Below are 67764 nucleotides of genomic sequence, written 5' to 3'. Positions count from 1 at the left end.
TGGGGCCTAACAGACAGCGCAGCGTGCGAGTGCGGGGAGCCTGAGCAGACTTTCAACCACATCATCAGCGCCTGTCCCCTGCATAGACCACCTTCAGAGGAGGGCCTCTTCCGAGTGGGACCTGAGACGAGGGCATGGCTACACGACACAACGCTGGACATATGACGATACACGAAAGATAATTAATTAATTAATTAATTCACCATTCATTGGGACATTTCAAACCCTAATCGAAAAACAGGACACGTTTGTCGATCTGTAACCTCGGTACCCACCCATGCTTTTATTTTCCTTTGCATCGATTCAAAAAATGAAAGCCTGAAGGAATGAGACACATTTCCTGGTCTAGGAGTGACCTATTGTTCCCAAACCTTTTCATATTCCAGGGTCCCCCTCTCGGATGCCCAATTTATATTGTAAAAACAATGTTAATTTAACTCTGACAGTGTACACATGCACCAAATGTACCCTAACGAGTCCATTTGGTTCCATTTGTACACTCTTGAGTTACAGACCCATAAGGGTCCATAACTATCATTTAGCTGGGGTCCCCCTGGAACTCCCTCAAGGACCCCTGGGGGTCCCCGGACCCCACTTTGGGAACCACTGGCCTAAACCAGACAGAACTACAACACTAGCCCCGGCCTAAACTATATGCCTATACGGCAACTTCTAAATGTCGAATCCTAAACATATTATCCCATGATTCTGTAACCCATCTTTTCACCCAATGCCATTTGCCTAAATTGTAATCCTGGGCGCTACTCTCCCTCTGCCAACCTGGGGAGAACTGAGCTCAATCATGCTTCCTTCAATGCAGGGGGGGGGGGGGTTTCCCTGGTTGGACGTAGCACGTGAATGGAACACGTTATTCCAACCAGTTCCTTTCCCCTCCGTCAGGCACCCCAGTTGACCAGGGGGAGGCAGTGCAGAGACCAGGATTACTGCATGATTTTCTTTTGTGAAGGCACCCTGTACCTACCTACCTATACACGGGGAGGCACCATTCAAACTCCACACAGAAAGGCCCTTTCGCCTCGGGTTTGGGCACCGATATGGCGCGGAGGAGAGAACACGCCCCCAGCGCCCACAGCGTCCCCGGCGGGAATTGAACCCGGGACCTTCTGGCTGTGAGGCGACGGCACCACCGACTGGGAATCCTAATCCTGAACCACAACTTCCCCTAAATTGTATGTAAACCATTCATTATTGTAAGTTGGACGATAGGAAAGTAGCCATCACACGCCAATACTTGAGTGGCAATTTGGCCCTCACGAGTATAGCAATGCAAGTAGGCTACACACATGTGCACACACATGCATGCACGCACGCACGCACGCACACACACACACACACACACACACACACACACACACACACACACACACTATGGAAAACACGTTAAATATTTAATTGCAGGACCTTTCTGTTGGCCTGGAGCATTAATAATGCATGCCCGAAATCTACCTGCGTCTCGCTACGTCGATAGATAGCCACAGACCTTTAAACCTCTCTCTCTCTCTCTCTCTCTCTCTCTCTCTCCTGTGCATTTTTTTATCATTGAGATATATGGCTTCAATAAAAGCCCCGGTGCTCTCCGAGCGACCTGGGTGCAATCTGGCCTGTGAGCCAGATTGCAAAAAAACATACAAAAAACATGTATGTCCAAAAACCATGTCCCAAATGTTTTTAGCTCGTGAACCAAGAGAGAAATAATGTGATGTCTTCTTCAATAGCCAATCTACAAGCTCACCCCAAACAATAGCCAATCTACAAGCTCACAATGTGACGCGTCATGAGCTTGTAGATCGGCTATTTTCACTATTTCTTAACACAATCAGCACCGGGATTTCTTTCAAAATAGAAGCTCGGGGTGCCGCGAAGATATGTCCGCTTTTACTCTGTAAGCTCCCACCCCCCCCCCCCCCCCCCCCCTTCCTGTAACATGTAATTAAAATGTTCATCATGATTTACTACTTTTCGGGCAAGTAGACATGACCCTTGCGCAAGTAGAACATGACCTGTATTTGCCCAATGGGCAAGTGCCTCTGATAACTTAGTGTCAATGCCTGCAAATGTTCATGTAAATAGCACAGTCATTTCACTGCTACTCGGTTTTTTCCCTTTTTTTTCCTATTTTGCAAAACATTTTTGAGTAGTTAAAATGACCAGTGTACAAGCTCATAACGAGTCAATGTAGATTGGCTAGTTGAACTATTAAAAAAATGTTTTGCAAAATAGTAAAAGAAAAGGAAAAGAAGTTTAGGGTTTAGCGGTGACGAAAATGGAGCCCATAATGTGCTGTTTTCACCCCATGAAGGAATGGCGGATTCGGACGCGCCCCAATTAATGCCCGTGTGTGTGTGTCGCAAAAATGAATTACTTAAATTATAAAAAATAAAAAAAAGTTTCAACCTGGAGATCCGAGGTTTCTACATAGTGGTATTGCTGAGCATTCTGGTCTGTGAGTACTGTCTGTCTACTGAATCAATTATTGACCATGCTAGATAGAGTGTGCGTGCTGGAGCTGCCTGCTATTGACCCTCTGTTTGCCCGTGAAACTAACTTCATGATGCCACTGCGCTGATACTGTACTGAGTACATTTACTCTGGTTTATACTCAGCAGCAAGCCTGTCACAATTATCTCATAATCGTCTCATCTTCATGTTGATGAATAAAATATAAAATAGCAGGTCTGCTATTTTCACTACATCTTTTGTTTATTTACTTTTTACATACTTACATAGATACATACATACTATATTGTACATACGAGAGAGAGAGAGAGAGAGAGAGAGAGAGAGAGAGAGAGAGAGAGAGAGAGAGAGAGAGAGAGAGAGAGAGCAGCAGCAGCAGCAGCAGCTCAAAAGTCTAATATCTCCCCCGGTCCATAGGGATATCGCTTTGGTCTAGTGGTTAAGATATTGGCGGGGATACCTGAGTTTGAATCCCGGACAAACGCACGCGCACGCACGCACGCACGCACGCACGCACGCACGCACGCACACACACACACACACACACACACACACACACACACACACACACACAAGTTAGAACAAAGGGTAATAATCAATTTAATCTAAAAAGATTATGGCGCAGGCCCGACGGCAGGGGGAGTAGCAGCAGTGTTAAGGCAGCATTTATGGTTTCTGGGCAGGATAAAAATGTCTTTAGGTTGTTCAGAGGGAACGAACGCTCACCTTCACTTTTACTCCCACACTTTGAGGAGCTGCCTGCAGGTCTCACATTAATTTAAAAAGCCCAGCCAAGCAACTACATAGAGCGCTGGGGCAGAGCGCTCCGGCCCCGGAAACCCAAGATTGATGTCATTTCATCTGTAACCGTTTTAAATGAGCTACCTGCAGTGTTCCACACACAAGATGCTGATGTCTAGCCTGATTCATATAGGTCGTTGCGCAATGGCGGAAGGTTACATTTATTAAGTATTTCATTGAGCGGCGTGTCCCTATAATGTCCCTGTTTGGGGTATATGAACAGCTGCCTGCAATACCGTTTGGGGTGACCTATAATGTGGCACTGTTGAGAAGCCTGCAGGCCCATTCACACTGAGCACTATAACTATAGCAATATACAACTAGGGCTGACCCCAAAAAATGGATTAATCGACGTGCAATCGATATGCACGGGAATCGATCTTGAAATAAAATTTAAAAAAATAAAAGCGGACGCTTTTGGTCCGCGAGACGGCCCATTTGGTCCGCGAGCCATGCTCGCGCCTCGCAGAGCCTCCTCCGTCCTCACGTGTTAACAAGGAAGTCAAGCAGCTAAACTCATGCCGTCCACGCAGGAAAAATAAGTCAAAAGTAGACATGGTTGCATTTTAAAATATGCAAAGAAGTCCACGACCGCTGTGATGGAAAAATAACGTGCCACATTATGCAAAGTTTAGCACCTACTGTATATAGCGAAGAGGATTCTATCCATCCCTGATTCCCTGCCACTACAACCCCTTCGGAGCGCATCTTCTCCAAAGCGGGATTTATTGTCTCTTTTCTGCACTAATACAAGTACGGTAAACTAACTATAATATTGCACTCTCAGAGACAGAGACGGCTTTTTCTGGTTGTGCGAACGGTGCTGCTGCACATCGGCCTCGCGGAGTCGCGCCTGCGAGACGGCATTTTTGTATTCTTTGAAATGGAACGGCTTTACGTGTCTCTCTCTCTCTCTAAGCAATAGCAATTGTCTCCCTCTCTCTCAAAGCATTTCTCTCTCTCTCTCTCTCTCTCTCTCTCTCTCTCTCTCTCTCTCTCTCTCTCTCTCTCTCAAAGCAACTCTCTCTCTCTCTCTCTCTCTCTCTCTCTCTCAACTAATTACATATTTCCATTTTACACCAATATTATACTGCCATGTCTTAATAGTGTTGCTTTTTACGGTGGCACAGTTGGTAGTGCTGTCGCCTCACAGCTAGAAGGTCCTGGGTTCGATTCCCGCTAGGGATGCTGTGGGCACTGGCGGCGTGTTCCCTCCTCCGCGTCATCAGTGCCCATACCCGAGGCGGGGGTTGGCGAAAGGGCCTTTCTGTGTGGAGTTTGCATGTTCTCCCCGTGTCCCCTAGGGTAGGTACCCTCACAAAAACATGCAGTAATCCTGGTCTCTAAAACTACCTCCCCCTGGCCAGCCAGGGCGCCTGATGGAGGGGAAAGGAACTGGTCGGAATAACGTGTCCCTTCCACGCACTACGTCCGGCTGGGGAAATTCCCCTCTGTCAGGTGAAAAGAAGCAGCTTGGACTCCTCATGCATAGAAGGAGGCATGAGGTCAGTCCGCTGCCCCCCAGGTTGGCAGAGGAAGTGTAGTGCCCAGGATTACATTAGATAATTGGCACTGGGTGAAAAGAAAAACTGGGTTACAAAATTGTGGGATAAAAATTTAAGGGAAAAAAAAGAGGGTTGATCACAAAGTTAGTGAATGCGAAGCGATTAAGAACACCTGCCTGGGTGCTGTGCAAACAGTGAATAATTATATAGTTTCTTACCTCGTGGCTCGTGCTGGTTTGAAGAAAGACGCATTATAGGCATAATAATCCAATAATTATAATCCAAGGTTTGTTTGTCTGGAGAATGGAGATCCAACACTATGTCATATTATTAAAGTGAGTAAAGAGCTGGTCATTGTGCTGCAGAGTGAGAAGCTGCTCTGCTCTGCTAATTGATCTGACCTATATTTGCACAACTGACTGGAATGAGGTAGCCTAGTAATTGTACTTATTTGGCAGGAGAGGTAATGCCTGTGTCAGCCAGGCGCTGTTGAATTGCTGAGCCTGATTCGTTACTGTCGAATGTTTCACTTTTGTTTTAAAGCCGGCTGCTACTCGCCGACACACTTCCAGTGAGGAGCCCCCACCGGGAGGACATACTGTTGTATCTTATGCCGACTCGCCTTCCAGTGAGGAGCCCCCACCGGGAGGACATACTGTTGTATCTTATGCCGACTCGCCTTCCGGTGAGGAGCCCCCACCGGGAGGACATACTTATGCCGACTCGCCTTCCAGGGAGGAGCCCCCACCGGGAGGACATACTGTTGTATATTATGCTGACTCGCCTTCCAGTGAGGAGCCCCCACCGGGAGGACATACTTATGCCGACTCGCCTTCCAGTGAGGAGCCCCCACCGGGAGGACATACTGTTGTATCTTATGCCGACTCGCCTTCCAGTGAGGAGCCCCCACCGGGAGGACATACTTATGCCGACTCGCCTTCCAGTGAGGAGCCCCCACCGGGAGGACATACTGTTGTATATTATGCTGACTCGCCTTCCAGTGAGGAGCCCCCACCGGGAGGACATACTTATGCCGACTCGCCTTCCAGTGAGGAGCCCCCACCGGGAGGACATACTTATGCCGACTCGCCTTCCAGTGAGGAGCCCCCACCGGGAGGACATACTTATGCCGACTCGCCTTCCAGTGAGGAGCCCCCACCGGGAGGAAATACTGTTGTATCTTATGCCGACTCGCCTTCCAGTGAGGAACCCCCACCGGGAGGACATACTTATGCCGACTCGCCTTCCAGTGAGGAGCCCCCACCGGGAGGACATACTGTTGTATCTTATACCGACTCGCCTTCCGGTGAGGAGCCCCCACCGGGAGGACATACTGTTGTATCTTATACCGACTTGCCTTCCGGTGAGGAGCCCCCACCGGGAGGACATTCTGGTGAGGAGCCCCCACCGGGAGGACATACTGCTGTAGCATATACCGACTCGGCTTCCGGTGAGGATCCCCCACCGGGAGGACATACTGTTGTATCTTATACCGACTCGCCTTCCGGTGAGGAGCCCCCACTGGGAGGACATACTGTTGTATCTTATGCTGACTCGCCTTCCGGTGAGGAGCCCCCACCGGGAGGACATACTGTTGTATCTTATGCTGACTCGCCTTCCGGTGAGGAGCCCCCACTGGGAGGACATACTGCTGTATCATATGCCGACTCGCCTTCCGGTGAGGATCCCCCACCGGGAGGACATACTGTTGTATCTTATACCGACTCGCCTTCCGGTGAGGAGCCCCCACCGGGAGGACACATAGCCTTGGCCCTACTCCTCCCGCCCAACACTCCCCGACAGGTGTCACCCTCCCCGCCCGGCTGCCATTGCGTTTGCATAGGCGCATGACAAAGCCGCGGTGGATTCGAACCCAAAACATCCAAGTGGTCTATTGTGTATTTGGACAGAACTATACTTTTGGGTACAAATGAGGGTGGTGGGAGATTAGGTCGTGGACTTAGATTCAATATGATTAATATGAACCCTATAACGTGGCTTCGTGGGCTTGTAAATCGGCTTGAGAGATGCGTTGACCTATACACTTGCAGCCTAAGTCAAACTATAATTGGACTCAGAGCAAGCTGTGTCACTGCACAGTGCACACCTGTTGGGTATTGTGAGAAGCTTGTGGATCTGCTATTGATTTGGAAACCCCCGGTCCGCCCCGGTAACAAGATGTGCACATGCACTCACTACAGTGGCACTGGCACACAATAATAGGCCAACAGCACGCACACCAAAGTCCGCCCCAGCTCGATGAAGGATTGGTCATACCCAGCCAAAAATGAAAACTATAAGGTTTTTTGACCCCCAGGGGTTAACTGGGGACAGGGAGGAACTCATTATATGGTCAGCAGGGAGGATTATCACAACAAAAAAATAATAAGTGATATTTGAATTAAGTGAAATCACTGAATATACCTTTAACTCGTGTAACTTTTAGTTGTAATAACAGAATTGTTCTCTCCCATGTGACATGTTTCTTCAGTGGGTGTGCGGGATAGCAGGTACCACAGCATGCCATGCAGGGTATGTGATTCTGTGTAGCTCTGGGGAAATATAAAGTATTTTGACACAAACCTTTTAGGTGTCGTCTCCTGTACCAAGCCTCTGTTACACACTGTACACCGCTATTTTATTATATTTGGTGTAGAGCAAAATCATAAGGGGGGCCTAAAGTAGAGCCCTGCGGGACTCCGCTCAACATGGTCTTTCCTATGGAAAGGTATTATTACATTCTAATTTCTAAACTATTTAAAAGTTTTCACGAGGTCCTGTGGCTCTTGCTTCTCGTCCGTGCAGTGCTCCTTTGTTTGTTTGTGTGTGTGTGGTTGTGTGGGCGTGCGTGCGAGCGTGTGTGTGGGAATGAACTAAGGTCAGTTTTATTACAATCTGAGAACCAATTTGAAAGAAAGAAAGAAAGAAAGTTCATGGTTTGGCCCCTCCCCTTGCTAAGTCCACTTCCTCGTGGATTTGTGGGTGCGTCTGTATTTATTCCTACTAACAACAACAACATCATGTTTAAGGCGGTGGTGTTATTAGAATCTGTCTTGAGACATTGATTTAACTAAGAATAGAGGCTTTCATTGGTTAAAGCAACACTGTGGTAAAGTGCATGTGCAGGCATTCATTAGGCCTATAATTAACACCTGGGTCACTAGTGTTGCATTAGGAACTATAGATTAACACCTGGGTAGGGATGGGTATCGTTAGGATTTGTGTGAGTCCGGTACCGATTCCGGTTCTGCTTATCGATTCCGGTTCTTAACGGTTCCCTATTTCGGTTCCAAAATGGTACAAAATAACTTAAATAAGAGGTCAAATGTTTATTTAACAAAAAAGCTCAATGTCAATTTAAGACATAATGAATAGTGTAACATCCTCTTCTATAGTGATTATTTTAAATATAATATATCTATTCTGTATTTACCCATGGCAGTGTTGCAGGCTACGTCTCTTACTACTAACAATTAAAAGCATTTCTGATATTTGAGAGCAACACACACACACTCACGCATGCACGCACACACGCACGCACGCGCACACACACACACACACACACACACACACACACACACACACACACACACACACACACACACAAATTATCATCGCTAATGAGGGGGGGGGCAGCGCATCTCCGGCCAATAGGTGATAGTGCAAAACATAATACTCTCCCCATGCCTTTGGTCTGGTGGAGACAATAACAAACTCATCTGGGCAGAATAATTTTGGAACTAATCAGTGGTGGAAAAAAGTACTCAAATGTTTTACTTAAGTAAAAGTAGCAATACTGCAATGTAGAAATACTCTGTTACAAGTAAAAGTCCGGAATTCAAAATTTACTTGAGTAAAAGTACTAAAGTATTGGCATGGAAATGTAAAAAATTATAATAAACTAATAGTACTCGGTATGCAGAATGTCCCATTTCAAGTTTATAAATGTATACACATCTTTTTGAATGGCTGCAATGCACGTTGCAGTTGTTGAAGGTTGAAGTTGTTAATATGTTTTGTAATAATACTCAATCAACAAATAATTAATTGCATTTTTATAGCGCTTTTCCATGTGCTCAAAACGCTTTACAATGGTTCATTCATTCATACATTGAACTAAAGTTTTAATTTCAAATAATTGTAGTGAAAGTACAACATATGCCTCTGCGATTGGAGTAGAAGTAAAAGTATAGAAACATGGAAATACTCCAGTAAAGTAAAAACATTGTCAAAGACTAAATGTACTTTCCACCTCTGGAACTAATCATTAGCCGATAATGTGACACACACACACACACACACACACACACACACACACAAACACCGTACCTCCTGGAGAACTAATTACTACTAATTCATTACTGATTAAATCAACAGGGAACATAATTAACTCTTTGCAATAGTGTGTTCCCAGCAGGCGTTATGGTTGCTAAGGAGAAGAACACATGGAAAAAAGAAGAAAATAATAATGTGTAATTGCTTTTCGATCTCATAACTCCATATCGTGAATCGACCGCCACCGCCTCTCGTTACTTAGAATGAGAGCTTTGTTAGCTTTATTGATGCGGCCGTCTGTTTTTAGGTGTGTGTGTGTGTGTGCGCACGTGCGTGCACTTGCATGAATTCAGTGCGTGCCTCTGTGTGTGTGTGTGCGTGTATTTGAGTAATTTCACCTATCAATCACACCTAGGCGCCAGAGAACCGGAGCAAAGCAAGCACCTCTGACTAGAAGATTAAATGAATGTACTTCTGTGTGTGCTGGGGTCCACTGTCCACAAACCATAAGGGAGCAACACATACTAGAACATTCATAGTTAATTATTATTATTATTAGTGTGGTTGCCCAGACTATGGCCGAGCTTTTCATAACGTTAGGGAGGGGCCTATGTAAGCGACTGCGGCAAGAAATGCGACTTTTATAGTTATTATTATTTCTTACCTGCTGTTACTAATACTATCAGTGGTGGACAGAGTAAAAATGAATCACACTCGTGTGTGAAGTGAGGGGCGCTCTTATCATCATACATCATCACATTTCGGCCAATCATTTTGGCGTCCTCACAATTCTGTCCTCGCGCTCTAAGCACTCAGCCAATCAAATCATCGCAATGGGATACGTCTATGTAGAAGAGCCGCCATTGGGCTGGCCCCCGTAAAGTGAGATGTCGCACCGCTGGCTCTTTTTCTGATGAAGGAAACCAACTAAAGACATCTATCTTCTTGGGGGGATTCCGTCCGTCCACATAAGTACGGGCATCATCAACAGGAAGCCACACTGTTGATGAATGTGTTTGGCCGTAGACCCCTGTCTCAGAATATAGTTTGAACCACAGAAGCAAAGATTTGAGTTAAAAATACATGTAAAAAATCACTCCTGTGTGAAGTGAGGGCCGCACTCATATACGGTAAAGTCGTCGTTCGTCGAGGAAGGGTTTCGCTGTCTCTCAAATAGATGTAAGCACAAGTGATTAGACTTGCTGGGCATTTCTGCCTGACGCACCTCCGACGGTGCCATGGTGCTGGCTGCAGGGTCATCAGCCGGGAGCCACCCTTCACAGATGTTTCGCTCCTTTAATCCCGGAACATCTCTGGGTGGTGGAGCAGCGACAGGGACGTCTCCCTGCCGCCCCCTGCAGCCAGCGGAAGGATCCTTGTTCTCCCCACACTCTGTCCCAGTGTTATTGCTTTTGTGGTTGTGGAATGATCAGTCCCAAGGGACTATGCATGGCAGGGACGTCCATCTCCCTGAGTCAGGCGTGGGCTGACCGCATACCACAGCATCTCAAGGTGGTGGAATATAGCAGTAGGAAAGGTTCCCTACTGCCCCCTGTCTACGCTCCTTGTTTTCCCCACGATTTGTCATTTCTCCTGAGCCATAACCAGAAGCTTCCTTGTTCTGCCTCCTCTGACAGGACTTTGAGGGCATTCTTCAGCTTGGAGCCTTTGATCCCAAGGGTCTTTAGTAGCCGCTGGGTGGATGCTCCAGTGTAGCCTCTACACCCGACTTCCACTGGGTATGTGAAGGCTCTCCACCCTGCTTGTGAGCACTCACTTGCCAGCTCTGAATATTTGTCCCTTTTTCTCTCAAAGGCAGCCTCCATTCCCTCCTCCCAAGGAACTGTCAGCTCTACCATGATGACTGTCTTAGTAGAGGTGGACCACAACACGATGTCTGGTCGTAGAGCGGTTGTGGTGATCTCTTGCGGGAACTTCAACTGCCGGTCTAGGTCAGCCCTCATGTTCCACTCACTTCCAGCTGACAGGAGGGACTGTGGGCTCTTGATGATGCTCTGCGGCTTGCCTCCTTGCTGGACAAACTTGATCGACCGCTCTGCTGTTCGTGAACTGGCGCCATTTGCTTCTATTCTGCGTACTTCGAGGATTTCAGCTAGTTTCCGCAGAACGCGATCGTGACGCCATCCATATCGGCCCTGCGTCAAAGCCACCTTACAGCCAGAAAGGATGTGATGCAAGCTTGCGTTCTGGGTGTCACAGAGCTTGCAGGACACCTCTGTCCCGTACCACACATGCAGATTCCAGGGACTGGGAAGGGTGTCGTAAGTGGCCCTGATGAGGAAACTCAGCCTCGCTTGGGGCATTCTCCACATGTCTGCCCATGTAATGACCCTGTTGACTACGGCCTCCCAATTGGTCCATCTCCCTTGTTGCTGTTGGCCCACAGCCTTGATCACACTATATTGCTCAGACACTATGAGGTACAATTGTTCATTAATTGTCAATGGGAATTTAATGTTTGTGTAGGACACACGTTTGTGCACACACACGGAAAGCTGGATATAGGAGGGGCTAGTGACCCTCAAAATAAATCACACTTGTGTGTGCGAAGTGAGAGGCGCTCATATCGTCATACATCATCATATACTGTACATCACATTCCGTGCTCAGCCAATCAAATCATCACTAGTATGTGGTACACCCAAACACACAAAGCTGTGCATAGGAGGGGGTGGCACCGCTCAAAAACATGAAAAGCATTTGCACAAAATGTTCAGACGTGAAATAGCAGATCTTAGCAAGCTCACTTGACCTAAATGGACACTTAAGTCTGTAACTCTGACTCCAGATCAACCAAATGGACCCGTCAGGTCCCATTTGGTTCCATAGGTTTGATTTTGATTTCATTTTGATTAAGGATCCTCATTAGCTGGTGACATAGCAACCAGCTAGTCTTCCTGGGGTCCACATAAGAATAAACATTCCAGTACACATACAATTACAAATAAACATTTGTTAAAAAGTCAGTATTCTACTCACATTAGTTCGGATAAAATAAAAATAAAATTTGCTAAGAAGTGAGAGCAAAAAAAAAAAACACTTCACTGTATCAAATGGAATGTTAGATGCTTTTTAAACGTTCATTTACTGTAAACGCAACAGAGGTTTCGAGGCAGGTTATTTCAAACAATGATCTATAAATAAATTATCTCTTTAGAAAATTATATTTTGGGCGAGGTAACACAAGCTGCCCATTACTGGAACCTTGTGTCATGATCATTTTTACTACTCATGACTGTTTTGAACAACACAAGAGTATTAAAAGATAACCTATCCTCAACTGTAAGATTGAGAACCACTGGCTTAGATCTTGTTGGAGGCGGTATCTATTCTACTCTCAAAAGTATTTGAACTTGGCGATCTCGTACTCAACTGCCCCTAGGGGCAGTGCTGCACAATTAATAACAAAAAAGATTCAGACACCTATGCAATCTCATTTCTAAATCTGAGCAGGAATCGAGCAGCATTAGTTGGCTGTGCAATTCATTTTATTCCACATTTTGAATGTAGTACTGTCCAGCAACTACAGACTAAACACAATACCTATTTTCATGGAGGAAAAAAAAATGAATCGTGTGAGAATCGTGATCTGGGATTCTTGTGGAGGATAATCGAGATTCACATTTGAGCAAGCATCGTGCAGCACTAGCTAGAGTGGTCTCGGACCCCCTGTTGAAGACCCATGGCTTAGATCTTGTTGAAGGAGGCCAGGTTTTCACTCCCGTCCCATCCCACTCCCACAGAAAAAACACTGGGACAGTGTAAAAAGAAAATCACATCCCACTCCCACTACCATCCCGCTCTCGTTGTTGTTATGGGATTTCGTTTGTTTGATTTTGTTTTATTATTGAGTTAGTCATTAGGAAAGGCAATGTATTTTGTGTTCTCTTTAGATCACTGTGTTTCATGTGGTTTTAATTCAAAAGATGTGGCACGAGGAACCGGTCATCTGTGGCAATATAATGAGGCTAATCCAACGAGAACCACGGGAATCCTGAAAAAACGCCATCCCCGGCCTTCGATCTCTTGTTGAAGGAGGCGTTGTCTAGACGCTCCTCCTTAGATCTTGTTGAAGGAGATGTCTAGATGCTCCTGGTTAGATCTCGATGAAGGAGGCTTAGATCGCATTGAAGGATGCCACGTCTAGACGCTCCTCCTTAGATCTTGTTGAAGGAGGCTTAGATCTTGTTGAAGGAGGCGATGTCGACGCTCTGGACAAAGTCCTCGAACTTTGTGATCTCGTCCTCCAGCATGTCGGTGCCCACCTTGTCGTCCTCCACCACGCAGTTGATCTGCAGCTTCTTGATGCCGTAGCCCACCTCCACCAGCTTGGAGGCTCCCCACAGCAGCCCGTCGGCCTGCACCGAGCGCACGCGGCGCTCCACCTCCGCCATGTCCGTCTCGTCGTCCCACGGCTTCACGTCCAGCAGGATGGTGGACTTGGCGACGACCGCGGGCTTCTTGGCGACGAGCGGCTTCTTCTGCTCTGCCACGGTCGGGGCGGGTTCTTCGGCGCCGTCGTCCCCAAACAGGTCGATGTCGTCGTCGTCCTTTTCTGCGCATCGGAGGCCGTCCAACTGTTGGAGTTCCTCCTGTTGGACGTCCTCCTGTTGGAGGTCCTCCTCCCGGGCAGACTCGCCGCGTGCGCCTGCGAGCGTGTTCTCGACCTCCTCGACTCGGACGGTCAGTTTCCGCACGGCCTCGGCCAGCTCGGCGCCCAGGCTGTTCCCCTGGAGCACCTTGGCCTCCAGCGTCTGCAGCGCGGCACTCATCTCGGCGTTCTCCGTCTCCAGGCTCAGGACTCGGGCCTCCAGCTTCTGCATGGTGCCGCTCATCTCCTGGTGATCCGCCTCCAGGCTCTTCAGGAGCGAGATCATGTCCTGGTCTCCTCCTCCGACGATCTGTTGTGTCATCGTTGTTGTCGTCATGTTGGACTGACCGTCCTCTGATCCCTTCACGTCGGACGAGCTTGTCTCGTCTTTGTTGAAGCGGTAAAGCGTGCTCATGTTGTGTTGATTGCGATGGTTTGATTGCCTGTCGTGTACCACGCGCTTGATTGTGATTGGTCTGAACAGCCGGGTGACGGGGTGACACAGAACTTTTATAGGCTACCCGAAGACGTCATCGTGACATAGGCTGTCATTACCTTTATTTGGGCGGGTCCATTCACGACATGAAAAGGTTTGAGAAGCCGTCTTTAGCCACATTTGTTCCACTCACTCCCACTCAAAAGGCTGTGGCTTTTGCCAAGCCACAATTATACAATTTACAACAAAATATAAAAATCTCACTCGTGTGAAGTGAGGCACCCACTGTATCGGGTCCGCGTCAATATGCCGACGGTCCATTGGTCCGATCGACAACCTACCTCAAACCCTCACCCTAACCCTAACCTCCCCCGGGGCAGACACCTAAACCTATAACCACCCACCCTCTCCCGACCCCCAGCGCACCTCGGACCATCATAGGGTGCTTCCCACTGTATCTGCCACATGACGTCTAATGTCGTCAATGCTTGATTACCGCTGCTCTAAACAAACATTAAAAGCCCATATATATTTTTCACAATTCTTTTTTTTTTTACAACAAATCAAAAGGGATATGCAGTTCGGAACTTGGAGGTTGTTCAATTGTTCAGGATTAGAATTCCCTTTCCTCATCGTTCATACAGTACTTGAGTAACCAGATTCTTTCTAGAGTAACCTTAAACTTTGCCAGACTATTGTCCCACAGTGTTGACGGCATGCACTCGAGCCATAATGTCAGATCGACCGGCTTCATCAGGAATCGTGTGCTTGCTTTTTTAAGAGAAATGTTGTATAGTTTTTGCTAGCCTGTTTGTTCACAATGAAAATGTATGTTCTTTCGATTTAAAAGTGTACATGCCAGCAGAACAATGATCTCACACAATCTGCATTCACCGGCCGATGTGCTCACCACAAAAAAATCACGGGCACAACAATGTCCAGAGGCAAATGCAGTACGCCTGCAGTACATTTGACAAACCTTTGACATCCGAGTAACAGTTCAGTTGACTGAGGAAGGCGGAAGTGATGGCGCCAAGGTGTTTGGCTGCTCGTCTCCTGCTCTCGTTTTGGTTTGTGTTTCTGCTGTATCTAAGCCTTGGCACTGTTCAGATTAAGTCTCTGCTGGTGTATGATCGCCAATCCCTCCTGGATATCCGACAAAATGCCAGGATTATTGGTTCATTTTACCACAATGAACAAAAAACCGCGCCGCCGCTCCTAACAGGAATCCCGACTCATCTGCTCTCGGTCGCGCCCCCGCCGCCGAGGAGGAAACGGCTCTGCCGCCGTGGCAAACGGAGTGGCAAACTGGTGAAGCTGAAGGCCCGGGTATGCTTTTCGTCTTTGTCTCACGTGAAACCTGGATTATCGTCTCCCTCCGCCCTGCTGCAACGACTCCGGGACCCCAGCGCGACCTGCCGCGCTCCTGTTGCTAGCCTGGAGGTGCTATTCCAGCCCTGCCGCCCCTGCGCTCCTCGGCTCTTGAGACGTGGGGTGAATCCCTGCAACCTGCGGTCGCTGCCCCGCGATCCTAGCTCCTCCGGATCAAAGGCTCCAGCCCTTGTCAGGATTGGCCTGGTGAATGCCAGATCGCTGACAAATAAAACTTTTATCCTGAGGGATTTCTTCAGCTCCCGCGCCCTGGATCTCCTCTGTGTGACAGAGACGTGGATGGCGGCGGGTGAGTGCAGCGCCCTCGTTGAACTGTTGCCGGCCGGCTGTTCCTATTTCAACTCCCCGCGGCCCTCGGGCAGGCAGGGTGGGGGAACAGCGGTCATCTATAAGGATGATATTAAATGCAAGCAATGCTCTGCTTCTTTCTCCAGCTTTGAGGTGACTATGTTTGAGGTGGGTCGTATTGAGCCTGTTTTGTGCGCACTCATTTATCGACCCCCTAAATACAACAAGGATTTTGTGACTGATTTCTCCAATTTCCTGGCTGGAATATTGCCCAACTATGATCGAGTGTTGATTCTCGGAGATCTGAATGTACACGTATGTTGCCCCGATAAACCGATGGTGAAGGACTTCCTAACCCTCATTGAATCGTTTAACATGGTGCAGAATGTGTCGGGTCCTACTCATGAACGTGGGCATACGTTAGATCTCGTTATCTCATATGGGCTGCCTATCCGTAACCTAGAGATCTGTGATAGTACGTTCTCTGATCATTGCCCTGTTCTGTTTGATGTTGCTCTCTCTTGTACGGAGAATAGATCTAGGGCTCCTGCTAGACTCTGTCGGACTCTTAACCCCCGCACTGCTAGTCGCTTTTCAGCTGCCTTTGAACAGTTGTGTGCCCCGTCTGTCTCGGCTGTTCCCACAGAGGAACTGTGCTCTTGGTTTAACTCTTCGTGTGGGACCATAATGGACTCTGTGGCCCCAATGAAATCCAAGCTGCCCAGGGCAAAGCCCGAGCCCTGGTTTAATGACAGAACCCGTGCAGCTAGACAGGAGTGCCGAAAAGCAGAACGTAAATGGAAGAAGGATAAGTTGCAGGTTTCTTCTCAGATTTTAAAGGAATCCTGGCTCTTCTACCAGAACACTGTCAAAGAGGCAAAAAGAGATCACCTAGCGAATATTATTGAGTCTAACCGTCTTAATCCACGTGTACTTTATCAAACCATTGACTCTGTTCTTAATATCGCTCAGCCTGTCTGTTTTGAATCAGCTGACATATGTAATGACTTCCTGCACTTTTTCATTGACAAGGTGGTAAATACAAGGGCCCTCATCACTGCTCCTGCCTCTGACCCCTCTGTCTGTGTCCCATGTCCCGCCGTGCTCAGCTCGTTTGAACCTGTAACATTGTCCGTTTTGGAGGATGTAGTCAGCCACATAAAGGCCTCAGGTTCGCCGCACGACATTATCCCGGCTCGCCTCTTTAAAGAGGTTTTCCCCAGCGTAGCTCACACGGTCCTGAAAATCATAAATAGCAGTCTCTCTTCTGGTCTTGTTCCCACGTGTTTTAAACATGCTGTAGTGCAACCACTGCTTAAGAAGCCAGGCCTCGACCCCACTGTGTTGGCTCATTTCCGGCCCATATCTAAATTGCCTTTTATCTCTAAGATACTAGAAAAGGTTGTCTATGCCCAGCTACAGTCTTTCCTAGAGGAGCATAAGATCCCTGAGGTCTTCCAGTCTGGCTTTAAAACCCGGCATAGTACCGAGTCTGCACTAGTTAAGCTCCGTTCAGACCGAAGAAGCTGCTTTAAAAAGCAGAAGCAGAAATCTAAAAGACGCAGCTTTTTTTTGAGAAAGTGGGCGTGTACAAGGTACCTGTCACTCAAGCTGCCTGGACTGGCTGTCTGGCTTTGAGACGAGAGACGGGCAGTTTGAGCAGATGCGCATTTGAAAGTCTAAAACGTAAAATAGCGACTGTAGAGGAGAAATAATGATATATTTAGTTACATCATAACCTATGTATGGATGAATAAAGAATATAATCTTGGTAAACTTGTTTGTAAATAACCGAACGGACGGGATCTCAATCCTCCCCGTCTTCAGCGCTCATGTCTCCCCCCCCACTCCGCTCTCGTCTCCCCCAGGCCACGAGCGAAACCCTCCGGGCATTTTTTTAAATGGCGGCTCTGTATGTAATGTTAATGTTGATTTAGAAAGAGCATACCGTAGAAATACAATTGTATATATCCAGCACGTCGTAAAAGCAATTAAAACAGCTTATGTTTACGTGCGATTTCCGGACATTCAGTCCCAAGTCTCCCGTGGAAGGGAGCCCCCATCTCGGCGCTGTCTGTCTGTCACTGACCTCGGCTGGCTATATGTGGCAGTATAGAGTCAGACCGCTCCTCCACCACCCCCACGGCACGGACCCTCACCGTTTACACTACAGCATCATTACATTTAAAGTTTGCTTTTAATTAGCAGATGATGTGAAACATTGTGCCAACTAGTAGTAGGCTATGCATACTTTAATTACTTAATTAATAATCAATATCACGGTGATATTATCACCGGAACGGAGTCCAGTGCAACGGACCTGTGCACATGCATATCATACAACTGATATAAACTTTATATCAGTTGTATGATATGCATGTGCATAGAGAGATCAATAATTAATAGCCTTTATAATAAAGGCTATTAATTATTGATCTCTCTCGCGCACACACACACGCGGTGCATACGACGCGCTGGGGACTCTGGACTTTAGTTCTTTGTCTATAGACTATATATATATATATATGCTCATTTATAAACCGTGTGTGTGTTTAGTCCACGGTCAGAGACAGCTACGGGGTTCAGTTGTTCACCTCGGTGGGAACCGGGAGGGGGTAATTACTGCAGGGGCACTGAGAGAGAACTGGCTCGCAAGTGAGCCCCGTGTCGGCTCCTCCACGGTGCTCAATATCTCACACACACACACACACACACACACACACACACACGTGTTCTATCTATCTATAAATATAGGCTAGTATCTACTATCTTTCAACTTTTGGTATGAGGTTCATCGATAGGCCTACATGAACGCAATAGACCAATTGAAATGATTCCCTCAAATAAATCTTATATGCGATTGGTTTATCGATTCAGAACGCAGCAAACCAATCACAAAACATGGGCAACATATTGCATAAATAGAGGGGGTACATACAACTGATATAAAGGCTATTAATTATTTTTTAAAGGTATGATCAAGGCCCCACTACAGGAGTATGTGGTACAGCGCCACTGTACCACGGTGATAGTGCCTCGGGTGACCTGCGGCCAGACCCCGTCGTCGAGGAGAAACCTCGAGCGAAAGTGGACCGACTTCTGGACCCTGTGGCCCGGCCCGCGGAGGACCCCCTAAGTTGAGACTGGGTGTCGAGGAGCGTAAACCAGTGATCAACCCCCTGTGCTCAGGGCGAGGTCCCGCGACAAGGGCAATTAATTTTAGTGCGATGAAACGTCCCGCAAATCGTCTCCGAGCACACACGAGGACCGGCACAGAAACGCGCTGAGAGCGGGCTGCTCTGTCCTCCCCTCTTCTCGGGGAAGGTTTTGGGGAAAACTCCGACACAACTATTGTTTAGTTGTTTGTCTATCTATCTATATCTGCTATTTTATCAACCGTGTGTGTGTGCGTGCACTGTTTAGTCCACAAACAGTCCACAAGCGACGGATAGCGTTCTGGAGAGTTCAGTTCAGTAGTCCATCCATAGCTTCGATGAGAACCGGAGGGGGGGGTGAATGCACGATGACTTGTCCCCAGAAACGTGACACTCGCGACGGCACACGGAACACAACCTGTTTTCACCGCTTCGACAACTTGTTTCTCATATAAACTTTAATTTCTATCACAAAATATGCTATGGTCTTGCCAAATATCCATTCATATTTCATATACAGCCCATATTTAAAAAGTTTATTTTTTAATGCGGACAATTGGCTCGGACAGCTTTTCCAAGGCTTTTTGGTTTCGTAAAATGAGCTCAACTCCGCCTCCTCAAACCACGCTGTGCTCTGATTGGCTACACGCAGATTTTTAAAGCTCCAGCTTTTAAAAGCTGCTTTAAAGTTAAGGTTCGGTGAGAAAAAAAAAAAGCAAAAACAAAAAAAAGCTAATCTTCCAGCTTTTAAACGCAGAAGCTGTTCTGCATAGAGATAACATGGGACGAAGAAGCAGAAGCTAGCTTCTGCTTCTTCGGTCTGAATGGGGCTTTAGAGTATTTAACGACATCCTCATAGCTAATGATGCAGGCGACTATGTCATTCTGGTCCTGCTGGACCTGTCGGCTGCGTTCGACACAGTCGACCACAGCGTCCTGCTCTGGCGCTTGCAGCACCTAGTGGGTATCTGTGGAACGGCGCTGGAGTGGTTCAGGTCCTACCTGACGGGCAGAACCATGTCTGTCAGCGCTGCTGGCTCTGAATCGTCCCCAGCGCCGTTGTCGTATGGTGTTCCACAGGGCTCTATTTTAGCCGCAGTGCTCTTCTCCCTATATCTCCTGCCGCTAGGGTCCATCCTCAGAAAACATGGCATTTCGTTCCATTTCTATGCTGATGACAGTCAGATCTATGTTCCCCTAAAGAAGAAAGACGCTGACCCTAAAGCTCTTCTCTCTTGCCTGGATGACATTAAAGCCTGGATGGCCCTAAGCTTTCTAAGCTTCAATGAAAAGAAAACTGAGGTGGTAGTGTTTGCCCCAAATGGTTCTGGTAACCCCCCTCCTCTTGATCTAGGCCCCCTGGCTCAGTTTGTGAAGCCAACAGTCTCCAACCTAGGCTTTAAAATGGACAACGATTTTAAGCTAGATCGCCAAATTAGCTCAGTGGTGAAGTCTAGATTTTTTCATTTGCGACAACTGGCAAAAGTAAAACCCTTTTTAACCACTCAGCACCTTGAGACAGTAATCCATGCCTTTATTACATCTCGGCTGGATTACTGTAACGCCCTCTACCTTGGAGCCAGTCAGTCCTCCCTTGCTCGGCTCCAGTTAATTCAGAACGCGGCTGCCCGACTTCTTACTGGCACGCGTAAGAGAGAGCATATAACTCCCATCCTCGCCTCTCTCCACTGGCTGCCAGTGAACCTTAGAATTAAGTTCAAGGTTCTGCTTTTTACTTTTAAAGCTCTAAGTGGTCTCGCCCCTCCATACCTCTCCGAGCTCCTCCACCCCTACTCTCCTGCCCGCTCCCTCAGGTCAGCTGACCTGATGCTGCTAGAGGTCCCGAGGGCGAAGCGGAAGCTTAGAGGGGACAGAGCCTTTTCAATCGCTGCCCCCAAGCTCTGGAACGACCTTCCCCTGCAAATTAGGCAGGCCCCCTCTCTGGCCATTTTTAAAACCTCGCTTAAAACGCACTTTTATTCTTTGGCTTTTAACACAGCATGAGACCTCTGTTCCTGAACTAGCCTCCCCCACCCTCCTTCCCCTGTTTTGTGTTTTGTTTTGTGTGTTGTCTTTGTATTCTGTGTTTTTAGTCTATGCGTTTACTTACTGTTTTACCTATGTACTGTACAGCACTTTGTGGCAGCTATGGTTGTTTTAAATGTGCTTTATAAATAAAGTTGAGTTGAGTTGAGTTGAGTACATTAATGTGGTTGTAAGTTACACATTACACATTAGCCAATGTTCGAGGTGATTTGTCTCCAGGCTCTGGACCCCATGGATGCCATGGTGGCCAAGAAGAATTTAATCTTCTCAAGTGACTGATTGTAAAACAAAACACTTTCATCACTGGGTGCATTGTCAAGTCCAATCTGGTGCCCAGGCTAATCATTTGGCTCTCTTTCACAGACCTTCATTGCACATGCTGATGGCTGCAGGAGCAAACGTGACAAGGTCCTCCTTCTTCTAGGACCACTGATATAGTGTACAGAATATACCAAACCAGACCAGACCAAGATCATATATCACTCCCGTCTTTGCCTCCCTCCACTGGCTTCCCGTTAAATTTAGAATCGATTTCAAGATTCTATTATTTGTATTATTATGTTTTTAAAACCTAAACGGTTTGCCCCCCCTGTATCTATGGACCCTTACACCCCATCCAGGGCCCTGAGGTCAGCTGACCAGCGGCTCCTGACTGTGCCCAATTCTAATTACAGGTCCAGAGGTGACCGTGCCTTTTCAGTGGCCGGCCCCAAACTCTGGAACCGTCTGCCCCTTCATATCAAGTCTGCTCACTCCTTAGAGTTCTTTAAGTCTTTACTTAAAACCCATCTATTCTCCCTGGCTTTCAATGTTTGACCTGTTTGGCTTTTAATTAACCTGTTTGTGTTGATTTTGTTTTGCTATGCTACTTGTGTTGATTGTATGTTTGCCTCATGATCGTGTACAGCACTTTGGTTGACCTTCTGGTCTTTGTAAATGTGCTCTAGAAATAAAGTTTGATTTGATTTGATTTGAAGACGGCTGACAAAGAGGACTGAGCTCTTTGACCCCAGTGAACTGCAGGCATTGCGGAGTGTTGCTGCCAAAAACTCCTCTTTGGCAGCCTTTTGGCTCCCCAAACTCTTGTCAGCTACACACACACACACACACACACACACACACACACACACACACACACACACACACACACACTCTATTGCTTCACCTGTGTGGAACAATTTACAATTTACAATTTAGGCATTTAGCAGACGCTCTTAATCCAGAGCGCAACTAATTATAATTAAGCCTATATAGGCAAGTTCATTGCTTGCTTCATTCAAGAAAATTATTCAAGAGAATAAGAAAATGGAAAAGAAACTATCTGGCCAGGGCATTGAGGGCAAGCAGCTGCTCTCTAGAGTCTCTACCCAGGAGAAGGAGCTGATATGAAAAGATATGAAAGCGGAGAAGTCGGACATGACGCGTCAGATGCAACAGCTGTACGCCACGCTGGAGAGCCAAAAAGAGCAGCAGCGAGGCTTCATACGCAACTACGAGCTGGCGCTGGTCAACTTCAAAATAATAATAAAACGGTCAAAATGACCTCTCAGACATGCTAGTGTTATTATATATATTTGCTCATGTCGCAGCTCATGTGTTCGATGGCACAATATAGACAGTATACAAGGCAAATGTCTAGAATTCGGTTCAATGCTATGATTGTGTACATTATGTATGCCCAATGAATGGATTCTGGGTGATGACTGACTTAAGTTTGTCCAGGATATTGTTCAGCTGGCAGTGAACATATCTGTTCAATATTATATTATTATAAACTCAATCCGCGCCAAGGACTAATCGTGGTTTTAATGATATCCAGAGGCGCCAACGATCCTAAGGAGGATAGATGGGGAAGGTACCGGGAGAAGACCAAACACAATGCCCTGACGCCAGAGACCGCTCTCCATGGCAGCAGAGGCACCGTGGCCGTGTGGGGGTGCAGCGCAGGCCACGCCTACCACTGGCCCCTGGGTTACCACGACAACGGCCCCGGAGGGTCGGCCGGTAACAGGCAAGGCCAACAGAGGTTTGGGGCAGGTCGTTCGTCCTCTAAGGTTACAGTAAGAGGGTCATGTGACCTGTCCTGCAGCGAACCAGCCTCAGAAGGAGAGGACTATAACAACAACGGCGGCGATTCGTCAGCCACCGACGAGGACGTCGATATGGAGACATTGAGATGTCTTGCGACACTGGAGATGGAGCTGCTGGGTGGAAGAAGCTGCAGCGCAGGGCCCACTGAGCAGGCCCCAGGGCAGAGCTCTGCCACAGAGATCACAGACCAGATAGCAGGTACCGGAGGCCAGTGTTGGAGCGTGGAGCGTAAGCCGAAGCGAAGCCGCAATGTGCAGATGATAGAAACCATCTCCAGTCTGAAACAGGACAAGGAGTTACTGCAGAACGAACTCACCAAGAAAGCAGAGCTGATCTGTGACCTACAGGATCAACTACGGCCAGTGAAGAACGTGGTGGGCGTGATCACTCGCTACATGGCGGCGCTGCAGGAGTTCCGCCGCAGCGTCTCCATGAAGGTGGCGTTCGACCGCGTGGGCGTGGACAGGAACACCATATCCCGCACGGCGGCCATCGCCGAGCTCAGCCTGTCGGCCCCCGAGGTGTTCCACGCCCTGGCGCCGTGGGACGAGAAGGAGGAGACGTTGGCGCACTACGCCCACCGCTGCCGGCAGGCCATGGACGACAACATCAAAGCCAAGATCAAGGCCATGAAGGCCTACTGGTAGCACCCCATACGGCCAGTCAGCTAGTTCACCAATTTGGCTCTCCTCGGCATCCAGATATAACACTCGCCACCATGTGGGGGGGGAAACAACAAGTCAACAAATGGACCAGCTCAAAGAAAACAGAAAACAGAAATGGCTCAAATAAACTTAAACTAAACCAAAACAAAACAAACTAAAACAAAACAGCAGTGGCTATATCTAGGGAAATGGAGACAAACACCCATTTAGTATAATATCACAAAACACAGCATCCAGTCAGAGCACCAAATTGTTAACTCAATGTCTGCCAAGGACTGAATTGACTGATTTTTCAGCAACTCCAGCAGCGGCAACGACGCCTTTATCGCCTTTTTCAGACGTGTATAACATTAGGCCAAAAAAAAAGAAAAAAAAAATGTATAGAGACTGGCGCTTAGGGACTTTTTGGCACTTCTTAATAGCGATGGATACGTGATGACGATTGACGCAGTGTGTGAGGCTGCTGCGACGGTGGCCCCAAAGGCTCAATTCCAGCCGGCTACACAATTTTATTTATAGAGCACGTTTAAAACAACAAAGTTGACCAAAGTGCTGTACAATTAGGCAAAGCAAAACATAATACAATATCAGCAACCCTATTTTCTAAACCTGCTGCCTCTACTCCAGGTATGTCACTGTGTAATGAAAACAATGTAAAGTTGTATTAAGCATTAAAACTGCCACAGTTATTTCACATAGCCAAAATATGAAATATGTAGAGCATTTGTTTTCTAGTTTATTTTGCTAGCTTTATTTATAATAATTTATTCATACAGTATCTTCTGCTCCTACCTTTGCTGCTGCCCTCCCTGCCACAGCCTGTGCACAGCCTAACTCCATAACATGTGCTACTTCATCTCAAGGTTATTATAATTGCACATTTGTTTTTATTGTGTAATGTAAACAATGTGAAGATGTGACAATTGCACATTTGTTTTTATTGTGTAATGTAAACAATGTAAAGATGTATTAACACTTTAAAGTTAAAACTGGGACAGTTACAAATTATAGATTATTTCTAGCTTTAATATTCATTCTTCTTCTATTATACAGTATCTTCTGCTCCTACAGTACCTGTGATGCTCCGCTCCCTGCCACAGCCTGTGCACAGCCTAACTCTCCATTGCCAATGATTAGCGGTGCTTCTAGTACTTCAGAGTCTGATGAGCCAACTGCTGCAGGTGAACCAACTGCTGCAGATGAACTACCATCTTCTGCACATCCACCCTCTAAAAAGAGGAAGCGTGTCTTTCTCAAGCAGTGGCTTGACATTCCCATGGCTGCGCTTTTCCGATGACAATTTCATGTACTGTGACATTTGTACAAAACACAAGAAAACCAGCTCATCTATGCACAAATCAAATCAATGCACCAACTTCTAGTGCTCCACCCTCACTCGCCATGCTACTACTAATGAACATCAGTCCTGTCTCAAACTGCCTCCTCTGCAAAGAGACTTAGAACAAACTCAAGTGAAGATGAACAGCCAGCAGGACATAGCAGCACGGGTACTGCTTAAAACCACTCACTGGATGGTCCAGGAGGCTTGTTGTTTATGTCCAGATCCTTGATCCTGGCTCATTTGAACCAAGCACTCATTTTGTTGCCAATAAAGAATGTAAGGATGCAACAGGTGTGGGCATTGCAAAGGCTATTGAGGAAGTGGACATCGCATTGCAAAGGCTATTGAGGAAGTGGACATCCCATTAACATCATGGGATCAGATGGAGCGGCCGTCATGACGGGAAGAAATAGAGGCTGCACAGGGATACTGCTTCGGACTAACCCACACATGGTTAATGTGCACTGTGCTGCGCATACCCTGGCCTTGTGCACATCTCAAGCAGCAGAGGCAATACCAGAACTCAAAGAGCATCAGCAGGTTCTGACTGATCTGTTCTATTACTTCCGGGGAAGTCCCAAAAGAGCAGCCAGAAGCCAAGAAATCCAGAAACTGCTGGAAGACCCTGTGTTGACCTACAAAGAGTTGCATTCCGTCTGATGGCTATCATACTACAATGCTCTGCAAAGTGTGCAAAGGACGATTGATATTTTGCTGTCCTATTTTACAGATGTGACCCAGGATGTCGGCAGAGACCCCAAGGCAAATGGCCTGAAGAAAAAACAGACAGTCACCTCCATCAGCATCACTGCTCTAATGATGGACGCCATGGCCCCTGTCACCATATTGTCCCAGTTCCTACAGACAGAGAATGTGGATGTTGCCTTGGTTAAGGTTAAACTAGACAAGGCAATCCAAGATCTCAAAGAGATCAAGGAGTTGAAAACCAGCATTATAAATGCACCATACTTTAGCTCACTGATTGCACCACAAAGTAATTCACTTATTTTGGTGCCATTATATTTACTGTTCTGCATACTTTGCACTGTTGTTCTGTTTGCATACTTTGAATTGTTGTTGCAAAAATCTTTGCAAATATTAGTATTAGTGGCTTAGAAGAAGGAGAATACCAGCACTCACAGAGTCCTTTAAGGCACTTTATTGTTGAAAATGTTGTAAACAAGGCATGTGGAGAGTGCATGTTTTGTGGATAGGGTTTAGAAGAAGGAGAACACCAGCACTCACAGAGTCCTTTGCGGCGCGTCGCAGAATGACATTTCTGGGAGCTCCTGTAAGAAATGAAAGCCACTTTCACCCCTGTATATGACTCATCACACAAATACTTCCTGTTGATTTTTTACTGTACTTTTGTGACAGCGTTGAAACATACGATACCATGAATTGGCAACTGCAGCCGACCGTGTCAAGGCCCTTGGCCCAGGGGTCAAATGGCAACGTTCCCCAGGACCTCCGTTATGACTTAATTCTTGGTCCTGGACCCCTGGCCATTGTTCTAGCTGGCCTGGCCCCAGCTCCAGTGGTCCGTGGCCTACCCCCAGCCTTTGTGGTGCCAAAATAAGTATTCGGATTTGGAATTGTTAACTTCTTTCATATATTTCTACATGAATATAACCACTCTTTCATATATTTCTACATGAATATAACCACATTATAACCATCAAAAATGAAATGAGAGTTTAATGCTGCAATTTGTAAGAAATTACAAAACGTGACTCTTAACGTCGCTGAAGCGGGACTCATCAAATGTCCCTGGGACTCATCTAAAAGACCATCCCTGCATCCCGGGACTCATTAGATTGATAACCTATTTACATCACTGGCCAGACATTCTTGGAAATATCAAACCAGAGGAAAGGAAACATAAAAACGGAAACAGAAAAGGAGTTCCCTTGTCTTTTCTCGAATGGACCGTTCTTTTGCGATTTTATTTGATTTAAATCACGCAAAAAGATGTCACATGCACACACGCAAAATGTTATGCTGCAGCCAGACAATTCTCGGTTTACCTAACTGAATTGCTTCGGTGAGAGAGGAGAAATAACTGGAGCAAAGAGGCTGTGTTTAACGTTACGTTGGCACCGGGGCGCTTAGTGGTGCCAGATTTTGCAACAGAAATATTGAAAAGAAGCCACTCAACAAATTAGCTCAGATTTTGCAACAGAAATATTGAAAAGAAGCCACTCAACAAATTAGCTCATTTAAATCTAATGTTCACCAACTGTTTGAAAATAGCAGAGCTAGAACCATAGCAGATTATTACAATAATAATAATAAACTAGAACTGCACTCTGCCGAGTGCATACTTGCTTGTTGCACACTAGTAGGCCATAAATGGTCTACTAGTGCGCAAGCAGAGCGCGCAAGTACTTTCGACCGCTGGAAACTATCACATCTCAGTATCTCTGTGAAGGAACGTTTGAAATGTATAATCATTACGTGTAACTATTTGCTACCTAACTACTTTTTTACAGAAAAATGAATCATTGATATGTGATGAAAAAGAAAAGGTATATAAACTGAATTAAAATATATTATACAGTATAATTATTTTATTACTTATTGTAAATTGTCAATTGTTTTAAATGTATTTCATTTTGTACTATAGTGATATTAATACTAAATCATGATCAGAGTAATATGTGTCTCTAACTTCAATTTCTGTAATAATACTTTCAAATTTGTTGAAATATAAATACTTCCGAAATCTGTAGTTGGATTTGTATCTCAGTGATGACGTAAGAGAAATGGTCAGCTGTGTAATCTGGTCCCACCAGATACCACATTACGTCATCGTTGAGAGCTGGGACCAGAGTACACGGTGTGTATATGTATGACTAGCTCTCAGTGATGACGTAAGAGATATGGTCATCTGTGTAGTCTGGTCCCAGCAGACCAGGCACAGATTTACAAATTACAAATCACTAATTTGCCTGGGGTCAAACGGTGTCACAAGTTTTCCTTTCTTCTGCTGATGTATAAGCACCACATCTCCTTCCCTCAGTGTGCGTTGTGATGCACCAATCTGGAGAGTGGCATCAAGAAAGCCAAGGAGGCTGTGTGTGGAGGACTGCTTATTTTATTTTAACCCACTTGTTATCAGGAAACAATAGGTTTTCTTTCCAGGACAGTGAATATGTCCTCTAAGGACTTGTGGACACACTGCAGGAACTCATGGACATTGCGATCTGGGTAGCTGGAGACATTGCAGCCAATCCAGTCATCATGGACACCATAACCCACACCGAAGCCGTCAGGGACCACCGGGGCAAAGCCTCCAAGGCTGACAGCTGGGCTTGTGAGGGTGCTAGTGGAGAGGATGTTGTGGTTGATGGCAGTGTAGGCAGGGTCTGTGTAGAGGCTGTGCAGAGGTTCGCCCTTGGAGTTGGCCAGGTATCGCATGGCAAACAGATGCCGGTCAAACCCCTGGCCCATTGCTGCTTCTTTGGTAAGTTGCCCATGATATTTAGAGCATTCACTGAGCATTGCCAGCAGCTTATCTGTGCTGTGTTGTCCTGGCTGGCAAACAAAGGCATGTGCACAGCGTTTTGTGTGTGTGGTGGCTGGCCGGATGGTTTCTGTCCGGCCGTGTTTGAATGCTGCAGTGCTGCATGACTCGTATGTAGCCACTGTCTGTCCGTACTGCCTCAGGAAGCCCATCTGAAAGGCCAGCTGGGATATAGAATCTGGACTCAGTTTCTTCTTCTTCAGCTGTTCCTTCCCACCCTTCTTAAACTCCATGGCATCGATGGTGAGCTTTGACACAGCCACATCGAAGTTCTCCTTGGCTTTCTCGATGCCACTCTCCAGCTCACCGCCCAGGTTAAACTGGAGTCTGCGCACGGCTGCGTCTGAGTCCACAGCAGCAGGGACGGAGCTAGGGTTTATCAGCGGCTTCTCTGTGGTGTCTTTGAATATCTCATTCTGAAGTCGGAGCACAGCCACCCCGTCACCCCAAGAATGTTCGAAATTGATAGCTGCCTGTCCGTCTTTGGCTAGAATAATGCTGAAGGACTTGTCGTACCAACGGTTGCAGCCGTCTCCGTGCAGCATGTTGTGGGAAATGTGAATATGGTCCCGCATGCTGTCGTCATCCAGACTGAGACAGAATAGGGCACTGTCGACAATCTGCAGCAGCTCTCCATTTCCAGCTGCCAGTAGCTTGTCCCTCAGCCCCGCCCACACATCCCTGTTCTCACTGGTCAGGACCCCAAGAGGAAAGGCAGCTGCAGGGGTTGGATCATCCAAAATGTACTTTAAGTGGGACTGGATCTCTGCAGGCGTTATCAAGTTCCCATCCTTGTCCACTACATCAAATGCATACATGTTGCCCTTCCTCATCACCGACAGGTGCTGTCCTTTCACGTCAGTGAAGAGCTCATCTCGGCCAAGCTTGGGAATGCGAGTGGAATTAAAGAGGCGGAAGTACTGAGACATGTCTAGCGGGTATGCATTCACCATGTAGGCTCCGTACCAGGACAGAGACGACGGCACCCAGCGGATGAGCTTCTTGAAGCCGTCGGTGTCGCTCTTAGCTGGGTTGAGGTGGAAAACCTCTGGCTCCAGCAGTCCGGCTCGTAGGGTCTTCATAAAGCGCACAGCAGAACACACGATATTGGTGCCTCGTACTAGCTGGTCATTGTACTCAGACTTTGGGTCAGGATTGAAGGACATGAAGGGGTTGAAGTTAAGTACAACAGATTCTCGTGCCGACAGGTACATGTCAAACCACGGGGCTGAAATATAGCTGGTATGCTTATTATTCTTGTCTTGAGCAACCAGCTCTTCATGCAGCCGTTTCCCTGCATGGCTCTGGAAATCATTGGCCAGTTTCTCTGTTTCTCTGAACTGGCCATCGTCCAGCTGTGGCCTCTGGGCAGCTAAATATCTCCTAATTGTGTCTTCCAGTTTAGGGACAGGTAGCCTTGGTAAACTCTTCTGATAGTGCATAGAAGGAACAATACTCTGGTGCAGGTACTCATTGTTGCTACTGTAATGTCTCTTATCGAAGACCAGTGCTGTAGTCCTCAGGGATTTTAAACTCCCATACATTCTCAGAGAAGAACCCACTTGACGTGGCAGCATGTTTGCTGGATAGCAAGGCAGCAACAGAACCAACGATGATTCCCACTAAAAACTGAGAGTGACAGAAATTGCGAGCTGGAGCAGATATAGACGATCGACAGAAAGACGTCACCTAACCTTGCGTCACCAGGCTACAATAAGAGACCCACAGAAAGATGAAAAAATATGAAAAATAGTTACATTGAGAAGGACAACAGGAAGTATTAGTGGCATTTGAAATCACGTGACCCACCCGGTGCATCTGAGGTGTTGGGTGACAGACATATGGGAGGGGATGGGGTAGGGAGGGCGAGGCTTCTCCTCCCCCAACCCCTCCCTAGCTTAAAAACGAGCAATTTTCTATTTCGCCTCAACTAGCAGCAGTGTTGCATGTCTAGAAGACCGACCGGGGGTGTCGCTCGGTCCGCGACATGTTCATGAATTGGCAAATGGTACTTTACTTGATATTAGAACGTTTGAGAACCACTGGCTTAGAGCATGCTCAGGCTTTGAGCCTCCAGTACTATCCAGGCCCCTATACTCTTTCTCCGCTTGAGCCTACAGACTTCCCAGGCCAAGCTTACAAGCTGAACCGTCATCCCGTTCCCCGGCTATAAAGCTCCGTTCAAACAACGACATCACTGGCCTTGGTGATGAAGTCATCGTCCAGCGCGTCATTGTTGTCAAAGTCAAAGTCGTCATCGCTATCTCTAACCCTAACCTAAACCTAACCGCAAGCACGGGAGCAAACCTAAACCTAACCGCAAGCACGGGAGCAGTGCATGTTCGGACTAATGGGACTTCGGATCTATGGGCAGTTTCCAGTTGTCCGGGCCTATATATAATCTACAAATCTCCATATATGTCCCTTAATTTGCCTGCATCCCTTTCAAGCCCATATATGGATTGCTGATGTCTATATTATGACATCTCCATATATGTCCCTTTACCTGCGTCCCTTTCATGCCCATATATGGATCCCTGTTGTCATCAATATTATGACATAGTGGCTTCTAAGTACTCCTACAATAAAACACGGCTAGTGTCATACATCATCTCATGAACTGCAATTATGTGATGGCCAGTCTATGATGCCAACATTAAGTACTCCTACAATAAAACACGGCTAGTGTCATAAATCATCTCATGAACTGCAATTATGTGATGGTTAGGCAATTTGCTCGTCTACATATGACGTTAATTTTCCCTTCATTGTCAATGCCATAACGTTTGTGTTGCCACATTGCCAATGGCATTTAACGTTTGTGTTGCCACAAATTTATGTCATTTTTGAGGCACATATGACCTAATTTCACATTTCATGGTCGATGGCAAATATGAGATGCGTGGGGACAAAAGCTGTATATAGTTGACGCTATAGCGCCCCTCCAAAAGTGAAGGCAGAAAAGTGAGGACGCAATTTGTGATTGGCTAGAATGAGATGATGATTGTTCGGTTCTTTTGGGCCATTGGTTAAAAACATCAGTAAATTCATGGGTATAAAAAGGTTATTTTATAATAATGGGAACTGTTGAGGTGTTTAAAAATGATTACTCCATAATTGTCCTATTTCATAACTCCATGTCACTAATTTCATGTTTACATCATGCTTAATGCATTTGTTGTATTATGTTTCTCTGGAAGTGCTTTTGCGCATGCGCAACTGCGCAGGTAACTTCATACATCTACAACCCGTTGTCAGGAGCACACTGAGTTACAGGTGTACATGTATACCAACGGGCAAAGTGTTCTGCCCATCTCTGTAGTTGGCCGTCCTTAGTTTTAATGCTGTTTCCATCTTTATCCCTATTTGCCTGACATCTTTCAATGCTCTTGTGCGGCTCTGACACTGCTGCTTTCTTCTCTTTCCTTGTTTGAATCCTGTGTTGCGTTTCTGTAGATATCCACTCCTTTTGTTGGAATTTCCTGTAGCCAACCACTTCTTGGCATGTGGATGTTAGTGTCTCTTTGATATGTTGCCATTGACTGTCAATGCTGATCTTTTCTTCGAGTATGTCCTGGAGAACTTCAAATTTGTTTGAGAGTTTCAGTCTGTACTCTTCTTGTTTTTCTGCGTCCCTCAATAGGCTCGTGTTGAATTTCTGTCGGTTTGTTGTCTCCGTCTTGTTCTTCTTTAGTTTCAGCTTCAGTCTAGCAGTTAACAAATGATGGTCTGATGCTACATCCGCTCCCCTATTAACTCTCATGTCCTGTAATGTTCTTCTGAACTTTTTGCTTATGCAGATGTGATCCATTTGGTTCTCTGTTGTGTGGTCTGGTGATACCCAAATAAGAGCACAGTTTACCTATATTGTGCTGGCATAAAGATTTAAAGGAGTATTCAGTGATTTGGAAAAAACCCCAGTCCACCCCGTAACAAGATGTGCACATGGACGCACTACAGTGGGGGGGACACGTGACAGGCCAACAGCACACACACCAAGGCCCAGCGGAGGTGCCCGAGGGACGGCGAAGTAGTAGGCGTCCTGCCAGAAGACCCCAAAGGAGCCAACGGTCGGGTTGAGCAGGGAAGTGACGGAGTCGGTCGGTGAGGGCGGACTGGAGGTTTTGGTAGGAGGGTTGGTAGGAAGGGTGACGAGGCCGGGAGAGAATCCGTGGTTCAGGCCTCCGAGGAGGAAGCAGGCAGTTACGGGGTCTGGGGTTTGGTGGGGTGTTGGGGGCAGGAGGGGCGGGCATGGGCGCCCCCGCAGTGGGTGCAGGCGTGGAGCATTTTGCAGACGGCAGCGGAGCACCCTGCTCCATTAAAGTTGTTATAGATCGCTTCGGAGCCGCAGTACAGGACTTGGCGGCCGCGTTTGTCGAAGGAGTGTTGGGAGCCTGGGTAGTGTTGGGGGGGGGCATTGCGGGGGTGGGGCGGAGATGACGAAGAGGGAGGGAGAGCTGGGTTTGGTGGTGGGTTTAGCGGCGGGGGTGCAGGGGGCGGCGTGGACACACTGGCTGGCGTCGGAGGTGCGGGGGGGCGGCGTGGACGCACTGGCTGGCGGGGTGGGTGGGGTTGCCGCATAGGTTGCAGGCGATGGCGAGCCTTCCTGCGAAAATATGGCAGTACAGGTCCAGGTTCCAGGTCCAGTTGGCCCCAGTTTCTCGTGCCGACAGGTACATGTCAAACCACGGGGCTGAAATATAGCTGATATGCTTATTATTCTTGTCTTGAGCAACCAGCTCTTCATGCAGCCGTTTCCCTGCATGGCTCTGGAAATCATTGGCCAGTTTCTCTGAACTGGTCTTCGTCCAACTGTGGCCTCTGGGCAGCTAAATATCTCCTAATTGTGTCTTCCAGTTTAGGGACAGGTAGCTTTGGTAAACTCTTCTGATAGTCCATAGAAGGAACAATACTCTGTTGCAGGTACTCATTGTTGCTACTGTAATGTTGCAGGTACTCATTGTTGCTACTGTAATGTCTCTTATCGAAGACCAGTGCTGTAGTCCTCAGGTATTTTAAACTCCCATACATTCTTGATGTGGCAGCATGTTTGCCGGATAGCAAGGCAGCAACAGAACCAATGATGATTCCCACTAATGTAAAAAAACTGAATTTTTGGATGCTGATGGATGCTGTGTGTAACTGCTCCTAAACCATCTTCATCTGGTGCAGAAATAAGACAACGTCCCAACTGATATCGAGAGAGATTTTTATTTATCCCAAGCGACAACGTGAAAAACTGCAAAGAAATCACATAACAATATTCTTTTAAATACAATGAAACATGAAATATGAATGTTCTTGTTGTCAATCATGATGTCCGTATTATATAAACAACACAATGAAATGTACACAAACAATTAAACGATACAATGGCAATATAACTTTTACAGACACAAACAAAACTAGACAACCTCGGAGAGGTCGCAATTTTAAAAAATTGCAGAGTGTGGTTGCCGCAGTGGCTTACATATATATACCCCTCCCACTGATATTGCCAGCCTGTTACAGTTTCAAGTCACACCTTAGATCGTGTGTAAGTAATTCGGAGGGGATTTAACCCCCGAAATTGTGGTTTTCCGACAAACGGTTACATTTATCGCGTTTGCGGCGCCCCCTATGGATGAAAATGGAATTGCTTTTGGAACTCGGTTGAACGAACCACCCCGGACATGTGATTCAAATTTGGGATGGATTGGACATTCCGTTTGTGATTTATGGCATTTTTCGTGATATAGGCCCCTCCTACTGACTTCGGAAGACGATTACGGCCGAACGATACGCACTACCGAAAATCTGCAAATCTGTTTTAATCGGATGGGTCCAGAGATCACGTGTACAGATTTTTGTGAGATTTGGACAAAATCTGTAGGAGGAAAAGCAAAAAGTGTGTTTTGGACAAAATTCAAAATGGCGGAAAATCCATCATGGCGGACATGGGCGTGTCCTATATGGGGAGATGCGTCATGACCCAAGGAATCCAGGGAAAAAATAATTTTGATTTTACGACATACGGTTCAAGAGTTATGAGCCAAAAGGTAAAGTGGGCTGTTATAGCGCCACCATGAGGCCGACCTAAAAATATATATTTTTAATTAATTTTAGTGATAATTAGGAAATATTCCTCCAAGTTTTGTAACTATAGTGCTTACAGTCTCAGAGGGAAAAATACTTGAATGTGATTATTTGCATTTTTCCATTGAAGTCAATGGGATAATTTAATTCACTAATAAATTCATATCAATTAAACTATACAACATTTCTCTTAGCAAAGTACACGCCATCGATTCCCGATTTTTCCGGTCAATTTGACATATGGCTCAAGTGTGTACAGTCAAAACTGAGGGAGGAGTAGTGCGTCAAAATAAAGACTAGTGGAATAAACTATGGAACTAGAAAGGTCGCAATTTTGAAAAATTGCAGAGTGTGGTTGCCGCGGCGGCTCACGTATATACCCCTCCCGCTGATATCGCCGGCCTGCTACGGTTTCGAGTCACGTCTCAGGTCGCGTGTAAGTAATTCTGAGGGGATTCGACCCCCGAAATTCATGTTTTCCCGACAGACGGTTACATTTATCGCGTTTGCGGCGCCCCCTGTGGATGAAAATGGAATTGCTTTCGGAACTCGGTCGAACGAACCACCCCGGACGTGCGATTCGAATTTCGGATGGATTGGACGTTCCGTGCGTGATTTATGGCGTTTTTCGTGATATAGGCCCCTCCTACTGACTTCGGACGACGGTTACGGCCGAACGACACGCACTATCGAAAGTCTGAAGTCGGTTTTTTAATCGTATGGGTCCAGAGGTCACGTGTGCCGATTTCTGTGACATTTGGACAAAATCTGTAGTGGGGAAAGCAAAAAGTGTGTTTTGGACAAAATTCAAAATGGCGGAAAATCCATCATGGCGGAAAAGGGCGTGGCCTATATGGGGAGATGCGTCATGACCCAAGGAATCCAGGGTAAAAATAATTTTGATTTTACGACCTACGGTTCAAGAGTTATGAGCCAAAAGGTAAAGTGGGATGTTATAGCGCCACCATGAGGCCGACCTAATTTTTTTTATTTTTAATTAATTTTAGTGATAATTAGGAAATATCCCTGAAAGTTTTGTAACTATAGTGCTTACAGTCTCAGAGGGAAAAATACTTGAATGTGTTTTTTTGCATTTCCCCATTCATGTCAATGGGAAATTTTAATTCACTAATAAATTCATATCAAATAAAATATACAACATTTCTCTTCGCACAGTACAAGCGCTCGATTCCCGATTTTTCCGGTCAATTTGACATATGGCTCAAGTGCGTACAGTCAAAACATCTTGTTGTTGTAGGGCGCCAAACTTTGTCTTACTCCAGGTGTGGAATAATGGAATAATAATAATAAAGTGTTACAATTACAAGAGTCTGGTTGCCCCTTTAGGGCAACCACACTAATAATAAAGTGTTACAATTACAAGAGTCTGGTTGCCTGTGGGCAACCACACTAACTAGAACTGCACTCTGCCGAGTGCATACTTGCTTGTTGCACACTAGTAGGCCATAAATGGCCTACTAGTGCGCAAGCAGAGCGCGCAAGTACTTTCGACCGCTGGAAAGTATCACATCTCAGTATCTCTGTGAAGGAACGTTTGAAATGTATAATCATTACGTGTAACTATTTGCTACCTAACTACTTTTTTACAGAAAAATGAATCATTGATATGTGATGAAAAAAAAAGGTATATAAACTGAATTAAAATATATTATACAGTATAATTATTTTATTACTTATTGTAAATTGTCAATTGTTTTAAATGTATTTCATTTTGTACTATAGTGATATTAATACTAAATCATGATCAGAGTAATATGTGTCTCTAACTTCAATTTCTGTAATAATACTTTCAAATTTGTTGAAATATAAATGATCTAAAATACTTCCGAAATCTGTAGTTGGATTTGTATTTAATTGTTTAAAGCCTAATCTTGACATGAAGGTCTTTATATTTATATCTTTTTCAGTATAATTGTATATAATAATGTATAATTGAAATCTCCTATTATCATAATTGTGGAAGTCGGAGATGATAGATACTTTACCATTTTCTTGAGAAATGTGTTTAATTCCGTAAGGTTTGTTTTAGGTGATCTGTACATAAGAATGATATATAGATCTTTATTTTTTTACATGTATACATACGTGTTCTACTTTTTCTAATATCTCGATTTCTTTTTGAATTATTTCAATGGCAATATCTTCTTTTATAGCAAACATAACTCCCCCACCTATATCAGATTCTCTGTCATTCCTGATTGTTTTGTAATTGGTGTTCATTGTTTTTAATTTAAAAGTAATGTTATTATTTTTATTTAAGTGTGTTTCAGTAAAAGCTATTAGATCCAACATTTCGAGTTGGGAATCTGAGTTTATATCTTGTAAATGTGTTAGATAACCTCTGATGTTCAACAATCCAATTTTTAATGAATGTTTTAATGGTAATTGAGTTATCTTCCGTATATTTGGATTTTCTAGAGGTGATTCTCGTAATCGTATCATTTCTCTTTCTACATTCTTATCTACTTTGATCTTTTTTAGGACTAAAATCAAGTATATATAGATCTCTTATCCTTTTCACTCGACTGAATGCTACATAGGCTTGTCCCGGGTTAAAACGTGAGCCCTTCATAGATACGACAATCTCTTGTATAATTAAACCTTGAACCTTATGAATAGTTAATCCCCAAGCTAATGTCAACGGGAATTGAAACCTAGTTGTTGATCCTGTTCTTCTGCCTCCATGGAAAATTATAGCTTCATGTCTGTATATTGGAACTGCTTCTGGGTAATTTTTATATTTACTATTAGACTTCGCATTAAGACCAACATCTTTGTCTTGGAATTTAACAAGTATTACTGTAACATAGGTGTCGTTTTTCTCAAAGTCAATATACTCAACAAGTCCTCTGATACCGTTGACTACCCATCAGATACCATTACATTAGTAGTCAACATCACTTGTGCACCAATTGCTATACTGAGTGTTGTTGGTAAACCTCCTGTTTGTGATAGTTTACTTTTTGTGCAATCCAGATCAAATAACCGTGTGTCTTTATCTTTTCTACTATCTTCTGCCTTTATATGAAAAATAGTAATAGTAAATAGTAAGTGATGACGTAAGAGATATATCTGTGTAGTCTGGTCCCAGCAGACCAGGCACAGATTTACAAATTACAAATCACATTACAACTACATACAGAGTATGTAGTTGTAATTTGATTAGCAGTATACTGTGGTTACTTGGTTCCAAAAAGTGAAGCCAAGTTTTTTTCAACCGTAGGTTTGTGCCTGGTTTGCTGGGACCAGTTACAACATTACGTCATCGTTGTGAACTGGGACCAGAGTACATGGTGTGTATATGACGTAATGTTGTAACTTGTAACTTGTAACTAGTCCCAGCAAACCAGGCACAGACTGTATGTAGGTGTTCTAGTTACAACATACAGAGTATGTAGTTGTAATTTGATTAGCAGTATACTGTGGTTACTTGGTTCCAAAAAGTGAAGACAAGTTTTCTTCAACGGTAAATCTGTGCCTGGTTTGCTGGGACTAGTTACAACATTACGTCATCCTTGAGAGAGTACATGGTGTGTATATGACGTAATGTTGTAACTTGTAACTTGTAACTTGTAACATTACGTCATATACACACCATGTACTCTCTCAAGGATGACGTAATGTTGTAACTAGTCCCAGCAAACCAGGCACAGATTTACCGTTGAAGAAAACTTGGCTTCACTTCGAAGAGACCAAGCGAAACGATTACTTGCGCGCTCTGCTTGCGCAAGTAACAACTGGGAACATACCGTAGGCGGACTGGAGGTTTTGGCAGGTGTGGGGTTGGTAGGAAGGGTGACGAGGCCGGGAGAGAATCCGTGGTTCAGGCCTCCGAGGAGGAAGCAGGCAGTTACGGGGTCTGGGGTTTGGTGGGGTGTTGGGGGCAGGAGGAGCGGGCATGGGCGCCCCCGCAGTGGGTGCAGGCGTGGAGCATTTTGCAGACGGCAGCGGAGCACCCTGCTCCATTAAAGTTGTTATAGATTGCTTCGGAGCCGCAGTACAGGACTTGGCGGCCGCGTTTGTCGAAGGAGTGTTGGGAGCCTGGGTAGTGTTGGGGGTGGGGCGGAGATGACGAGGAGGGAGGGAGAGCTGGGTTTGGTGGTGGGTTTAGCGGCGGGGGTGCAGGGGGCGGCGTGAACACACTGGCTGGCGTCGGAGGTGCGGGGGGCGGCGTGGACGCACTGGCTGGCGGGGTGGGTGGGGTTGCCACATAGGTTGCAGGCGATGGCGAGCCTTCCTGCGAAAATACGGCAGTACAGGTCCAGGTTCCAGGTCCAGTTGGCCCCAGTTTCTCGTGCCGACAGGTACATGTCAAACCACGGGGCTGAAATATAGCTGGTATGCTTAATATTCTTGTCTTGAGCAACCAGCTCTTCATGCAGCCGTTTCCCTGCATGGCTCTGGAAATCATTGGCCAGTTTCTCTGAACTGGTCTTCGTCCAACTGTGGCCTCTGGGCAGCTAAATATCTCCTAATTGTGTCTTCCAGTTTAGGGACAGGTAGCCTTGGTAAACTCTTCTGATAGTCCATAGAAGGAACAATACTCTGTTGCAGGTACTCATTGTTGCTACTGTAATGTTGCAGGTACTCATTGTTGCTACTGTAATGTCTCTTATCGAAGACCAGTGCTGTAGTCCTCGGGGATTTTAAACTCCCATACATTCTCAGAGAAGAACCCACTTGATGTGGCAGCATGTTTGCCGGATAGCAAGGCAGCAACAGAACCAATGATGATTCCCACTAATGTCAAAAAACTGAATTTTTGGATGCTGATAGATGCTGTGTGTAACTGCTCCTAAACCATCTTCATCTGGTGCAGAAATAAGACAACGTCCCAACTGATATCGAGAGAGATTTATATTTATCCCAAGCGACAACGTGAAAAACTGCAAAGAAATCACATAACAATATTCTTTTAAATACAATGAAACATGAAATATGAATGTTCTTGTTGTCAATCATGATGTCCGTATTATATAAACAACACAATGAAATGTACACAAACAATTAAACGATACAATGGCAATATAACTTTTACAGACACAAACAAAACAACTGGGAACATACCGTATGCGCCTTCTGCACAGACTTTTAGGAGTTCAGTGAAGTTCTTGTTTATATTATTTTCTTATAATATATATTATATTATAATATATATTATATTATTTCTTATTATATTATTATTTCTTTGTCATGTCAGACTCTGACATGAAAGAGCTCCTCTCTTCACCTCTGCTCTGTTTGTTCTGCTCAAACATGCCCAAGACCCAACAGGTGATTGAAATGAGGTGATTAGAGCAGGTGCGCCTAATTCAACCTGCCCATGAACCAGACATACTGTAGTACTGTGCTCTGTTTTTGTGGTCTATCACCATACATTTACCATATGTACCCAAATAAACACACATATAATGTTCACATATACATTTTCAGAAAGGTGAGCAATAAAATAGAATATCACAAAATACCCATTGCTGGGACAGCTACACTGTGAGAACTGGGAAACAGACAACGCCCTTCCGGTGACATGGACTGAAGGCAGTTTGCGTCGAGCTACAGCAATCCCTCGATTAAAATCTTTATTTTAAACCCAGACCAGAAAGCTATATTGGTTTCTCCATGTTTATCAGCTTCTTTACTTCTGAAATTAGTTTTGTTCAAAACGATCTAATCGTTCTTGTACAATACATGGCCGGCACGCGACGACAAACAAAGTTCACAATGGAGAACGCCAAGCTAGCTGCGCTCATGAGAACAATAGTATGTGAAGAAATAGCATCGGGACTGGAGTCTAGTCTATTAAGCCTATTAAGGATAATCTAAACAAGATTCAACAAAAAGTATCATCGTGCGTGGACAATATTGACTCTCGAGACGGCAGCCAACGAGACTGATGAAAGGCTGTTACAACTGGAGAAGGAGAACAAAAAGCTATCTGAGGAAGTTAATTCATTAAAACAGAAGACGGAATCACTCGAAAATTACAGCAGAAAATTGAACGTGAGAATATACGGACTCTCAGAAAATGTTGAAATGGGCATGGTTTGTAAATGGAATGCTACACTACATTATATTTATACTTAATTTAGTGTATTTGAAGAAGAGGAGAAAGACAGATAGACATTCTCCATTGGCGGTCCCCTAATTTTGTATTATTTTGTTCAAGCCAATTACATAGGGAGATCAACAGAGGGAGCTGTTTGACAAGCTAACATGTCACAACTCTGCAATAGGCAGAGAATGGGAGGTTGGAAGGTGGCTATGTGGACTATGAACACTAAGATGTTCTGCCCACGTGACCGTCTTCGGGTGGGGAGGGGTAGGGGGAGGGATATGGGTTGATGCCAGACTACAATTGGGGAAGGGCTCCACGATGTTTACGTATTAAACCATTTATTTTTGTGTTCTTAAATCTTTCTTTCGACAATTCAATATAAATGGAAACCCCTTGTTACTCTACCATGAATTAATTTAAGCCATATACAATACAATAACAATGTCAATGCTGATCTCATCTTCGAGTATGTCCTGGAGAACTTCAAATTTGTTTGAGATTTTCAGTCTGTAGCCTACTCTTCTTGTTTTTCTGCGTCCCGCAATAGGCTTGTGTTGAATTTCTGTCGGTTTGTTGTCTGTCTTGTTCTTCTTTAGTTCCAGCTTCAGTCTAGCAGTTAACAAATGATGGTCTGATGCTACTAACTCTCACGTCCTGTAATGTTCTTCTGAACTTTTTGCTTATGCAGATGTGATCTATTTGGTTATCTGTTGTGTGGTCTGGTGATACCCAAATAAGAGCACAGTTTACCTATAATGTGCTGTTTTAGTGTAAACCCATATTAATATTAATTTATCTGGCTGGCATAAAGATTTAAGTATGACATTTTGTATAAGTTAAAAATAATTTTAATTGAACGGTAATTCAAAATGTACTTTTATTTTGTAATGATTCACGCAAAAAAATACATATTTGTTACAAATGGCTTTCTTGTCTGTACTGGGTAAAGAGGAAACTGTCAGCATACAGTATGTTGACATACATGTAATGTAGTATACAGCAAGAGGTGAGTCAATGCATTTTACCATTCCTCTCCTATTTTGTACACACAAAGATGTTGTCAGACTGGCCGATGCAGATTCGAGTCAGGAGAGAAGGCTTCACCGTGCCGAGCCTCATGGACGACACCACTCCACCGTGGTCAAATTCAAGTGCTCAACTATATCGTGGATGAAGAGAGGTCTGGGGATGAGCTCATTGTCAGAGCTGGCAGTGCTGTCCTGTCCCGCCATGACCTTTGGACCTTGGGCTTGGCGAATCATGAGATGGAATCCACTGTGGGAAATGGATGCTTCATTCTCATCTCACAGATTGCCGAATCCAAGGGAAAGAGAATCTTCATCTCCGATATGTACAGTTCACCACTTTGGCTCACTGCATGTGATCCAATGACATGTTTACCTAGTGATACTTCGGAGAGAGAGATGTTGTTTCTGCCCATTTGGACACCTGGGCACTTCCAGTTGTGTGTCTTGAAGCCCACCCAGAGAGAGATTCTCTTTCTGGATCCGAAGTACGGTCAGAGAGCTGGATTTGATCCCAGATACCAGTGTATTTTGAGAGATCTTGCGAAGAAGATCGTTCCGGGGGAGTGGGTTGAGCAGACTGGCCATGACATAGAGGGTTTCCTGAAGCAACCAGTCGGACAGGACTGTGGCGTATTCATGCTGATGGCTACCTTGTACATTGCTTTAGATGCGCCATTTGATTACACTGTGAAAGACATGCCTGTCAAACGGAAGTGGTGGTGCCTGGCTCCTTGTGGAGACCTTTGAGCTTGACCGGCATGGAAAGGTTTTTGCTCACTGGACGGAGCAGTGCAGAGCTCGCCTGAGAGGTGACCAGGCTCCAGTTTTCAAGCTGGCAAGACGCCGGAAGCTGCCTGAAGTGACAAGAAAAAAACAATAAACAAGACTATTAGGGGAGAAAAAAAGAAAAAAAGAGAGATAGCTGTATTGTTGATGTGTGGCGGCCAGGGTGTTTAAAAAAAAAAAAAAGCTTTGTATAATGTGTCGATAGGCCACCATTGTATTGTGACCTTAGTGGGGGGGATGTGTAACCCTAAGGTATATACAGGGGGATTCTTCCTTTAACTGTGTTGGCGGGCTGAGTCTGGGACGAGGAGTATTATGGGATATCTTGTGTTTACTTTCTGTTCTGGTGTGCAGGGAAGCGGTCGCATTATTAAGAGGAAGAGAGAGTTTACTTTGTTGTTCACTATGGAGGTTGGATACATAATTAGAACCCTGGCTGATCACGTTTGTCCTTTTTGAATTATTATTTTGTTTATTAAATCACCAGTTCAATCAGACAAGTGGCAGGGTATGTGATGGCCGTGGGTGTGGGTGTGTCAGCCTAGGTTAACAACAGGTCAGTCTAAATAACAAAACGGAGTGAAGAAGTACGATAAAGAAGATGGATGTGATCAAAAAGAAACAGGTGAATACAGTGTGATTGATTCGAGTCAGGAGTCAGGTGTCACAGTCCGTGACATGTGTTGTGTTTTTGTTATGTTCCTTGTTCTTGGTTTTGGTTTTACTTTACACTTGTGTGCTTTTATTTTGCAGTCTGTTAGTGTTTCCTGTGTTGCTCATGTTTACTGTGTTGTCTCACCAGTACCTTGATTACCCTAGTGTTCCCACCTTGTCTTGTTAGTCCTTTTAGCCAGTGATAATTATCTGTTGAGTTCACCTGTGTCTTTATACTCCCCTGGTTTTGTCTTTTCCCTTGTCAGGTCATTGTTGTAAGTCGCCAGTGTTCAGTTCATAGTGTGAAGCTCTTAGTCTTGTTCCTATAGTAGTCTTTGTTACGAGTATTCTCCTAGTGTGTTTTCTTCGTGTTTGGTCCTGGACTTTTGTGAGTTTTGGTCATTAAACTCTCTTGCATTTGAGCTCCTTTGCCTCCGCCTATCTGTCTTGCACTTGGGTCCTACCTTCCTGCCTCGCACACGTGACATCAGGAGAGAAGGCTTCACCGTGCCGAGCCTCATGGACGACACCACTCCACCGTGGTCAAATTCAAGTGCTCAACTACATATTGGATGAAGAGAGGTCTGGGGATGAGCTCAATGTCAGAGCATGGCAGTGCTGTCCTGTCCCGCCATGACCTTTGGACCTCGGGCTTGGCGAATCATGAGATCTTTGCCAAATCCAAGGGAAAGAGAATCTTCATCTCCGATATGTACAGTTCACCACTTTGGCTCACTGTATGTGATCCAATGACATGCTTACCTAGTGATACTTTGGAGAGAGAGATGTTGTTTCTGCCCATTTGGACACCTGGGCACTTCCAGTTGTGTGTCTTGAAGCCGCACCCAGAGAGAGATTCTCTTTCTGGATTCGAAGTACGGTCAGAGAGCTGGATTTGATCCCAGATACCAGTGTATTTTGAGAGATCTTGCGAAGAAGATCGTTCCGGGGGAGTGGGTTGAGCAGACTGGCCATGACATAGAGGGTTTCCCGAAGCAACCAGTCGGACAGGACTGTGGCGTATTCACGCTGATGGCTACCTTGTACATTGCTTTAGATGCGCCATTTGATTACACTGTGAAAGACATGCCTGTCAAACGGAAGTGGTGGTGCCTGGCTCCTTGTGGAGACCTTTGAGCTTGACCGGCATGGAAAGGTTTTTGCTCACTGGACGGAGCAGTGCAGAGTTCTCCTGAGAGGTGACCAGGCTCCAGTTTTCAAGCTGGCAAGACGCCGGAAGCTGCCTGAAGTGACAAGAAAAAAACAATAAACAAGACTATTAGGGGAGAAAAAAAGAAAAAAAGAGAGATAGCTGCATTGTTGATGTGTGGCGGCCAGGGTGTTAAGAGGAAGAGGGATTTTACTTTGTTGTTCACTACGGAGGTTGGATACATAATTAGAACCCTGGCTGATCACGTTTGTCCTTTTTGAATTATTATTTTGTTTATTAAATCACCAGTTCTGCAACACGGACTCCTTTTCCTTGACAGCATTGCAAGAAAGCATAAGGATTATTCCGGAGAGTAGAGACATATGGTGGTTGGAAACAGACAAAGTATGACGAAGCAGAGACTCAAGCACAAGGATTCATATTTGACACAACAACAATAAACTTCAACTTCACACTTCAAACTGGACCGGATGAATATACCGACTGCTGCTCATTTAACATACCTCACCATCCCATCATATACCAAATGGAACAGGACAACACCCCAGCCAAACTCAGTCAAATAAAAAAGACCAACACCTGTAAGTTGAATTGCCTACATTCACTCATTTAACATTTGCTATTTTAAATGCCTATATACTTACAGTAAAATAACTAACAAATATTACCATAATAAATACAATGTGTGCATTTTGTCTTACAGTCACAAATCAAGACAGCATCCTTCTCTTCACCAACAGCAATATCATTTCCACATCAGTCCCCCTCTTCCCAAGAAAGTCCCCATCACAAACAATAACCCTGAAAGAAGTGTCACGTTTTTCAAACCAGCAAAAAGTAAGTAGGCCTACTGAGTTAATTTTTTATTCTAACTACCGCAATATAGAATACATTCACATAATGAAATGTAATTCTGAAGGTGGATTCTAACAATAGTTTTTATAGAGTAGGCCTATAAAGTGTTGTTTTTTTTCTGTTTGTTTGAAAAATAAGCACCGCAATTAAGCTAAGATGACTTAATAGCCAATAGGCATAGCTTAACTTGCCAAGACTGCAGTGCAAATGACAATGAATATGCCTATTCACTTTTTCTTATGGCTTCTTAGGCCTCATTCAAACACCAATCAAACAAATATTTGGTTGTTATTTTTAGGACACCACAATGCTTTTCCAATGGGACACATAGTTTGACCAAACATTTGTGTTTGATTGCTGGTCTGATCGTCTGTACCTTTGTTAAATTGACGTAGAATGATCAACATTTGCCCTACTCTATGCTGAATTGAAGTGGACTCTGTCCAATACTTTTTTTTTTTCCTCCCTGGAAATGTTTGGGTTTCCAAGGCTATACAACACTGACCATCATCTATCAAAGGTATAACTAAATAATATACTAACGTCTTTTCTTTTCTCATCAGATTGGACAGATCACCTTCACTGTAATAAAAATTCACCCCTGCACACCCGGACTCACACGCACCAACGGACCCATGGACCTACAACTCATCGACATCGCAGACACCACAAACAAATCACAACTCGCACTCTGGGACACACAAATAGACACATTGCACATAGACACATCCTAGACAGTCACCAATGTCACTCACCGCACATTCCCCACTTCATCACTAACCACCACCAAATCTTCCATAATCACACCCCTTCACACACCACTAGTCATTCCCCCCTCAATTCACGCACTTAAAATAGACACCCCATCATCGAGCACTGTCACTGGAGAAATTGTAGGAGCACTAATCACCGATAATATTGCATGCGCACTTTGCAATCACACCCATAACTCATTTGACCACAATAAAACCACAAACACCTGCACTAACTGTCACATGACCCAAAGAACACACAGATTTAAAACACACAATTCCGGATTTGGAAGACGTATTAGGTGCATGAGAGGTTTCACAAAACAGAAACTTTCATTGGCTCATAAAAACTTAATTTTTTCACTTAAAAGAAATCTGTTACGATTATTTGTTCGTATAAGTCCAACGTTCAAGTGTAGACGTTTTTGTGCATTTTGATCAAAGATTCTGGGAGAAGATACATTTTAAATGGTTTTCATATATTTCAAAATGGTGGGTAATCTAAAGGTCAGAGGTCAAAAGTCAGAATATGGAAGTTGTTCGGCACGAGGAGACAAATATGTATATCAAAGTGTCATTGCCAACGGTCAAACGGTTCATGAGATATATGCACATTCAAAGTTTGCATTTTCAACTTAATTTTCAATTTTCAGTGCTATAGCGCCACCATTTGGCCAATGGTCATGGGCTTCACATAGTCACCGTTTGGCATGGCCCTCTACCAGATTACCGAGTTTCGTAAAAACCGACTGCACGGTTCAGTCAGAACAGCTATTTTTGGCGGAAGGAGAAGAAAAATAAACAAATACAAGAAGTGACCAAAGTCACTGCGTGTCTTCTTGGTCCCTTAATAAAAATATACTTGCAGCCAGTGAGGCTTGTTTTTTTGGGAATAATATTTTATTTGTTTCTATATTGCACTTATTTTAATTTTGACTTTGTCTAATTTTATCATGTTCGGAATAAAGTTTTTCATTCATTCATATATTCATCGAACCAGCCATTTTTTGACTTTTGGTCTCAATAAAATTAAACCACCTCTGCGACCGGAGAGCCACACCCCACCTCTCACTGGGGAGCATGTGTAAAATCTTTGCTCTTATTTTAATGATGTTTGGGTGACAAGACACACTTTCCTGGGGGTTTTCTGTGGGTAATATGTGTTTTTTGATATTTTAGTATTTCAAAGTGTCCATGAACTCCATGATGTCATGGACACTGGGCTCACTTATTTCCTGGACTACATGTCTCAGTAAGACAGCCCTCCCCCTATCCACAAGGAGGAGCAGTGGACCAAAGCATTAGGCCTATGGGAATTGTAGTGAGTTCAACTAGTACTAGTGGTTCTCAAATGGACCAAATGGACCACCATACCTCAGAGTGTACAAATACTAGTCCATTTTTATACTCGGGGCTATCTCTTTGTGTTTCTGGTCATATTATTGTCTGCTGAAAAATGTCCACCACAAGCCAACATGGCGATGACCCCTGATTCAGACAACTAAGAACCAGACACACTAACTAAACTCCAAACTCCAGCAAAACACTGAGAGAGACTCTAGACAACCTGCAGCCACAACTAAACTCCAGCAATATCTGAACACACTGAGAGAGCCTGCTTTTATAGTCTCTGGAGTTCGTCACCAAACCAGGCTCAGCTGTTCATCACATGTGAGGACACTCACACCAATCAGGCTAATCAAGGCCAGGGGCGTAAAGGAACTAAATACATTTCCTCAAGTGCTGTACTTAGGCCCAGGCCACACTACTCTGGATCTTTTGCAAAACTGATATTTTCGTACACATTGTACGAAACACATTGAACACAGGATAAAATCACTGCAGTAGCAAGTTTCTCATCTCACAGATTGCCGAATCCAAGGGAAAGAGAATATTCATCTCCGATCTGTACAGTTCACCTCTTTGGCTCACTGTATGTGATCCAATGACATGCTTATACCTAGTGATACTTCGGAGAGAGAGATGTTGTTTCTGCCCATTTGGACACCTGGGCACTTCCAGTTGTGTGTCTTGAAGCCCACCCAGAGAGAGATTCTCTTTCTGGATCCGAAGTACGATCAGAGAGCTGGATTTGATCCCAGATACCAGTGTATTTTGAGAGATCTTGCGAAGAAGATCGTTCCCGGGGGAGTGGGTTGAGCAGACTGGCCATGACATAGAGGGTTTCCTGAAGCAACCAGTCGGACAGGACTGTAGCGTATTCATGCTGATGGCTACCTTGTACATTGCTTTAGATGCGCCATTTGATTACACTGTGAAAGACATGCCTGTCATATACGGAAGTGGTGGTGCCTGGCTCCTTGTGGAGACCTTTGAGCTTGACCGGCATGGAAAGGTTTTTGCTCACTGGACGGAGCAGTGCAGAGCTCTCCTGAGAGGTGACCAGGCTCCAGTTTTCAAGCTGGCAAGACGCCGGAAGCTGACGGATTAAGCTCCCCTCTGGACCACACTGCCAGGAGTACATGAACCGAAAGGTCTTCCCTTCCATACAGGTATCACCTTATGTCTTATCAAGTAGGCCTACATGTGTAAATAAATATGTAGATTATTTTCTTCCCCTTTGCACTGTTCTTATTCTCCCATTTCTTTATGGAAATGTCATAAACGATGGGGCCTCAAAAATGTATTCACCCACTGATGAATTAGTTTCACCTGTAAACCTGTGATGTGACACTAAAGTTGCTTCTGATTCTGCAGCTGCAAGGTTTATGTGACGCGAAGGCCAGGTTCCCAAACACCTTTGTGGGGTATCCTGGCCGTGTAAATGATGCCAGAATCCTGAGGAACAGGTATGAGAATTGTATCATTCCATCTGGCAGGATCATGGTCCAAATACCTTTACTTATCATTCTCGTGTGTGTGTTTGATATGCCATGGCATTTCCTCCTTGCTGCACAATAAATAACATTATTTTCTCTTAACAGCGCGATGTACAGGGAGTCTCTGTACCCTCCTCCAGGGTACTTTATTGTGGGCGATGGTGGCTACCCATGTATCAGTGCTCCCATCAGATTAGTGGCACCGTACCGGGATCCAGTCCAACCCACTAAGATCCGACCGACCACCACCATTCCAAGGCTCGCTCCATCATTGAGCGGGCCTTTGGCAGGCTGAAGATGAGATGGAGGTCCCTGCTCTTCAAGGCCCTGGAGGTCCACAACACATTCGTACCAGCTGTGGTCACTGCATGTTGTGTACTACACAACATTGCCATGACAGAAGGGGACATAATGGAGCCTAACAATGAGGAGGAGGATGGACCTCCAGCCGGTCCAGAGAGGGGGGAACAGTGTGGGGAAGGTCTGCGGGACAGAATGGCAGCCCAACTGTCGGCTCCAGACCCAGAGCACATACCTGATCATATGGACGACCATGATTATTTGTGACGACCATGACGACCATGATTAACACAGCTGCTCAAAGAAATAAAGGGAAACAGGAAACACCATACTGTAAGTGACTGATACAGTAGTATTAAATGTCTTCACATTGTTTTACTTTGAGCAGACATTATTAGTATGTCAATATGTATGCAGATGACACAATTCTGTATTCCTGTGCCTCCTCACTTGATGTGGCAGTGTCAAACTTGGCCTCTGACTTTGTCTCCTTGCAGCATGAACTGCTAAACAGCAAACTGCTACTAAACGGCCACAAAACCAAGGCCATGCTATTTTCTCCAAATAGCCTAGTCAATGTCACCTCAAATATCACCACTCTGGATGGAGTATCCATCGAATGGGTTGAGTTGTATAAATATATTGGGATTGGACAAAGTTAAACTTCAAACACCACTTGGCAAAAAAGCTTAAGTTCACGCTGAGTTTCTTCTACAGAATGAAGTCCTGCTTTTCTAATGCTTCTCGCAAAAATCTGGTTCCAGCTGGCCTCTTCATGTCGCAGCTTGATTATGGAGATACTGTCTACCGCTTTGCTAGTTCCTCAACTCTGAGCAAACTTGACCCCCTGTTTCATGCTGCATTGAGGTTTATAACCAATTCCCCCTATAGGACTCGTCACTGTACTCTGAACTCCAGGGCTCCGGTCCCCCGGCTGCCAGGCAAGCCCGCCCGTCGAGACCCCACTGGACGAGGCAGAGGCAGAGGCAGAGGTGGAAGAGATGGCCGAGATATGCCCGGGGACCTCTTCGCGGACCCCCCGCGGACCCCCGGCCCCAGTCTTTCATTCCTTCCTCCCTCTAACATTAGGGACGAAATGGTGCAGACTGAAGACACTGCATTCAGCCAGGTTTGTTGCATATAGCGATTAGAGTAACCACTAACTGTGTGTGTGTGTGTGTGTGTGTGTGTGTGTGTGTCGGACAGAAACCTTGTATCTATCTCCATTTTTCAGCTTTTTGCTTTTTTGTAAATAATGCCCCACTTTATGCTACTGTACAGGTCAACTGCCACACGAACGCACGGCTGCTGGAGCTAGACAACACCATGTCTCAATATTACATATTGGTTAAATAAATATGCTGTTTCCCTTCAATGCACACATAACATTACAAAACATTTTATATATATATATAAAGAACACAATATACAAATGCTTAAAATCCTATAAATACAATACTAATATCCAGATGTCTTTTAAAAACACATGATTTTACCTAATTTAAATATGTCCCTGTGACCGACTAGTCACTACCCAGGGCAAGGAAGGACACAACACAGTGCAGCTTTCTTTAATACTCTGATTTATTCCTCTCAGTTCATGGAATAATTCACATTAATATTACTTTACACAGAAGAGCAGATAGCTCTCCATGGACAACAGGTGCACAGCCACACCTAGCCCCGCAAGCAGAACCCGAATGTAGTAAAGTTTCTGACACTTTTATGACTTTACTGCATTGGGTCCTGCTTCACGCTGGGCTGTCGCCAGTTACGCACAAACAAATACAATGTAAACACGCCATGAGACGGACTTCTGCGCGCTTTTACCATGTTTATTCATGTATTGACTTACGAATGTGCGAACTATAAGTACCTTACATACCATACCGACACATCTGTGTCGCGGAAGCCGTTAAGTATTTTTAATCCATGATTGATTAAAAATGTCGCTAAGCTCTTTCTCTTCCTGCCTTGTTTATTGACATCCAATGGTACCGCCTCCAGCTGTGCGGTTGGCTAGCTATGTGTCCCTACGTTACTGCCTGTGATTGGCGGAGGTCTTCTTGTTGTGGGGGATGTTCGTTACATTCACGTATAATTATAGTCCAATATTTGGAGACCAGCTGTTTCCAAAAAGAAAAGTGATCCAGATACAGCAATTGCATTATTTATTAGTATCACTTTAAAGTGTACAGTTTGTCAATACATCAAAGATGCGATAATAATCCATTTCTTATCTACTTATGTTTTCTGCCTTTTTCTCACCATTCTCTGTACCTCAGGGAAAAGAGTGTGAAGATCTTAGTAAGGTCTGCGACGAACTCATCACATGGTGCGTTTAATGTTTTATGTTCTGCTGTTATTGCTGTTTGGAATGGGTATCCACGTTGAAGATGTCCGGATTGTTTTGCACTGGGGCCCCCCGAAGAACATCCTGAACTATTGGCAGGTAATATGAGCTGGAATTACACCTATTTGGCAGATTCAAAACATATTGAATCCTATAATGGCATAATTAATTTAAAACTGAACTGGAAAGTTATTGAATCATGCATGCAAATAGAACATACAGTATAGTAAAAATCACAAAGCTTTCCAATTATATTGTGAACCAATTCTAGATTCCTAGTCATTCTCAATTAAAGTATGGGGAAAATGTACAGATTTATTAATGCTGAACTTGAAGACTCAATCTATTTCTCAAGTCGGAGACACTGAATTAAAATTTGGAAACAAACATGCACATAATTTGGTCTGATCGTTTTTTCTCTACATGATATAGGAGGTGGGACGGTGTTCCCGTGATGGCGCTCCAGGGAGAGCCATCATGTATGTGTACAGTAATGTGTATATGGCAAAACATCTGGACAAATCCATGATCGACCTCGTGAAAGATACACTGGAAGGGAAAGCTTGTCTTAGAATGCAGGCACTGAAACACATCCTCTTGCCCCAGATGCATGCAGAAAGTTCATTAAAAGCTGCATGTGGAGGCATTTCTTGTTGCTGTGTGTGTGATGCTGCAGCTATTGCGCCATAATAATTTCAGTATTTTTTCTTATACCATATTAAGAACCGTGAACCCAAGTTTACAAGTAGTCCGAGTCAGTTGTTGTTCACCAAAGTATGTGTGTTGGGATTTGTTACAATGAAATGTCTTGCGTGTATATGAAATATGCTAATAATTAATAATGTCTGTGTTGAAGCATGCTGCTTAATTGCTATACACTTGGGGTATCGGTTATTTCAATTATGTAATGTCTATTTAAATGACAAGCCTAAAGAGGTGCCACTTTTGTGTAATGAAAATAATTAACTGTGTGTGAGATGACTGGACTGGATACAGCAGAATAGGTGTCCAGGCATTTCACACAGACAAAGATAATGTCACTAAACTGGTTTATTTAGCAGCCAACTAATGGAGCATTCATTCACTATTGACAATTTCAAGCCAGACTATACTAACTAATACACAAAAGTGAAGTGTTTGGTACACAGACACACTGCACCAAAAGTTAAAGTCAGATCTGGCACCACCCTGTGGCACAAACCGGCATTGCACACGCACACACACACACACACACACACACACACACACACACACACACACACACACACACACACACACACACACACACACACACAATTCAATTCAATTCAAAGGGCTTTATTGGCATGAGAAAACATACGTTTACATCGCCAAAGCAGAAAGAACAATACAACAATACAGCAATACAATCAAAACAAAAATGATGTACATTTGAAGGTCAGAATCTTCAATAGATCAAATTCTATGTACCAAGGTCACTCAATGCAGGTATAGTGCAGGAATATACACAATATATCCATATACAATAATATCCATATACACAACCATATATGGTTGCAAAGGCACAAATAAATCATTAAACCGATAAATCATCACACACACACACACACAGCCATATAATGGCTTTATCCATAAAAAATCGATTATTATGGCATCCTTGTTGTATTTACAAACTCTACACGTAGTGATACTACTACTACTACTAATAAATAATGCAATTGGTGTATGTGGAATCACTTTGAAAGGTCCTTTTTGAACACAACAGACACAGCAAGATGGAAAACGAACATCCCCACAGCAAAAACATAGCTCCGCCAATCAGGGGCAGTAACGTAGGGACACATAGCTAGCCAACAGCACAGCTGGAGGCGGTACAATAGCAAGGCAGGAAGAGAAGAAGCAAAGCGCATTTTTAATCAAACATGGATTAAAAATACTTAACGGCTTCCGCGACACAGGAGATTTTATCAGAGGTATGTAAGGTACTTATAGTTCGCACATCCGTAAACAAACACAATAAAAAGCGTAATACCGCGCCGATCGACTAAACGATGAGTTTGTGTATATCCGCGTCCCAACAATCGCATTGAAAAATCTTAGCGTGACCAGGAACCCTACGTAAAGCGCCCATCAAATTTCATAAAAGCTTTATGTAGGGTTCCGAGAGGGGCTAAGCCACACCCACCTCTGAGCCCAATTCTAGTTTGACTCAGGCCAGATGTGACTGCTTAAATCAGTCATCCTCCATCTAACAGTTCTACTATAAATAACACACCAACTAAGCAACCAACACAGCAAGGACAATGGCGACTGCAGCGAAACAGACAAAGTATGACGAAGCAGAGACTCAAGCACAAGGATTCATATTTGACACAACAGCAATAAAAATCACCCGGAAGAACAGCAAATACTTCAACTTCACACTTCAAACTGGACCGGATCAATACACTGACTGCTGTTCTTTCCACATATCTCACCATCCAATCATATCACAAATGGACCAGGACAAAACCCCAACAAAAATAACTCAAATTAAAAATTCTATCAACACCTGTAAGTTGAATTGCCTACATTCACTCATTTAACATTTGCTATTTTAAATGCCTATATACTTACAGTAAAATAACTAACAAATATTACTATAATAAATACAATGTGTGCATTTTGTCTTACAGTCACAAATAAAGTCAACATACTACTCTTCAGCAACAGCAATATAATTTCCACATCAGTCCCCCTCTTCCCAAGAAAGTCCCCATCAGAGAATTTTTCGAGCAAGGAGACATGACCACATTGCAAGACATGCAGCTTGTTGAAGACCTGATCAATTCGGCAAGGGGGATCATCTCGTATGCTGAACCTGACAATACATACTTAAATAAACCGCAAGTATTCGCACACTTGGCGGAGGCGACGTACGAACTCAACTATGCCATGGCAGAAATGGTATATGCCACCCGACTTCAACTGACAAACAGATATATATTGTGGCACCACATCGACGATGAAGTTGAAAGTGCGGAAAGAGAGCTTCTCTGTATGTTGGGGAGGGGTGCTTTGGTGCTTTACCCCCTTTTTGCAAGAATAAGGGCGAACTGTCAGGCCAACATGAGATTCTGTGCTGCCCTGTTCTGACCCGCACAGGATGACCAGCTGCACCTTACATGATGCCTATGTTAACGAATGGATATTGCTCATGTCTTTATGTATGTTAATTGTCTTGTTCTTTGTGTTTGTTTATGTGTTTCTGACAATAAAGTACTATATCATATGAAAAAAAAAAAAGAAAGTCCCCATCACTCCAAACAATAACCCTCAAAGAAGTATCAAGTCTTTCAAACCAGCAAAAAGTAAGTAGGCCTACTGAGTTTATTTTTTATTCTAACTACCACAATATAGAAAACATTCACATAATGAAATGTAATTCTGAAGGTGGATTCTAACAATAGTTTTTATAGAGTAGGCCTATAAAGTGTTGTTTTTTTTCTGTTTGTTTGAAAAATAAGCACCGCAATTAAGCTAAGATGACTTAATAGCCAATAGGCATAGCTTAACTTGGCCAAGACTGCAGTGCAAATGACAATGAATATGCCTATTCACTTTTTCTTATGGCTTCTTAGGCCTCGTTCAAACACCAATCAAACAAATATTTGGTTGTTATTTTTAGGACACCACAATGCTTTTCCAATGGGACACATAGTTTGACCAAACATTTGTGTTTGATTGCTGGTCTGATCGTCTGTACCTTTGTTAAATTGACGTAGAATGATCAACATTTGCCCTACTCTATGCTGAATTGAAGTGGACTCAATTTTTTTCCCCTCCCTGGAAATGTTTGGGTTTCCAAGGCTATACAACACTGACCATCATCTATCAAAAGTATAACTAAATAATATACTAACGTCTTTTCTTTTCTCATCAGATTGGACAGATCACTTTCACCGTTATAAAAATTCACCCCTGCACAACCGGATTCACACGCGGCAGCGGACCCATGGAACTACAATTTATCGACATAGCAGACACCACACACAAAGCACAACTCGCACTCTGGGACACACAAATAGACACATCCTACACCGTCACCAATGTCAATCACCGCACATTCCCCGCTTCATCACTAACCACCACCAAATCCTCCACAATCACACCCCTTCACACACCACTAGTCATCCCCCCCTCAATTCATGCACTTAAAATAGACACCCCATCATCGAGCACTGTCACGGGAGAAATTGTAGGAGCACTAATCACCGATAATATTGCATGCGCACTTTGCAATCACACCCATAACTCATTTGACCACAATAAAACCACAAACACCTGCACTAACTGTCACATGACCCAAAGAACACACAGATTTAAAACACACAATTCCGGATTTGGAAGACGTATTAGGTGCATGAGAGGTTTCACAAAACAGAAACTTTCATTGGCTCATAAAAACTTAATTTTTTCACTTCACAAGAAATCTGTTACGATTATTTGTTCGTATAAGTCCAAAGTTCAAGTGTAGACGTTTTTGTGCATTTTGATCAAAGATTCTGGGAGAAGATACATTTTAAATGGTTTTCATATATTTCAAAATGGTGGGGAATCTAAAGGTCAGAGGTCAAAAGTCAGAATATGGAAGTTGTTCGGCATGAGGAGACAAATATGTGTATCAAAGTGTCATTGCCAACGGTCAAACGGTTCATGAGATATGCACATTCAAAGTTTGCATTTTCAACTTAATTTTCCATTTTCAGTGCTATAGCGCCACCATTTGGCCAATGGTCATGGGCTTCACATAATCACCGTTTGGCATGGCCCTCTACCAGATTACCGATTAAAGCGACTGCACGGTTCAGTCAGAACAGCTATTTTTGGCGGAAGGAGAAGGAGAAGAAAAATAAACACAAATACAAGAAGTGACCAAAGTCACTGCGTGTCTTCTTGGTCCCTTAATACAAATATACTTGCAGCCAGTGAGGCTTGTTTTTTTGGGAATAATATTTTATTTGTTTCTATATTGCACTTATTTTAATTTTGACTTTGTCTAATTTTATCATGTTCGGAATAAAGTTTTTCATTCATTCATTCATTCATATATTCATCGAACCAGCCATTTTTTGACTTTTGGTCTCAATAAAATTAAACCACCTATGCGACCGGAGAGCCCCACCCCACCTCTCACTGGGGAGCATGTGTAAAATCTTTGCTCTTATTTTAATGATGTTTGGGTGACAAGACACACTTTCCTGGGGGTTTTCTGTGGGTAATATGTGTTTGATATTTTAGTATTTCAAAGTGTCCATGAACTCCATGATGTCATGGACACTGGGCTCACTTATTTCCTGGACTACATGTTGTCTCAGTAAGACAGCCCTCCGCCTAACCACAAGGAGGAGCAGTGGACCAAAGCATTAGGCTTATGGGAATTGTAGTGAGTTCAACTAGTACTAGTGGTTCTCAAATGGACCAGGACCACCATACCTCACATTGTACAAATACTAGTCCATTTTTATACTCAGGGCTATCTCTTTGTGTTTCTGGTCATATTATTGTCTGCTCGTTTTATTTAAAAAAAAGACATGAAAAATGTCCACCACAAGCCAACATGGCGATGACCGCTGATTCAGACAACTAAGAACCAGACACACTAACTAAACTCCAAACTCCAGCAAAACACTGAGAGAGACAGTCTACTCTAGACAACCTGCAGCCACAACTAAACTCCAGCAAGATCTGAACACACTGAGAGAGCCTGCTTTTATAGTCTCTGGAGTTCGTCACCAAACCAGGCTCAGCTGCTCATCACATGTGATGACACTCACACCAATCAGGCTAATCAAGGCCAGGGGCGTAAAGGAACTAAATGCATTTCCTCAAGTGCTGTACAGCTAGCCACACTACTCTGGATCTTTTGCAAAATGGATATTTTCGTACACATTGTACGAAACACATTGAACACAGGATAAAATCACTGCAGTAGCAAGTTTCAATTGTAGGCTATATATTTACACTTATGAGGTGCCAATGATATTTTTTTAATGAAAAGTACCGCATTTTAAAAGCCACCTAAATTGTGACTGGAAGTGGCACATGTTTCTATCATTGTCTGTCAGCATGTCACACTATGATGTCTATTAAGCAGGTCAAATCATATTACTAAACCCATGTGGTAATACAGAATTTGGCCTTGCTCTGCACCCTTTCGTATTATGCAAGCCGTGTTGAACGCACACACATAATGGCATACCACATTCCTGAATATTTTAGCATTGGGGGAGTGTCCATATGTAAATTTTATTCGCTTTTCGCATTCTGCTATTAAGCCCCCTGACCTAAAAACACTGTGCATAACGATTCCACCTGGTTCGGAGTACTTCTGACCACCTCTTAAATGCAAAGAGCAATGTTTGATTTTACACGAGCGCGCAGTTGGTACACAAATGCACGTGCATGGGGAGTTTGGGAACACATGAACACACACGCTATTCCACGTCCTGACATCAGTCAATCATGGTCACAGTTTAAATACCACCACTCTCACATGTCCAGCCTGAGAGAGAACAATATTAAGCAATATTACACGAGAGGGTGTGATTATGTGATTAATAACGTGATTATTGCCACGACAGGGATGCGGTCAGGAACGAGACGAGTCGAGTTCCGCAAGCATCACTGATGAACCCCGTGGGTTCCGGGGGGGTCGCCGACCCTGAAGTCTTTGGGGAGGGGGTCGTGTGGCGGTCAGCCCGCGGTACACGTGGAGGCGTGATCGTGTGGCCACTAGGCCAGGGAGTTGTGGGCTTGTTTGATGTCGAGGAGGGAGGAGCGGATGCAGGTTAGTTAGTTAGTTAGTTTATTTATCTCAGTCATTTACAGTACAGTGCATTTCAGAATGAGGGTTTCAGAATTACAGTTTGACTGAAAAGGTTTGGGCTAAAGCCGAAGCTTATTATGCCCACCTTTTTAATGATTCAAATAATAGAAGAAAGGGAAAAAAAGGAACAGAAAAAAACTAAAACAGGAACAATAGCAATGGGAAAAACTGATTCTCTGTAGTGTTGTGCTTCTTGTATACCAATGATGAACAGAAAATTCATATTTAGCTTATATGCCTTATACTAGTTACGTTACGCCCACATAGATTTCGCTTTTTTAAAGCATACTTTTATATTTGAAGTGGTTGCTTATAGTGTATATTTTTATTCTTGTTTACTTTTACTGCATATGTGTTTGTATATTTATGTTTGAAGTGGTTACTTCAAATAATTTATTTTATTTATATATTATTTTTATTTATATAATTTTGTAATAACTACTGCCTATGCATATTGTATATATTAAAGTGATTTTATATATTTGTCAATTATCATAGCTTTATATGATCTTTTAAATGTTCTTATGGAGTTGCTCTCTTTTAGTTCTGTATTGAGTTCGTTCCACAGATTCACCCCAATGGCAGACCAGACATCTCTCTTTTGTGTTAGTCCTTGAGATTTTGATTTTTTTGAATATTCCATTTCCTCTGAGTTCGTATCTACTCTCCCTGGGTTTGAACCTGCATGCAGGTCGGAAGTAGCCTATTGTAGATCTTATACATTATTGTAGCTGTGTTGAGGTTGACTAGGTCTTCAAGTTTCAGTTTGTTGTTATTTATAAATAGTGTATTTGTTGGTGCACAATATTCAGCCAGATTAATTATTCTTATTGCTTTCTTTTGTAGGAGAAAATGGATATATTATTTTTTTGTATGTGTTTCCCCAGATTTCAGAACAGTAGGTTAAATAAGGCAGTATTAAGGAGTTATAAAGTGTCTGGACTAGTGATGTTTTATTAATAATGAATTTCATTTTATATAGAATTGCAATGGTTTTTGATATTTTGGTTTTTAAGTTGTCTATATGGTATTTCCAGGTGAGTTTGTTGTCAATAATAATTCCTAGAAATTTGCTTGTTCAATTTCCTTGTTGTTTATAGTTAATTTGACTGGTGTATGTATTTGTTTATTACCAAAGACGATGCATTTTGTTTTGCTGATGTTTAGGGACAATTTATTGATGTCAAACCATATTTTTAGGATTTTTAGGTCATCCTCTACTACCTGCATGAGGTGTGCAAGGTCTGGCCCGGAGCAATACAGACTGGTGTCATCAGCAAAAAGTACACAGCTGCAGGGCCTCACAAATGTAATTTATGTATAGGATAAATAGCTTTGGGCCAAGGACGGAGCCTTGGGGAACTCCAAAGGTTACTGGGAGGGTGTTAGAGTCTACTACATGTACAAATTGCTTTCTTCCCACAAGGTAGCTTTGGAGCCAGGTTAGGGCGATTCCTCTGATTCCATATCTATATATTCTTTTAAGCAGTATCTCATGGTTGATTGTATCAAAGGCTTCCTTTAGGTCTATGAAGACACCCACCGTGTATTTCTTGCTGTCTATTGCTTCTGAGATGTTTTCAACTAGCTCCGTTATTACCATTGAGGTGGATCGGTTAGCCCTGAAACCGTACTGATGCTCATTTAACAGGTGATGTTTATCTATGAAATTGTCAAGCCTTTCCACAAAAACCTTTTCTATTATTTTGGAAAATTGGGATAGCAGAGAGATCGGTCGGTAGTTGGTAAGTTGGTGTTTGTCGCCACTTTTAAAGATAGGACTTACTTTTGCGGTTTTCATTTTGTCTGGAAAAATGCCCGTTTGAAATGATAGGTTACAGATGTGCGTAAATGGTGTTGCTATTATCTCCATTATATATTTTACTATTAGCATGTCAATATTGGTATTATCTGTAGACTTTTTGGTTTTAAAATTATGCACAATTTTTAATATTTCTTGCTCGTTTACACTGCCAATGAAGATGGAGTGGGGGTTCATCTGAATCAGTCTGTCATCCAGACCGTCCTGATGTCTCTGCTCCTCAATTTCGCCTGCAAGATTTGGTCCAACATTTACAAAGAACTTATTGAATTAATTTGCTATTTCCGTCTCATTTTCCATTATTTTGTTGTCTTTTTTGAAGAGGTTTGGGTGTTTGGCTTTGTCATTTAAAATTAGGCTATTCAATATTTTCCACGTTCCTTGTATATTATTTTTATGTTGATCCAGTAGTTTATGGTAATAATCTTTTTGACTAGTTACTTGCGCAAGCAGAGCGCGCAAGTAATAATTTCGCCCGGTCTCTTCAACGTGATAGCCGTCAACCACTTTTCTGTGTAAGCAAATCTGTGCCTGGTTTGCTGGGACCAGATTACACAGATGACCATTTCTCTTACGTCATCATTGAGAGCTAGTCATACATATACACACCATGTACTCTGGTCCCAGCTCTCAACGATGACGTAAGAAAAATGGTCATCTGTGTAATCTGGTCCCAGCAAACCAGGCACAGATTTGCATACACAAAAAAATGGTTGACGGCTGTCACTTTTTGGCACCAAGTAACCACAGTATACTGCTAATCAAATTACAACTACATACTCTATATAGTATATGTACACGTATGTATACCAGAGTACGTGGTGTGTATATGTATGACTAGCTCTCAATTACGTCATCATTGAGAGCTAGTCATACATATACACACCATGTACTCTGGTCCCAGCTCTCAATGATGACGTAAGAAAAATGGTCATCTGTGTAATCTGGTCCCAGCAAACCAGGCACAGATTTGCATAGACAAAAAAATGGTTGACGGCTGTCACTTTTTGGCACCAACTAACCACAGTATACTGCTAATCAAATTACAACTACATACTCTATATAGTATATGTATATGTACACGTATGTATACCAGAGTACGTGGTGTGTATATGTATGACTAGCTCTCAATGATGATGTAAGAAAAATGGTCATCTGTGTAATCTGGTCCCAGCAAACCAGGCACAGATTTGCTGATTTTGTGCATTATTATTACCCAAAAAAATGGTTGACGGCTGTCACTTTTTGGCACAAAGTAACCACAGTATACTGCTAATCAAATTGCTGGGACCAGATTACTATTATTATAAAAATTACCCAGAAGCACTTCCAATATACAGACATGAAGCTATAATTTTCCATGGAGGCAGAAGAACAGGATCAACAAATAGGTTTCAATTCCCGTTGACATTAGCTTGGACAATTAGATTTTCGTATCTATGAAGGGCTCACGTTTTAACCCGGGACAAGCCTATGTAGCATTCAGTAGAGTGAAAAGGATAAGAGATCTATATATACTTGACTTTAAAGTTTAATCCTAAAAAGATCAAAGTGGATAAGAATGTAGAGAGAGAAATGATACGATTACGACAATCACCTCTAGAAAATCCAAATATACGGAAGATAACTCAATTACCATTAAAACATTAATTAAAAATTGTATTGTTGAACATCAGAGGTTAACTAACACATTTACAAGATATAAACTCAGATTCCCAACTCGAAATGTTGGATCTAATAGCTTTTACTGAAACACACTTAAAGTAAAATAATAACATTACTTTTAAATTAAAAACAATGAACACCAATTACAATACAATCAGGAATGACAGAGAATATGATATAGGTGGGGGGGTTATGTTTGCTATAAAAGAAGATATTGCCATTGAAATAATTCAAAATAAAATCGGGATATTAGAAAAAGTAGAACACGTATGTATACATGTAAAATATAAAGATCTATATATCATTCTTATGTACAGATCACCTAAAACAGACCTTTCGATATTAAACACATTTCTCAAAAACATGGTAAAGTATCTATCATCTCCGACTTCTGCAATTATGATAATAGGAGATTTCAATGAAGACCATTATACTGAAAAAGATAGAACTATAAAGACCTTCATGTCAAGATGTCAAGATTAGGCTTTAAACAATTAAATACAAATCCAACTACAGATTTCGGAAGTATTTTAGATCATGTATATTTTAACAAATTTGAAAGTATTATTACAGAAATTTAAGTTAGAGACACATATTACTCTGATCATGATTTAGTATTAATATCACTATAGTCCAAGATGAAATACATTTAAAACAATTGACAATTTACAATAAGTAATAAAATAATTATACTGTATAATATATTTTAATTCAGTTTATATACCTTTTTTTCAATCACATATCAATGATTTATTTTTCTGTAAAAAAGTAGGTAGGTAGCAAATAGTTACACCTAATGATTATACATTTCAAACGTTCCTTCACAGAGATACTGAGATGTGACAGTTTACAGCGGTCGAAAGTACTTGCGCACTAGTTGGCCATTTATGGCCTACTAGTGTGCAACAAGCAAGTATGCACTCGGCAGAGTGCAGTTCTAGTTCTTATTATATTTGTTAACTTGTTTTTATACGTTTTATATCTAGTTTCCGTTTCTTTGGTTATATCCTTTAGAAATTTCTTATAGAGTTGATAAAAAAATGTGCATGCATTGTGGATACCATTTGTTATCCATGGCTTCTCGTGTTTTCTTTTATTTTTGTGGGAAGGCTTTTTCAAAGGGCAGTGTTTGTCATACAATTGTGTTATAATGGACAGGAAGGCTTCATATGCCTCGTTTGGCTCCCTTGCTAAATATACTCTGCTCCGGGTCTGTGTATTCAAGTCGTGTTTGAGGGCGTTTATGGCTTCTGGTGTTCTATAACGCGTCAGTACATGGGTGTGGTTTCTGTGTTTGATGTTCTTATTGAGAAGGTGTTGGAAAATAGCGAAAACAGGGAGGTGGTCAGTTATGTCATTAATTAGGTCAGGTAGGCTTGGGAAGACCATCTACCTAGCATCTACCTAGGAAGACCATCTACCTAGCAAGAGGACGGTGTGGTCCTGGTGGCCTCGGCTGGCGGCGGTGGAGGCGGCGCCAATGCGGAAAGAGTGGCCGGAGAAGTTTTCCGATGGGTAGCCTGAGGTGGTGAGGATTTGGCGGAGGTGGAGGAGGAACCGGCCGCGGGTGGCGACGGTTCCGTGTTCGTTGGTGAAGAGGGGGTCCGGGGGAGAGCGTGCTGGGATTGTCTGAGGCGGACGTGGTTGACCAGGGATTCGAAAGGACTGGTGGGACGGCAAAGTAGTAGGCGTCCTGCCAGAAGACCACAAAGGAGCCAACGGTCGGGTTGAGCAGGGAAGTGACGGAGTCGGGGTCGGTGAGGGCGGACTGGAGTTTTTGGCAGGTGTGGGGTTGGTGGGAAGGGTGACGAGGCCGGGGGAGAATCCGTGGTTCAGGCCTCCGAGGAGGAAGCAGGCAGTTACGGGGTCTGGGGTTTGGTGGGGTGTTGGGGGCAGGAGGTGGCGGAGAATTGGCGGTGGTACTCTAGGAAGAGGGAGCCGCCGAACCTCACGGCTAGGTCGAGGATGGTGGTGTGGTAGTCGTCCAGCTCCTGGCGCCGAGCTGGGTAGGCGGAGCATATGACGTTTCGGTAGATGGAAAATGCCAGGCCGAACTTGGCGACGGTGAGGATGGCGGAGCGTGAAGGGGTGGGGTTGCGGAGTTGAATGGAGATGTCTCCGCATTCGATGATGCGAGACTCTTGAGTTGGTGGTGGAGGGGCGGAGGAGGGTGGCTAGGTCTATGTCGTTACCTAGTAAGATCTGGTTCCGGAGGGCGGCGCCGATATTCTGGGGGTTCCATGCTGGGGCATTGGGCGGGACGACCGCTGGGGTTGCTGTGGAGAGAGAGAAATTGGGAGGACGGGGGGAGGAGGGGGGTAGGAGGAGTCGGAAAGGACACTGGGGGGTATCAGCGTGGAGTGAACGCTGGGGAGATCCAGCGTAGGGTGGTAGGTGGCCGGGAAGTGGTGCAGGCGGGCAGAACCTGAGGGAAGGTGGGCGGAGCCTGGGGGTAGGCGAGCAAATCCTCGGACAATGAAGCCACATGAGCGGCGATGGATGGGGGGGCGGGGGGAATTTGAGGGGGGTTTTGAGGGGTTGCTGTTTTTTTTGTTGTTTTAGTTTTTTTTGCTGGTATGAGTATGTGCTTGTTTGGCGTGTACGAGCATACGGAAAGCATAGAGGATGCTGGGTTGTCTGGGGCGGGTATAAGTAGGCTCAGGTAGATTGGCATGGAGGGCGGAGGATGGCGTGAAGGTATAGTCAAGGTGTGTTCCTCCGCCTCCTGAACATCTGTTGTTCCAACTCCATTATAGTAGGCCTATATTGTTATTATTTTCTCACAGAGAATTAATGCAGAGCTGAGCTGCGCCTCTCCCGTCTAAGACTAAGATTGACTAAGATTGTGGGACACACTCCTGTCATGGTTACCCGGGTTGCTATGGTTACCACTGCTGCTAATCAGTCTTCTCTGGCTCCATATTCGGGCACGACGGACCTATCCTGACCACAAGCGCGCCACCACAGCTGCTTTATAAGCAAGTTTGGGTCTTCTTAGGTTTTTACACTCTTATGGTAGGAATTCCAGCATGAAGAAGGAGCATGTTGCCAATTGCCAGTTTTCCGTTTGGTATCCGCTATTCAAGAAGCACACGATTAAAAGTGTCATTCTGCCATTGCCTCAGAACGTACTGGACTATTTACTGGACAATGGAACTCTGGTAGTTTCCGGAGCCTTCGGTGACGTCACACAGTGGACGCGGACGAACGACGGCGATTCAGATGAGGATGAGGAGGACGTTCGGTGGTCGGAGGACGAGACGACCGTCACCGCCTCGGCGCCGGAGTTCCCTGAATTTAAATCCAAAGTGCTCGCGGCCGTGAAGGTGCTCGGCGGACGCGTCTTTCCCAAGCTCAACTGGAGCGCACCGCGGGACGCCAGCTGGATCGCCCTGAACAACTCCCTCCAGTGTCAAACTCTGGCCGACGTATTCTTGCTCTTGAAGAGTTCCGACTTCGTGACCCACGACCTCACGCAGCCCTTTCTTCGTTGCAGCGACGTCGACTCGCCGGCCCCACCCATCGCCTACTCGCTGGTGCTGAGGAAGTGGAGCGAGCTGAACGCCGGCGGCGAATTCCGCTGCTTCGTCAAGGGAAACAAACTGGTGGGCATCTCCCAGCGGGACCACACCCAGCGCTACCCGTACATCTCTGAGCAGCGAGGCCAGATCTCGCAGTCCGTCGGGGAGTTCTTCCGCCGGAACGTCCAGCACAAGTTCCTGGGCGAAGAAGACTTTGTGCTGGACGTCTACAGAGACAGCCGGGGCAAAGTGTGGCTGATCGATCTGAACCCGTTCGGAGAGGTCACGGACCCCCTGCTGTTCACGTGGGAGGAGCTCACCTCGGGGAACCTCCTCTCGGCCGGTCGACGGCAGCGAGGCGGCGGCGGCGGCGAGGTCCCCCCGCAGGGAGAGGGCGGGCCGGCGTTCCGCTACGTCACCGGCGAGGTGGCGATGCAGCCGAGCCCGTGTCTGGGCTACGCACTTCCCCGGGACATCGTGGAGCTGTCCACCGGCGAGGACGCCCACAAGCTCGTCGACTTCCTCAAACTGCAGCGCGGCCGACAGGAGGACTCTGATGAAGAGGAGGAGGAGGAAGTGTTATAACCGTGACTGTGAATACTAGTCTGTAACTCCAAGAGTGTATAAATGGAGCCAAATAGACCCTTTAAGGATTAGTTTGGTTCCATTTGTACACACTAAGAGTGAGGGTTTCATATTGTGGGGACAATATGAAACCCACACGAGCACCTGAAAGGCATTACATTCAGTCTGACTCAGTTCCACAGATGGAAATAGGCAAACTACAAGCTTGTAGAATGGCTACTTTCACTATGTTTGCCTATTTCTTATAATATCTTTCAATTTGGATGTGCAGATACCTTGTATGGTACCACTGTTGTGTTCCTCCCAATTAATTTGGGCGACACCCAAGTCCCAGATAGACCATTGAGGGTTACATACCCAAGATCCATTTTGACCCCTGGTGGTCAAAATGCTGACAGTTGATTGCCATTGAAACGTGCAACCACCCCATGAATGGAGTGGTTGACGTCACATCACCGCTGCTGATGTCACACTAAGCTACATCAACAAATGATCTATATATGATCTGTATGTTGCAGCCCCGCTCAGCCAGAGCTTCCACCATGCAATAAGAACTACACAGCTCAATACGCCGAATCGAGTGACAACTACCACATACGGTCATGGCGTGTCGTGTTCTGCAGTGTGTCCGCTCCGTGGTTTCCCAGGGTCACCTCGCAATCAGAGCTGCCGCCACCACCACCATCACCCTGCTGCCAGCGCCCAGACGTCGGAGCACCGGTGCGGCTTTCCGACGGTACGGCGGGGACCTGTCCGGGCGCCCGCTCGCCCCGGAGGCCATCATCAGGGAGCGCGTCATGCACGTCCTGGCGCTCTACGACAAGATCGACCCGGAGAAGCTGCGGAGCACGTCGGGCTTCATGAAGGACCTGGGCTTGGACAGCCTGGACCATGTGGAGGTCGTCATGGCCATGGAGGACGAATTTGGCCTGGAGGTCCCAGACGTGGACGCCGAGAAGCTGACGTGTGCCGAGGACATCGTGGAGTACGTTGCGCGCAAGAAGGACGTCTGTGATAGGTCTGTTATTTAGCAGAGGACATCGTGGAGTACGTCGCGCGCAAGAAGGACGTCCGTGATAGGTCCGTTATTTAGCAGAGGACATCGTGGAGTACATCGCGCACAAGAAGGACGTCCGTGATAGGTCAGTTATTTAGCAAGAGGACATTGTAAATCATAGACATAGACAAGGTGTCTAGCCCATTGAGTCCCCTGAGGAAGATTCTACAAATTCCATACTGACCTGGCGAAGATCTGTCAAGATCGAAACGTTGTCGTTTATTTATTAAATAAAGTAATTATTTACGAAAAGAATGGTGTGCGGGCCCTACCTCCTTCCATTATTGCCTTATTGGCCCTGCACCCACTGTCGAGGTGTGTGTAAATACGGTAGGTATGCTCTGACGATTTCAGAGAGAAACCCTATGTTTCTATGTCAGTGGTTCTCAAACATTTTCATGTCAACGACCCCCAATATTACATATTATATATATTATATATATATATATTATATTATATATATTATATTACAATATGTAATTGGCCTCCGACCCCATCTCAAAATGTGTTGTTTCAGGGATCACCCCGAAGCAAAGATTTGAGTTAAAAATGTTCGCTCTGAAAGAATATATATTCAAAGTTTGTGCCACATTTTCACGATTTAAAAAGAATAGCAGATCTACAAGCTCGTAGCGCGGCTATGAGCTTGTAAATCTGCTTTTTTCAATAGCTAAAGTATAACATAATGCTTAAAACACCAAAAGGGGTTCCCGCCCAAAAATGGGCTAGACTCCTCCTTCGACTCTAGGCCGGGGGTTATCTCGA

General features: G+C 44.5%; 3 protein-coding genes across 3 annotated transcripts; 2 read left to right on the top strand and 1 right to left on the bottom strand.

Annotated features, from left to right (window-relative positions):
* Positions 1 to 28203: 28203 nt before the first annotated feature.
* LOC308319615 (carnitine O-palmitoyltransferase 2, mitochondrial-like) lies at positions 28204 to 30345 on the bottom strand (the record flags this gene model as incomplete). Its single annotated transcript, XM_080769718.1, has 1 exon — positions 28204 to 30345. The coding sequence occupies exon 1, from the start codon at positions 30187 to 30189 to the stop codon at positions 28204 to 28206; it is 1986 nt and encodes a 661-aa protein (XP_080625844.1). The 5' UTR covers positions 30190 to 30345.
* A 34520-nt stretch (positions 30346 to 64865) lies between these two features.
* LOC308320301 (translation initiation factor eIF2 assembly protein-like) lies at positions 64866 to 65942 on the top strand (the record flags this gene model as incomplete). The annotated part of the gene is made up of 1 exon (XM_080770614.1): positions 64866 to 65942. One exon carries the CDS (start codon positions 64866 to 64868, stop codon positions 65940 to 65942), a length of 1077 nt encoding a protein of 358 aa, XP_080626740.1.
* Positions 65943 to 66544: 602 nt separating this feature from the next.
* LOC308320300 (acyl carrier protein-like) lies at positions 66545 to 66973 on the top strand (the record flags this gene model as incomplete). Its single annotated transcript, XM_080770613.1, has 1 exon — positions 66545 to 66973. One exon carries the CDS (start codon positions 66545 to 66547, stop codon positions 66971 to 66973), a length of 429 nt encoding a protein of 142 aa, XP_080626739.1.
* Positions 66974 to 67764: the final 791 nt, after the last annotated feature.

This window comes from Protomyctophum bolini (assembly GCF_963924005.1).
Source record: "Protomyctophum bolini genome assembly, chromosome: 8".
NCBI lineage: Eukaryota > Metazoa > Chordata > Actinopteri > Myctophiformes > Myctophidae > Protomyctophum > Protomyctophum bolini.
This window is presented reverse-complemented; position numbering and strand designations above follow the sequence as displayed.